This window comes from Zea mays, chromosome 10 (genome assembly GCF_902167145.1).
Source record: "Zea mays cultivar B73 chromosome 10, Zm-B73-REFERENCE-NAM-5.0, whole genome shotgun sequence".
NCBI classification, from domain to species: domain Eukaryota; kingdom Viridiplantae; phylum Streptophyta; class Magnoliopsida; order Poales; family Poaceae; genus Zea; species Zea mays.
In genome coordinates, this window is record NC_050105.1 from 114,970,974 (window position 1) to 115,042,155 (window position 71,182).

Here is a 71,182-nt window from a genome sequence, read left to right on the forward strand (position 1 = left end):
GAAGATGATGAGGGTCCAAGACCGCCACACCCAAGAGTCCACCAAGCGATACAACGAGATCACCCCGTGAACTCCATCCTCGGCGATATTCATAAGGGTGTAACCACTTGATCTCGTGTTGCTCATTTTTGTGAACATTACTCCTTTGTGTCTTCTATTGAGCCATACAGGGTGGAAGACGCATTAAGGGATTCGGATTGGGTGCTGGCGATGCAAGAGGAACTCAACAACTTCACGAGGAATGAGGTTTGGCATCTTGTTCCACGTCCTAATCAAAATGTTGTAGGAACCAAGTGGGTCTTCCGCAACAAGCAAGATGAACATGGTGTGGTGACAAGGAACAAAGCCCGACTTGTGGCCAAGGGATATTCACAAGTCAAAGGTTTGGATTTCGATGAAACCTATGCACCCGTAGCTAGGCTTGAGTCAATTCGTATATTACTTGCCTATGCTACTTACCATGGCTTTAAGCTTTACCAAATGGACGTGAAAAGTGCCTTCCTCAATGGACCAATCAAGGAGGAGGTCTATGTTGAGCAACCTCCCGGCTTTGAGGATAGTGAGTACCCTAACCATGTATATAAACTCTCTAAGGCACTCTATGGGCTCAAGCAAGCCCCAAGAGCATGGTATGAATGCCTAAGAGATTTTCTTATCGCTAATGGCTTCAAAGTCGGAAAAGCTGATCCTACTATCTTTACTAAAACTATTGCAAATGATTTGTTTGTATGCCAAATTTATGTTGATGATATCATATTTGGGTCTACTAACAAATCTACTTGTGAAGAGTTTAGTAGGATAATGGTTCAAAAATTCGAGATGTCTATGATGGGGGAGTTGAAGTATTTCCTAGGATTTCAAGTCAAGCAACTCCAAGAGGGCACCTTCATCAGCCAAACAAAGTACATTCAAGACATACTCACCAAGTTTGGGATGAAGGATGCCAAGCCCATCAAGACACCCATGGGAACCAATGGGCATCTCGACCTCGACACGGGAGGTAAATCTGTAGATCAAAAGGTATACTGGTCGATGATAGGATCTTTACTCTATTTATGTGCATCTCGACCGGATATTATGCTTTTCGTATGCATGTGTGCAATATTCCAAGCCGATCCTAAGGAAGTTCACCTTAGGGCCGTAAAACGAATCTTGAGATATTTAGTTCATACACCTAAGTTTGGTCTTTGGTACCCCAAGGGATCCACCTTTGATTTAATAGGATATTCAGATGCTAATTGGGCAGGGTGTAAGATTGATAGGAAGAGCACATTAGGGACTTGTCAGTTCTTAGGAAGATCCCTGGTGTCTTGGGCTTCAAAGAAACAAAATTTTGTATCTCTTTCTACCGTCGAAGCCGAGTACATTGCTGCAGGCCATTGTTGCGCGCAATTGCTTTGTATGAGGCAAACCCTTAGGGATTAAGGTTACAAATTAATCAAAGTCCCTCTCCTATGTGATAATGAGAGTGCAATCCGCATGGCGGATAATCCCGTTGAGAACAGCCGCACTAAACACATAGCCATTCGGTATTACTTTTTGAGGGATCACCAACAAAGGGGGGATATCGAGATTGCTTATGTTAGCACCAAAGAACAATTAGCCGATATCTTTACCAAGCCATTAGATGAGAAAACCTTTACCAAACTTAGGCATGAGCTAAACATTCTTGATTCTAGGAATTTTGATTGATATTTTGCACACATAGCTCATTTATATACCTTTGATCATATCTCTTTCACTTGCTATGACTAATGTGTTTGTCAAGAATATTTCATGCTATGTCATAGATTGAAAGGGAAATGGAGTCCTCGGCGAAGACAATGCTTCCACTCCACTCCATCGTATTATCTATCCTTCACCGTCACTCCGCCACGCTCTTCACTTTGGTATAATCCTTCACTCGTATATTATTTGCCAAAGGGGGAGAGAGTTTGAGAAAGGGCTTATATTTCACTCACAAGTATCCGTTTTTGGCGATTCATGCCAAAGGGGGAGAAAGTATTAGACCAAAGCAAAAGGACCGCACCACCACCAATTTCAAAAATGTAGTCTTTCAATTTGTATTAAAAGAAGTTTTTCAATTGGTATCTTATTTTTGATATAATTGGTTTGACCTCCTTCAAAATTAATATCTAAAACCCTCTTGAACACTAAGAGGAGAATTTCATTAAGGGGGAGTTCTATTTAGTCAAAGGAAAAGCATTTGAAACAGGGGGAGAAAATTTTAAATCTTAAAAATGCTTCTCGAAATTCTTGACTATTTGCAAAAGAACTTTGAAAAGAATTTCCAAAAACATTTGCAAAAACAAAACAAGTGGTGCAAGCGTGGTCCAAAATGTTAAAATGAAGAAAGCAATCCATGCATATCTTATGAAATGTAAATTGGTTTAATTCCAAGTAACCTTTGCACTTACCTTATGCAAACTAGTTCAATTCTGCACTTATATATTTGCTTTGGTTTGTGTTGGCATCAATCACCAAAAAGGGGGAGATTGAAAGAGAAATAGGCTCAAACCTTTTCCTAAATAATTTTGGTGGTTGAATTGCCCAACACAAATAATTGGACTAACTAGTTTGTTCTAGATTATAAGTTCTACAGGTGCCAAAGGTTCACAACAAACCAATACAAAGATAAAAGAAAGGGTTCAAATCAAAGGAGCAAATAAAACTGAAGGCTGCCCTGGTCTGGCGCACCGGACTGTCCAGTGCGCCACCGGACAGTGTTCGGTGCGCCAGGGAGATCAACTCCGAACTTGCCACCTTCGGGTTTCTGGAATTGCCCTTCGCTATAATTCACCAGACTGTCTGGTGTGCCATGCGGAGCAACGGCTACATGCACCAACGGTCGTCTGCAAAAGCTACATGAACAGTGAACAGTGCGCGACTACGCGCGCAGAGTCAGAGCACGCGCCAGAAGGCGCACCGAACAGTGAACAGTGACTGTCCGGTGCACCACCGGACTGTCTGGTGGCCCCACATGTCAGAGCTCCAACGGTCGAACCCTAACGGTTGGGTGACGTGGCTGGCGCACCGGACTATCCGGTGCGCCCTTCGATAGCAGCCTTCCCCAACGACCACTTTGGTGGTTGGGGCTATAAATACCCCCCAACCACCACACTTCAAGGCATCCAAGTTTTCAGCCAACACATTCAATACAAGAGCTAGTGCATTCAATACAAGACACAATTAGAGTGAATCAAAATCTCTCCAAGTCCCAATTCCACTCAAAGCAATAGTGACTAGAAGAGAGAGTTTTGTCGTGTTCTTTTGAGCTCTTGCGCTTGGATCGCTTTTCTTCTTCCCCATTTCTTGTTCCCAAGTTCTTTGTAATCAAAGCAAGAGACACCAATTGTGTGGTGGTCCTTGTGGGGACTAAGTGTCCCAATTGATTGAGAAGAGAAGCTCACTCGGTCTAAGTGACCGTTTGAGAGAGGGAAAGGGTTGAAAGAGACCCGGTCTTTGTGACCACCTCAACGGGGAGTAGGTTTGCAAGAACCGAACCTCAGTAAAACAAATCACCGTGTCACACTCTTCATTTGCTTGTGATTTGTTTTCGCCCTCTCTTTTGAACTCGATCATATCTCTAACGCTAACCCCGGCTTGTAGTTGTGCTTAAACTTTATAAATTTTAGATTTGCCTATTCACCCCCCCCTCTAGGCGACTTTCAAATCACTTTACTCCTTGTGACATGGGTCAAGGTATCAAGAATCTTGATAGGATGTTCAGTATAAGTCAAATCATCTTGGACACTAAGATCATCCATTGGTAGCTGCTCTTCGGGTACCCTGAGACACTTCTTCAATTGTGATACATAGAAGACATCATGTACATCTGCAAGATGATCAGGTAGTTCCAGTTGATAGGCAACCTCTCCCACTCGCTTTAAGATCAAGAAAGGTCCAATAAAACGAGGAGACAACTTCCCTTTAACTTTAAATCTTCGCATACCCCAGATTAGTGACACCTTCAAATATACATGATCACCCTCCTTAAACTCTAGGAGTCTTCTCCGGGTATCAGCGTAGCTTTTCTGCCTTGACTGCGCAGTTCTCAAATTCTTCCTTATTTGATGGACTTGTTCTTCTGCCTCTTGTATAATTTCAGGTCCAAAGAACTGCCTTTCACCAGTTTGATCCCAATACAGTGGAGTCCTGCATTTTCTGCCATATAGAGCCTCAAATGGGGACATCTTCAAACTGGCCTAGTAACTGTTATTGTAGGAGAACTCCGCATAGGGCAAACTCTTATCCCAACTACCACCATGCTTAAGAGCACAAGCTCTTAACATATCCTCCAGTACTTGGTTGGTCCTTTCGGTCTGCCCATCAGTTTGAGGATGGTAAGCCTAACTAAAATTCAATCTTGTATCCAAGCACTCGTGCAACTTCTTCCAATACCGAGAAGTAAACTGTGATCCCTGGTCTGACACAATCTTCTTAGGCACACCATGTAAGCAGACAATCCGTGCCATGTACAACTCTGCTAGCTTGGCTCCTAAATACGTGGTCTTCACTGGAATAAAGTGGGCTACTTTAGTTAGCTTGTCCACAATCACCCATATAGAGTCATACCTAGCAGGTGTGCGGGGTAATCCCACAATGAAGTCCATGCCAATCTCTTCCCATTTCCACTCAGGTACCTTAAGCGGGTGCAGTAAACCAGCAGGTCTTTGATGTTCCGCTTTCACCCTCTGGAAAACATCACAAAGTGCTACATGTGAAGCAACATCCTTATTTAGTCCATACCACCAATAATTCTGCTTCAAGTCCTGGTACATCTTAGTACTACCAGGGTAGATGGAGTAAACTGAGTCATGTGCCTCCTTCAATATGGTCTCACGAAGACTATCGATATCAGGAACACAAATCCGGTTCATGAACCATATCGTGCCCTGCTCATCCTCCGTGAAATCTGGGCCTCTACCTTCCGTTATCAGATCTTTGATCTCTTGAATTTTGGCATCACCGATCTGGCCCTTTCGTATTTCTTGCTCTAAGGTAGGTTCCACTTCGATGGTAATTCCTTCAGTATGAGCAACTATTCCCAGATTAAGCCTCTCAAAATCTTCTGCTAACTCATCAGGTAACTGGGTGACAATAGCTGCATGGACTGATGGACATGCTCCTTCCGACTCAAGGCATCCGCAACCAGATTCGCCTTGCCCGGATGATAGTGAATTTCCAAGTCATAGTCCTTGATGAGCTCCAACCATCGGCGTTGCCTAAGGTTGAGATCCTTCTGAGTGAAAATGTATTTTAAGCTCTTGTGATCAGTGTAGACTCGGAACTTGGTTCCCATAATATAGTGTCTCCAAATCTTGAGAGCATGCATAACGGCTGTCAGTTGTAAGTCATGAGTGGGGTAATTCAACTCATGTTTCCGCAACTAGCGAGACACATAGGCAATAACGTGTTCTTCTTGCATAAGCACACATCCCAGGCCTTGACGACTTGCATCACAATATATATCAAAGTTCTTCTGTAGGTCTAGCGTAATCAGCACTAGGGCTGCCATCAATTTAGATCTCAATTGGTTGAAACTCTCTTGGCATTCCTCAGTCCACTTAAACTCCTTGCCCTTCTCTAATAATGAGGTCATAGGCTTCGCAATCTTAGAAAACCCTTCAATGAATCGTCGGTAATAGCCTGTCAGTCCCAGGAAACTCCGGATCTCTGAGACTATACTTGGTATCTTCCAATCGACTATCGCTATTACTTTAGCCGGATCCACAACAATTCCTCCTTTGGAGATGATATGCCCGAGAAAATATACTTCATCAAGCCAGAAATCACACTTGGTAAATTTTGCATAAAGCTGACTATCTCATAACTTCTGTAGCACCATCCACAAATGCTCCTCATGCTCACTATCATTCTTGGAATAAATAAGAATGTCGTCGATGAATACCACGACGAATTTATCGAGATACTCCATGAACACCTTATTCATCAGATTCATAAAATAAGTTGGTGCATTGGTTAAGCCAAATGACATGACTGTGAATTCATATAGACCATATTGGGTAGAAAAAGCCGTCTTGGGAATATCGGATGGCCTAATCTTCATTTGATGGTAACCCGACCTGAGGTCAATCTTAGAAAACACCCTAGCACCTCTCATCTGATCAAATAAATCATCAATACGAGGTAACAGGTACTTGTTCTTAATGGTGACATCATTAAGTGATTTATAGTCCACACACATCTGTTGCGAACCATCCTTCTTCTGTACAAACAGTACTGGTGCTCCCCAGGGTGAGGAACTCGGACGAATGTACCCAGCCTCCTTTAACTCAGTTAGTTGCTTCTTAAGTTCTTGTAACTCTTCTATGGACATCCTGTAGGGGCGCTTAGAAATAGGAGCTGTCCCAGGTAAGAGATCAATGACAAACTCAACTTCCCTTTCTAGTGGCATCCCTGGTAACTCCTCCAGAAAGACATCTGGAAAAATCCCTAACCACACGGATGTTGTCACCAACAAACTTCCCATCTATTAAGAATACCGCACGTCTGGTAGAGGTAGTTACTGTAATTTCAACTTCAAATCTTTCTCCTTTAGGGCTGGTGAGTTCTACAGTACCCCTACCACATTGTATAACGGCCTTTGCCTTTCTTAACCATGACATACCAAGGATCAAATCTATACTGCTTTTCTAATATTATAGGGGTAGCCTAGAATTCTCTTCCCATAATTGTCAATGTCAATCTATGTGTCATATAATTTGCCTTAAGAGGCCCTTTAGGTGTGATTACTAACATTGGTGTTTTCATATTTTCCAGTGGTATCTCATTTGTGTTGGCGTATCGAGCAGACATGAAGGAATGTGTAGCACCAGAATCAAATAATATTGTTGCAGGAATTGCATTAACATAAAACATACCAAGTGTGATGTCAGCTCCTTCAGCAGTAGCCTCAGCGCGGACTTGATTAACCTTGGCAATAGAGAATCCCTTGCCAGGAGTCTGTTGCTTGTTCTAAGCTGGTGCACTGGAATTCCCCACCAGACAAGCATTAGCATTGTGTCCAATCTGACTGCACTTAAAGCATGTAGGGCCGGTCTTCTGTCCTGTAGGCCTTGCCGGGGTGCTAGTGGGGGCAGCCTGATGAGTGTGAGGTGTCTACGGAGTCCCCTATGGAGCATACTGAGCTGGACGTGGTCCTCCTCCTAGACGAGCTGGGGTACCCTGGGGTGGAACATAGCGAGGACGAACACTGCTGCTACCCTGCCCCTGGGCAATGGCCTTCCTCTTCAAATCTCCTAGTTGAACACGCTTGTGTTCAATAGCTAGAGCTTTGTCAAGCAGCCTCTGAAATGATGAAAATGTGTGAGCAACCAGTGCATACTGTAGTGGCCCATTGAGTCCTTTGGTGAAGTGCTCTTGTTTTCTTTCATCGTCAGCCACCTCATCAGGAGCATATCTTGACAGCTGAATGAATGTGTCGCGGTACTCGCTGACAGACATGTTGCCTTGCTTCAATGACACGAACTCTTTCTTTCTAATCTTCATCAACCCAGCAGGAATGTGGTAGTTTCTGAATTGAGTTGTGAATTCAGCCGAGTAATAGTGTCAGCATCATCATGGGCAACAACATAAGAATCCCACCAGTCAGTAGCAGGACCAGTCAGATGACCTGAAGTGTAGAGAACCTTCTCCCGGTCAGAGCATTGGGCGATGTTTAGCATCTTCTCAACTGACTTCAACCAATCATCCGCAAGTAGTGGATCTGGCGAGCTGGCGAAGGTAGGCGGCTGTGGCTCATGAACTCCCGGTGCTTGTCCCGGGGTGGAAGTGGTGGTGGTGGTGGTGATGGTGGTGGCAGTGGTGCTTGTTGCTGTTGCATCCTCCTCTCCTAGCGCATCTCCTCTCTCTCCTGGCGCATCTCTTGGTGTTCCTGCCGCATCTGCGCGTGCATGTCCGCCATAGTATCTGCCATTTGTTGCATTATCTGTATCTGGGCTGCAACAGCTGGGTCAGCTCCGGCTGGTGGAGGATTCATCTCTTCTTGTTGTTGTGGTTGTCTAAATATCCACCGACTGTGTCAATTGGGGGGTAGATCAATTCCACCACCCTTCCTGGTATTGACCATCTGAGTTAGAAACACATGGTAAGGAAGAAAGAATTGTAGACAAGGCAAGTAATTACGAGGCATGTTACTTTGGGGGATTTATTAGCTAAGTGTGTCACCTACTAAAGCTAATACATTACCTTATGGTGGTACATGCTAAGATGCCAAACTATAATGTTTCAATCAATCAAAGAAGCAAATCAGGCATTTATCATCAGAACAATCAACCAATATTTTAATAGAGAAAATAATTTTAATTTTTGTCTTAGGTCTCCTATCTCTTAAGAAGGTCATGGATGTAGGATTCCAAAGTGTGAAATCCTCCTTGTCTTAGAATAGAAAAGGTAAGAATAATCAGTGTAGAACAGTAGAAGGTGAGACAAAATCAAGATAAGTATAGAAAGAATCAGAGTAAGGTAAGTAGGTAAGGGTTTGTCCATTTCTATCTAGGTTTCGTCCTACGGTCAACATTTCCTCTGATATCGCTTCTGTCACACCCGGGTTTAAGGGATAAAGCCAGGTGCATCTCATATGTGCACCAAGGAAGAACAACACATATAATAACAGAGTGCCACAAAGTTGACTGGGAGACGTCACCTAGATCAAGTCGAACTCCTCGTTAGGCGGCTGCTCTTGAACCACATGTTCTTCTCCTGTGGGGGTGTGAGACAGCAAGGGTGAGCTCGCATACGTTCATAGCTCAACAAGTTGTGGGGAATAATGTGCATGAACTCACCAAAGGTGGGGTTCATGTGAAGTGTAAGGCTGATCAACTAAAAAGGTTGAAACTGAGCATTGCTTTTATAAGTTGGTCAAAATTTTATTAGCAGTTACTAAGTGTAAGTAAATACCAGACCATAGTAATAATAAATAAAAGTAATAATAAAATAATCCCAATGCGATGCAAATGACAAATTGAATTTAATTCCATAAATTAATCATGTGAGGGTCCGAGCTGCTCATGACCGTGAGCACGGCTAGTATACCAGTTTTACACTTTGCAGAGGTTGTGCATCTTTACCCATAAGTCATGTTACCCATATGCCAAGAGACGGCCAATCCCATACACCTCTACCGAGGAGGCGAGGCAGGGTAACACTACGAGGCCTTTACAAAGTTCCACTAGCTTCAGAAAACCCGCTACAATTTATAGGAAGCTCCAGTGCAGGGATCCCTCACCTAACCGCCATCGCAGCAAAATCAACCCAAGGACCTCCCTACACTAACCACTCCCCTACTGCCCTTGCCCCTATCGGGTAAGGTAGTCATCCACTAGTTTTCCTAGTTAATCAGCCAAGGGCATCCCATACCACCCTTGTGGTAGCACTGTTTTCTCGGGTGGTCGCTCCATGTTCCCATTAACATAATGATCTTAACATGAACAGTAATAATAAAACCAGTGGTTCATTCCAAATACTCATTATATTTTATTAATATCATTGTTATTATTTTCAAATGCACAATCAATAAACTCCAACATGATACACAATTTAGTGACATGTCCTTATTAATTATTTGTTTTTAAATGAGGTGTTCACATGTGATGGTAAATAGAGATAACATATAAAGGAATATTACACCTTGGTATGTTGCTTGGTCTCCCACACCTTCAAATGGCCGGTTGGTGGGGTATTTACAGCCTCCCCCACAATTCTAGCCGTTGGACAGAAAAGTTGTTGCTTCTGTTGTCGGGCACACCGGACAGTCCGGTGCAGATCGGACATCCACTATTCACTATCTGGTGCCCTGGCCACGTCAGCCGGCCGTTAGAGTCTGTAGCAGTCGACCGTTGGATCCGGCCGTTATCCAGATTGTCCGATGCTACAGCATGAGAGCGCCTAGTCCGGTGCTACAACACAATCAACTTGCTCAATGCCCAAATCACCAAGAAAACCATGCAACCAAATAACTTCCTTCGCTACCTCACTCAAAGATATAAACTTAGCTTCTGTGGTAGATAAAGCATCTGTATGCTGCAATGTTTCCTTCCAACTGATGCATGACCCACAAAGCTAAAACACGTAACTAGTGAGGGAACACATGCAATCAAGATCCCCACCAAAGTTAGAATATGAATACCAACAACCTGTCTAGGATGTACTGCTCATTGATCAAACATCAAACCATATGTGCTTGTGCCTCTGAGATAACATATAATCCATTGTGTAGCTTTCGAATGTTCTTTACCTAGCTTTTACATAAAACGACTCACAACACTACTTGCATATGCAATATCAGGATGTGTGCAAAAACCATAACATACATCAAGCTGCCAACATCACAAGCATAAGGAACATTGGACAAGTACATCTCCTCCTCTGTATCCAATGGCCCGGATGAAGTAGGTAGCTTGAAATGTGCAGCTAATGGAGTACAAACGGGTTTTGCTTGTGACATATGAAATTTTTGTAGAACCTTTTCAATGTATTGACTCTGAGAAAGCCAAAGTCTGTCCTGAGATCTGTCACAACAAACATCCATACACAACAACCTTATAGCTACACCCAAATCCTTCATCTCAAACTCACACTTGAGCATGGCCCTTGTTTTATCAATAGCAGAACGACTCTTTCCTCCAATAAGGATGTCATCAACATAAAGCAACATACACATCCTTATGTCATCTGCAAGAATCTTCTAAAACACACAAGCATCATATGCACTCCTCTCAAATCCATGGCTAGAGACATAAGGATCAAAGCGATGGTACTTGTCCGTGTTTCATACCTTGCTCCGACAAGTAAATTTATTGTACGCGTTTTGGGCTCTGGAGGGCGTGCGCAGAGGGCACAAGATTTATACCGGTTTGGGCAGAATGTCCCTACTTCTAGTCATCGGTGGCTTGCACTACCGGTACCATTGATGATCAAACTCTTAGTAGGGGTTACAGGCAATTGAGAGAGGGAGGAAATGCTCCTAGATCACTTATCGAGGTGGAAGTGGAGCTTATAAGCTGTAAGGTGGAGTCCTAGCTAAGTCTTGTCTTGGCGGGGCTCTGGCCACTTGATCCTCGTCGGCGCTCCTCCTCCTGTTTGTCCTTGTGGGTTCATCTCCGTCTGAAGGCGTCCAGTTGTCTCCAAGAGCTCTCCCCTTGCGCCCCTCTATTCCTCCATCCTTTTGCCCTGAGGCGAGCCTCTCCCTTTTATAGGCTGGACATGGGTCATCTAGTGGTGGCTTCCTTGGGAAGGAGTCGTAAGGCAGAGGTAAAACCAGTGTTTTACCTCGGGTGAGGCCAAGCATACTCGTCGGACCCGAGGCTGCCTGGTTGTCTCGTATTTATTAATGGCGGATGACATGGGCGGTGATGGTCCCAAGCGTACTCGAGTGGTTCCCTTCAAACACGATTAGCCTACCTTGTGTGGCCCTACCACGCGCGACCCCAGGCTCGGTGTCATAGGGTTTGACTGGGGGCGAGCCCTTCCAAGGTTGATACACCTGCCTCTTCCGACTGACTAATGGGCCCCAACGATCAGGGGTTCTTTCCTCAATGCTCTCACTAACCGGTGGGTCCAAGGGCCCGGAGATCATTCCCTCAAAAGTAGTCCCCGGGCCCCTGGGGACTCTCTCCCTCGAGGGCTTTTCTTCTTTCTCGGTTCGGGCGTCGTTCGTCTCCATGCCTTTCATGTAGCCACGATGGTCACCTCTTCGCAAGGCGTGTCGTCCTTGGACGCGGCCTACTTCTATTTAGACGAGTATCTGCACATCATTCCATTTGGGTTTTTGTTTATGAGTCCCAGCTTTAGATGGGGTCTATCGAGGGATCGTCAGTTGGCTCGCCATGGCTGGAGCAGTGGCCCCTCCCTCCTCGGCCTCTCAGGAGAGCCGTAAAGTCCTTCGTGCAGCACTAAGGGCTGTCGAGGCTGAGGTAGAGCTACTCCAGCCTCGGCTTGTCAGGTCCAATGGTCGCGTGGTGGGTAAGATGTCTTCCTCTTGCTTCCTTGAACCCTTGGCGTCGTCCCGACCCTGATCGTTCTTTATTCTACTAGCCTTGAAGCCGAGCTCCGGGAGATGCAATGATATCTCGGGTTGGTCTTGGATTTCATCGGGGCACCCGACTCTTCCTTAGTGGAGCATGTAGACGACGTCCCACACCGTGCTCGGGGCACTGTTTCTCCTGGTGCTCACCGAGGTGCCGCCACAACACTGCTCATCGGGGAACTCAGAACTGGATGTGGCCTTTAGGAAGTCGTCGGTCCTCCCTCGGCTGTAACACCCTGAATTTGGGTTATAAATTTTATTTTCTAATATACACCAAATTCAGGTGTTACTCTCTCATCTCTTTGCTTTCCTTCTCTTTTTCCCCAAAAATGGAGAACTAATTTGTTTTGCCTTAGAGGCACTTTGGTTGTTGTATTCATGTCGCTGCATGGTGTTTCTAAATGCAAAATATGTTTGAAACATGTTAATATATCTTATAGAAGCGCTCGATAAATTTTCATATTTTTTGGAATATTTTCTATTTTCTGAAAACCAAAATCTATTTATTTAAGGTACTTAAAATGTTTTTAGAAACTGTAAGTAAGTTTTTTGAGTTCATTAGGTGCTAAAACATTTCTAGGATTTTTTTTGGAATTTTTGAAGCATCTATAATATTTTGAGCACAAAATATGGATTTCTAGGCTTTTCTGAATTTTATAAATGGTAAAATCCGAATTTTAACCGAATTTCCAATTGGCCCAGCTTTTCCTCGTCGAGCCCGTTCTAGAGCACGAAACGGTTTCCTTAGATTCAACTCTCAGCTCCCGAAATTGCTCGCCGTAGTTCGGAGCGGTTCCAACTCCGGCGAGCAATTACTCCCAATCTGTGCATCGTCTGCAGAATCCGAGGGTACCGCTGCGTTTGTCTCGTCGAGGGCTTCGTCGCAGTGCGTTCGATTTATCGATCGGACCTCCGAATCTCTGTCAATCGACGGTTTTCTCCTCGGCTCCGGCAAGTGTCTTCTTCCCCGGTGAGAAACCTCCATTGTTGCACCTAGAGTTTCATCGTTTATTCCTTTTCCTGTCTATGTCGGGGCTCCCTCTCCCTTCCCTCTTATTTCCCAGCGATGGCGCCCCCTCCCTTCGTCCCCCCCCCCCCCCCCGCAGCCCCTTCCCACGATGGCGGTGGCCGGCTGGTCGGCCAACCGGCTCGACGCTGCCCCGACCGAGCTCTCCCTCCCTGCGCGTGCCCCTCCCCGAGCCCCCATGGAAGTTCCCTGCGTGGAGAGAGAGGTGAGGAAGAAAATGACTAATTTACGAAAATGCCCCTGTCAGATTTCGAAACCGTACGCAGGAATTTAGTCTAGTTTAAAACAGTGATAACTTTTTGCGTTTTAAACCTGATTCAATCTACTCAAGTTGCGTTAGATTCGTATTAAAATTATCTACATGTTAGAAGTATTTTCCCTACTGTTGCATAATTTATTTAATTTATTTAAACGTTTGTTTAACCGGAGGTTAATAGAACGACATTTTATTTAAATATAATTTATAATTTCGAATTGAGCATTTATAAATCAACATCAGCGTAGTTAATGTTAACTGAACTGTTCTTACTAAATAATTGTTTAGTTTAATCATGCTATTTATTTATTAGTTTTCGCGTATCATTTCGGCACGCGTGTCGCAGTGTTGTTTCGCGCGCGTCGTCGCGTGTCGTTCGCGAGTGTCGCACGTGTTGTTCGCACGCGTTGTCGCACGCCGTTCGCGCATGTCACTTATCTTGCCGCTCGTTGTCGGTGCGTAACGAGCGCTGTCCACGCATTATATTTAACCGTTCGCTTATAATCATTCATGACTGTTTATTAGTTATTTATTTAATCATCCACAATTAAAAACAGTAAGTTAGTCAAAACTAAGTAGTTTTAATTTATATTTCATAAATGTCAATTAATATAAATACGTCGAATCAAATGTTTTAACTAGTACTTGTTTAGCGTAAACGCGAAAACTTCTCGACCGTAGCTCCATCTGTCGCGTTTCTTTTTGTTGCATGACCATAGTAGCGAGCTCTATTTTTGCATGTTTTATTATGTTTTTCTTTGAATGGTGTAATGTTCTTATGCATATATATATTATGTTTGCTTATACCTGTTCGTCTTTGCTTCGTGTTGCGATTAGATCGCGATTCGTTTCCGAGCTTCGAGGAACTGACAGCCAAGCTTCGGCGACCATGTGATCAGATTCTTCGAGTTTTACAAAGTTAAAGACCCTGAGCATCTATTTGGTGAAGTCAAGTGTCCTCTGACCCATTATGTCCTACATACTTATAATTCATTGCCCGCATTACTTAATTAAACCTAAGGATTGACTAGCTTTGTATTTACCTTATCCTTGATTACCTTTTGGGATATTATGGTTAGCTTTCTGCTATTGCTTTACTCTAATAAATGAACATGATAAGAACATTTATGATACGATGATGTTATCTTGATTATGATGATGAACTTGTGATACTTAAGGGGGCTCGGGCTGTTTCCCGAGTACCTCTTCGTAAGGACCTGTTTGTTAAGAGACCACCCGGAAAAACAGTGCAACCATGAGGGTGGTATGGGACGCCCTTAGCTGATTTATTAGAGGAACTTGAGGTGTAGTCGGCTTCGCCTTCGTGTCGTCAATGGAGTCTAAGCATAGTACTTGCTCTGCCGAGGCTGGTTGCCGAGGTTCTTTCGATTTGGTTTTGTTAGTCACCCTTCCTATGGGGAGAGGTATTGTGTTTATCAAACTGGAGAAAGCTAACGTGCGGCTATGACATCTGGAAAATCTTTGTAAAGGCTACGTAGTGACACCCTGCCAGATCACCTAGGTAGTGATTAATGGGGAGTAGCGCTCCTCGGGAAGAAAGGGAATCACGGCTGATGGGTAAAGTGTGCAACCTCTGCAGAGTGTAATGAAACTGATATATCAGTCGTGCTCACGGTTAAGAGCGACCTTGGGATCCTCTTTGATTAGAGATACAGATGGTTTGAGATGCAATGGTTCTATTAATAGTTATTGGTTCGATGATGATAATGATGTTCCTCGATGAGGAAAGGATTCACGTGTTGGTTATTACTAAAACTTGGCTTATACTAATAATAAATACCTGACGAACTAAAAGCAACTATTTTGACCCTAACCCCACATAAAGCTTGTCCCCCACAGCCAAACGGGACATTTACTGAGTACGTTGATGTGTACTCACCCTTGCTTTCACAAAACACCAGGTTGCCTTTGGTGTAACCTATGCTCAGCTATAGAAGAAGAAGGCGTCGAGGCAGATCTGTAGGAGTTCCAAGACTTCGACGAGTTCGCGGATTAAGCTAGTGACCTCCCCCAGTCAGCTATCTGTGGTGGGTTTATTTACGTTGGCTACGTTTCTATTATGTGCACTTTGATTCATATTATGTAAATGACTCTGGTCTTTAGTATTATTACCTACTCTTTATTGTTATTCGAAGCATTGTGCTATGATGAGTCATTTATATAATCACTGTGTACGTGAATTTCTGATCCTAACACGTACATGGTTCGCATTCGGTTTACCTTCCAAAACCGGGTGTGACAACGGCCTTACCGGACGAAGGCTAGATGGAGATGCTGGAGCATTACGATGAAGCGGCGAACCGTGTTGTTCACAGGTTGTCCATGGATGGAATTGTTCGCAATACTCCCGATCCTGCATTGTAAACACACCCTGCTGTGATTTGTTTTGAAATAATGGAAAGTTGGATTAATGTTTTCTGTTTTTGGTGGATGATGTTTGTTCGTGTTGGAATCTACCTCTCGAGCCCTTTCTCGCGAGAGTTCGATTATGGAGTCTGCCCGAGGATTATAGTTTGTGCCTTGTTGATGCCTCGGCCTCCATACGTAAGATCGTGGATCCTCGGGTCCTCACCGGGGTGCGGTACCAGCTTAAGTCACCTCGTAACTCTCCATCGGTGGTATTTCCTGGAAGTTCATCAGTGTTATCTAGAGAGTTCGTCTGTTGCAGCTTAGGGCCCATTCACGGGCGGTTTCAACGCTGCTTCGAACATCATGCTGGAGGTCGGCATAAAGGAAATAACTGTGCATTTGTAATCCCACGATTTGCTTTTGTGATATGTTACTAATAATGTTATTATTCTGTAAGCAATTTTATTACAAAACTAACACAACTTGAAGGGGTATGGGATCGCTAGGGTCGTCGGATTTCATTCTCAAATTTTGCAGGGGTTCTTTAGCAAAAGACATCGACTAAAGGGGTATGGGATCGCTAGGATCGTCGGATGGAAAATCTACGCATCATATTAGAATGCCCATACCTTAAACTGGTATCCAATCCTCGCCCTTTGATCAAGATCTAACGGCCCAAGGAATCTCATGCCTTGCTCTCATCCGATCCGACCGCGACTGAAACAACGGTCCAGATTCCATTAACCTGTGATCTAATTGTGCCCATCCATTGTGTGATCAGCGGCTCAGATTCAACACCTATCAGGATCTAATCGAATCTGTCCTAGAGATGGCTACCAGTGATTCTTCAAATCATGACCACGGAGCGTGATGGTGTGACGGCATCGCGGTTGCGCCATCGTCGGTGCGAAACACATCTATTCACCCACCGCTCTATGCTCGAATTTACTCGGTGCAAGAGAAATAGGATAGGAAGGCAAATGTTATGGCATGCTTCTTACTCGAGATTATGGCGACGACCCTACTACCCACAAACCAAAGCTATCCCGCTGTGCGTTCGCCACCACGACGAGAAATTCACCAGTGTTATTGTCACAAATCCACCTGGGTGTGGCCACGACCACCACCCAGGGGACGTAATGAACCTTTCAGACCCGCACTCGCGTCCCGAACGGCGACAGAGGCGAGGTTCCACGGCGCACGGTGGCATGGTGACTCCGCCTAATCACCAGAGTGTGATTCCTCGCAGACCAATCGTAGCCCAGCATGGTGTAGAGTTGGGCATCATCAGCGTGCCATGGAGACCTGCCTAGCCCATACTTTGAGGCACGGGAGACTGTTAAGGTGAGATACCCCATGTCCATGTGGTGGCTCTTCCTTCCCCGATCTCCACTCACGGCTCGATTTGTTTTGACGATATGGCGTAGGGGCTCGATGAGGTGGTCCAGAGGTCGATAGTGCCTAGCTTTATATGCACAATAGAGATCCAGTCGCGGGGCACTAGATCGAGGGAGGTCGTATGACGATTATGTTGCAACGACCGGTGCGAATGATGGAATCGATTACGGTTTGGTTAAGGATGGTGCTGACAAAAGGGGCCCACACCAAAGTGAGTGGTGTGGGCGTGTGGACGTGGGGTGAGGGGTTGGTTGTCAAGCAGGGCCCATGTGTCGATTGGTGAGAAGGGAGGAAATTGGGCCACGCGAGGAAGCCTAGGTTGGTCTGATGAAAATGGGTTGAGGAAGGTGAAAGGATCACGATGCCAAGAGGGTGGTGAATTGGGCTTCTCAAAAATTCTTGCGAAAGATTAAACCCAAAACAAGAGCCCAACTTTACCCAACTACTAACTAGAATATAAAAGCTATGAAACAGTAAGCAAACCCTAAGTCGTCATGGCAAATACTAGCAATGCAAATACACAAATTAAATTGCTTAAAGTAAATGTGGAATATAAAGTAGGGGCAAGAAAACTCCTCCAATTTTTTCCGAGGTGTCGAAGAGTCGGCACTCTTCACTAGTACACGTTAGAGCACCTGCACAAGGGTATCACTCCCTCTTGGTCCTTGAAAGAACCAAGTGCTCACTATGAGATGATCCTTTGCCTCTCCGGCATAGTGGATCCCTCACGACCGCGTACAATCACCGAGTCGGGTCACCAACAAATCCTCCCAGGTGATCACCGAGCTCCAATCGCCACCGAGCCATCTAGGTGATGTCAATCACCAAGAGTAATAAATTGTAGACTTTCACTTGACCAAAATAAGTCTAATGCATGTTGTGTGTGCTCTAGGTGGCTCTCATGCGCACTAATGAGGTCCTAACATGGGATTATGATTTTCCTAATCACCTCACTAGACTTTGTGGACTTGCAATGCTCTAGCAATGAATGCTTGTTAATTGAGACAACAAGACAATAAATATGACTGGTGGAGCAGGAATAAATAAACCACCCAAACTAGTAGTTACATGGTTTTCTGCACATGGGCGCACCGGACAGCCAGGTGTGCCACCTGAGCGCTCCCAATGGCTAGTTCTGACAACTAGCTATTACATGGAGGAGCATCGTACATTGTACAATGAATGTCCGGTACACATCGGACATTCCTGTGCCTCTAAAAAACGGCTGACGCTTCCTGTTTGCTCACGGGTGCACTTGAGCGTTCTCTAGCCGGCTGCATAGGGCACCACCGGACAGTCTGGTGTCCCCAGAGCAGCAACACTCTATTTTTCCTTGGATTTTTCTAAACCAATTTTGATTCCAACTTGTGAGTGAGATCTTGAGTGACACCTAGCACTAGTTTTAAGTGTGAACATGCACCGACACTACACTAGTTATCTCTTGGTCAAATTACTCATCTACAACCCCTCTTTATAGTATGGATAAAGTAAAAATAAAAATCCTAACTCTATACCAAGTGTCCCACAACTCCTTCGACACTTATGATATGAAGACCTTCGTCTTTTGATTCATCTTTTCCAGTCGTCGCTTCAAGTTCTGATCTGAGGGATTGTTTTCGCTTGTTGGAGTGTAGCTCCCTGCATTGTGACCTAACTTACCATTTGTTCTGCAAAACACATGTTAGTCACAAATAATCTCATGTTGTCATTAATCACTAAAACTAACTAGTGCTCTAGATGCTTTTAGAAGGCTACTAGGCTGAGTAATTGGCCCAGGCGCAGCCGCGCAGGTAAGGGCAGGGGCGAAGCCAGGATCTAAAATTAGGGGGACCAAATTAGATTAGGGGGGCTATTAGAAGTATTTTTTGCACTATTTACATGAGAATTAGTTAAAAAACTAACATATCCTATAGATTTAGGGGAGCATTAGGGGGGACATTGCCCCCTGTCGTCGCCCCTGGGTAAGGGTTTTCTCCTTTTGTTTTCCATTTCTATTTTCTTATTTTAATTCACAAAACCAAATTCAAATACAATTATATGTTTAAGATTGCAATATTAAGTGCACAAGCAATAAAATTCCAACATGATGCAATATATAAAGAACCCAACATGAGATGCAAGTCATGTTTATTTTATATGTTAATTATTTATTTAGGGATATGCTTAAACCATGGAACACATACACAATTCTTTATAGGAATATAGTATTTTGAATGTGTAATATAATTGTAAGTTAATTCAAAATTAATATCCATTACTTATTTACTTTGAGGAACTTAACATATAGCCTTTACCAAGGTTTACTTTAATTCATATAAGAAATCTTTTTTTAATTTTTTTATTATAGAACCTATCTATTTTTGAAGAAGTGGCTCCAAAGATAAGAGATTCTTGTTTTAAAACACATTTTCAATTCAAAAATTTTAGATGATTTTATTATGTTTCCAAAATAAGATTTTAGGTGTTACACAGAATCAGAAAAAAGCTGAAACAAATACGGTCCTTATTTGCCGCTCGTTTTCCCTGCATATCAGTTTGTTTTAGTTTTTGTGTAACCGTATATTCACAACTGTTCTCGTTTCCACTGTCCTGTTTTCAGTAAAAAAAAATAATAACAGAAATGGAAGAAAGTTTTTTCGGACGGTTTTCGTCCGTTTTCATCTCTTCGGAACAGTGGATCCCTCCCCTCGTTCACCCCACACGTGTCTGGCTCCAGAGCCGTGGTTACGAAACGCTCCACTCCGCTCCGCTTTCCCAGTTCCGGCCACCGAGCATGGCACCACCCCTTCCCTCCGTCTCCCGTGGTTCGCGGGCGCTCGTCCAAGCATCCAACCCCAGCTCCGTGCGTCGCGGCGCGACCACCGGACCTATAAGTACGGAACGCTCATGTCCGCCTCTTGCTTTCCTACCTCTCCGCCCCCGTTGCCTCCCACCGCCGAGACGACGCGGACTTCGTACCCTCTCACCGACGTGTGCGCCGCTGTCTTCCCCGGCACTCACTGCTGCTGGTTCGGCTCCCGAACCTTCGTCGACTCCGCATTTCTGAACAGGGTTTGTGATCCTCTTCACCTTTTTGTTTAGCGGTTGATTCAATTCCTGGCCAGCTGAGGATTTGAGATGCTTGGGTTACTTTGTAATTTTCTAAAAATGATCTTAGGTTCTGTATTCACCACCTGATTATTCAAGCGTTGCGGTTGAAATCTTGTTTGCAGATTTTTCATACATTCCAATAACCTCCTAATTGTCCGAAGGTGTCATATGTGACGAGAGAGCACAGATGTCTCTAGAAGTTGAGAAGCCACCAGAAACGACCAAGCAGCTCAAGCGACAGGATTCACTCTATGGTGATGCAGAAAAGGTCTCCGGCTTCAAGCACCATGGCTCTGAGGTCTGCTTCCCAGGCAACTTGGTTACCGTGTTGCAAAGATGCACCGTCACTGACAGAAAAAATTTACTACAATAAAACTTATGGTGACACAGGGAGGCTGGCCGCGGTTGCTGCAGCTTGCATTTCAGAGCATTGGCATCATCTATGGGGACGTCGGGACATCACCACTCTATGCGATATCCAGCACCTTCCCTGATGGCATCAAGGACCAGGATGACCTACTTGGCGTCCTCTCCCTCATCCTCTACACCCTAATCCTGATACCAATGGTCAAGTACGTCTTCATTGTGCTTTATGCAGATGACAATGGAGATGGTAAGCTCATAAGACAGGAAATTTCAACCTGTCAACCTGCTGTAGTCACCATATTCCTGCTGTTTATTCGGTACTTCACATTTAACAGCAACATACTGCTGTTCTAGGTGGCACGTTCGCCCTCTACTCACTTATATCGCGGCACTCCAAGGTAAGGCTGATACCAAATCAGCAGGCTGAGGATGCCATGGTGTCAAATTATGGCATCGAAGCGCCCAGTCCGGAACTGAGGGTGGCACAGTGGCTGAAGCAGAAGCTCGAGTCTAGCAAGGCGGCAAAGATTAGCCTCTTTATCATTACAATCCTTGGCACATCAATGGTGATGGGGGATGGAACCTTGACACCATCAATTTCTGGTAACAGAAACAGTATACGGAGAAGTCATAAGCACATTCGTATCCAGTATTCAAAATCCTAACGTGTTTCTTGCTTTTCTAGTGCTCTCTGCAGTGAGTGGGATCAGGGAGAAGGTGCCAAGCTTAACTGAAAGTATGTGAAAAAAGAGCTCCTACAGACATTGATCAGTTGGTACGCTTTGTTCAACATGTAAATTGTTTGCTGTCACTTTTCGTGCAGCGCAGGTAGTCTGGATCTCAGTGCCGATTTTGTTCGCGCTCTTCTCGGTCCAGCGCTATGGTACAGACAAGGTCGGGTATTCCTTTGCTCCGATCATCACACTATGGTTTTTTCTTATTGCTGGCATTGGAATGTATAACCTCATTGTGCACGAGATCGGTGTTCTCCGAGCCTTCAATCCAATGTACATAGTGGATTACTTCAGAAGGAATGGGAAGGATGGATGGGTTTCACTGGGTGGCGTTATCTTGTGTGTCACAGGTAAACTTTACATCGAAAAGTGCAATTGCGATGGTAGTTATTAGTCTACAATCTCAATGGGCTGTTGTCATATGCAATAGGCACAGAAGGAATGTATGCAGACCTAAGCCATTTCAATATCAAGGCCATTCAGGTAACAAGGACATTCACACCCATGCTCTTCGCTTCACCATGTTGATTCTCCCAACTCTACCTCCAATTTTAGTTTAGTTAGAAGCATCCATTTTGCTTTTAAACTATGCCACTGTAAAGTTTTCAAATACACCCATTTTACTTTTAAACTGGTTCCATTCTGTTCCTTCAAAATAAAGCATCCGATTTTACAGGAATCAAATTCCAAGCTTGCCAAACAGAAATAGCTCACAACATTCGCTGTGTTTTCACCTACAGATCAGCTTTAGCACTGTCTTGCTCCCCTCCGTGGCACTGTGTTACATCGGACAGACAGCTTACCTGAGGAAATTCCCAGAGAGTGTCGCAGACACTTTCTTTAGATCCATCCCAGGTACTACTATGAATTAGGCGTACAGTTTTGCTTCATGGAAACGACAATGCATAACGAGCTAACATAATGTTCTAACGCAGAGCTAATGTTCTGGCCAACCTTCATTATCGCCATCCTTTCGGCTATCATCGCAAGCCAAGCCATGCTGTCAGGCGCATTCGCCATCCTCTCCAAGGCTTTGTCTCTTGGCTGTTTCCCCAGTGTCCAGGTGATTCATACATCCAAGAGCTACGAGGGCCAGGTTTACATTCCTGAAGTGAACTTTTTGATGGGATTAGCAAGCATCATCGTCACGATCACCTTCAGAACCACCACCGAAATCGGCAACGCTTATGGTAAGCAACTAGAAGGTCCAGAATTTGTTTTTGGCAACCCAGAACAGACAGACAGAAGTTATACATTTCATGTCATTTGATTCTGGGTGGTGTGCAGGGATCTGTGTGGTAACCGTGTTCTCGATCACCACCCACCTGACGACCATTGTGATGTTACTCGTGTGGAGGAAGAATTTCATCATCGTCTTGCTTTTCTACGTGGTGTTCAGCTCCATAGAGCTGGTCTACCTCTCATCCATACTGACCAAGTTCATCCAAGGCGGGTACCTGCCGTTCTGCTTCTCGCTTGTCCTCATGGCCTTGATGATCACATGGCACTACGTCCACGTGATGAAGTACTGGTACGAGCTGGACCACGTCGTGCCAGCCAACGAAGTGACAACGCTGCTTGAGAAGCATGAGGTGCGGCGGATCCCCGGGGTGGGCCTCCTTTACTCGGACCTGGTCCAAGGCATCACCCCCGTGTTTCCACGTCTGGTGCAGAGGATACCCTCCGTGCACGCGGTCTTCCTGTTCATGTCCATCAAGCACCTGCCGATCCCACACGTGGCCCCTGTGGAGCGGTTCCTCTTCCGGCAGGTCGGCCCGAGGGAGCACCGGATGTTCCGGTGTGTGGCGAGGTATGGGTACTGTGACAAGCTAGAGGAGTCGGGGCTGTTCAAAGGGTTCCTCATGGAGAGCCTAAAGACGTTCATCCAAGATGAGGCTGCGTTTAAGACGAACTCTACAGCTGGAGATACCAAGGAGCTGACCGATCCCAAGGTGTCTGGCCATGATTTGGCTCGTTGGGTCGAAAAGGAAAAGCAAATGATTGACAAGGAGATGGAGCGAGGGGTGGTCTACCTTATGGGGGAAGCCAATGTCATTGCAGGACCAGAATCATCTGCCGCAAAGAAGATAGTGGTAGACTATGTCTACGCATTCTTGAGGAAGAACTTGACGGAGGGGGAGAAGGTGCTCTCCATTCCGAAAGACCAACTACTCAAAGTAGGGATAACATACGAGATATAGGGATTATGCTGGGCCTCAAGTTACAATCCTATGTATCAACTTGGCCTGAAGTCATATAAAGTTTATGTATATCGAGAGATTCAAGATTCAATGTAAATTATTCAATTTTATTCCTTCCACATGGTATCTATGAAATCGATCTCAGCAGGGGCTATGTCCTTGTTAAGCCAATAGATCCTATTCAGTTGTCGCATTTGCTGGGGGGCAACTCCCTTATTGGTGGTACATCATGAGTTCAAGTTTTAATATTTGAGTTACAATATTAGAAGTCTGTCACAGCGGTGCGCACTGCACAGTGAAACCTGCAGCTTTGATATTTGTACACGTGCTGTATTGACTGGATTCACGACGGTTTGCACGAATGCTACAACAGAAAATTCCCGATCCCCTGTCTGAACGTTTGCATCATCGTCATCGCGCATCCACTAAATTCTTCTATCGTCGTCCTCCCTTAATCAGCCGATTGTGTTTGATCCACCTAGCCCACGTGAATTTCATCAGCGAGTAGATCAAGCTATCGATTGTGTTTTACCTTTAGCATCGCCCCCTACAATGGGAGCAGATCAAGCTATCCATCCCATACATGTATGTGAGCTAACATCACTGCAACAGAGAACAGCAGAGAAGGGAGAAAGGACCAGTGAACATTTATATATCCCCATTACATTTATATATCTGTTTAATGCTAAAGATCAAGTCTGACAAATATTCTGGAGGCAAAGGATATACCGAAGGTAGTACTGGCATGGAGACTGCCAAATAACGCCAATGATCAGACACGTGCATACAAATCCACCATGGGCTACTGCATGAGACCTAGTACAGTACCGAGGTATGGAAGGTTTAACATGGTTCCTGTTGATCAGCAACAGCAAGGCATTTTGAGGATACTTAGATGTGGGACTAACCAAATATTTTCTAGGCTTAGCAGGCTATGGTAATATTTAGATTTTTTTAGATAATGATGGTAATATTTAGATGATTGCCCATAACTATGATGGTAATGCAATAGCATTAAGCTTATTCTTGTGAGCAGCGGAAATCTCACCCAACATATGCACTATTTACCATTCGTCATTTCATGACTCTACCACCTTGTAGAAAAATCATTTGGGATGAATAAGAGCAAATAGTTTAATCGTTACAGTAGCCGAAATTTGTGCTTATGTTGCCAATAGAAGCTGTGACACTAGCAGCCCAGCAGGTGTTAGGCTATAGACCTTATCGTCTAATTAGAATTCAGAAGCTGGGTCGTGTACCACTTTCTTCCACATATTTCTGAAGGCAGCATACCGACTCCCAATCGCAACTAGGAAATCCCACTGCTCTAGCCAGTGAAATCTTGTATTTCGATTGAACATGGGGAGACAACAAATGTGTTGCTGATAATGGGTTTTGATAAACAGTAATTCAAATCAATATTTCTTCATCTTACAGTTCCCTTGCAAAGAAATGCCAGACAAGCGAGAAACAACACATTTACCTCTCAAATGAGATAAGTTCCACAAAACGAATCTCGGAATAATGTTGGGAAAAGTGGTACTCTAAACATAGCATTTTTAGTACCAAGCAAACCAACCTTTAAAAATATATCCACTTCTTTTCCGTACCATGACTGTGTCACTGGCATAAAAGAATCAACATTCGTTGAACTCCAACAAATAAAGTGAAGAAAAGAGGCGTTATAGTGAACTGTGAGTGTAAGGATGGTATACAGCGGTACCTCATTGAGTGGAGTCGAGTTGACGCCGATATAGAAAAAAAAACATGATCAGGATATATTTATCACGGGCTCTTCAGCCATTCCCGGAAATGTGCTTGCATTTTATCTCGGCTTGTGGCATTGCCAACATTAACAGTAGGAATTATCTTTTGAGGTTTCAGAAACTACCAATGCAAATATTGACCTATAGTTAGAATTCAGCTAAGATGACAACAATGTAATATCAGGTTCAGGGATTTACCATCACAAAATCCCTAAGCTCAGTGAAACTTGAATGCTCGCTATAAGGCACACCTACAAGCATAGGAAATCAACTTGAAACAACTCATAATTGAATGAAATCTGTATTGTAGTTTGGTATTGGGAATGTTTATCATGAACATGTGATACATATTGGACAATATTAAGCCTAATATGGAGAATATTTTGCATTAAGACTCTCAGTTTGAATCCACATGTACTTCTAAAACAAATTAAGCTTAAAATCTTTAAAAATCAAAGGGACCTCTAATATAGGATCACCTCACTTGACTTAAGCTGTAACTGCAATTGTTTTCTTTTCTCGAACACGCAGGTCCACATCATTGTATTAAAAAAAGGAAGTCCCTACAAACCCACACACACACACAACCTTACAACAAAAACATCGTGCCCGGAAACATTAATGAAACGGCCATCCCTCCAATCATCTACCGTGGTCAAGGAGATAAAAAATATCGCTGGCCCCGGCCAAACCCCAAATCCACAGTTCTTCACCAGCGAGCAGGGCTCTATTTAATATCGGTAAAAATATCTATCTCTGTTCGGTATGGAAGATCAGATATTTCATATTGGTAAAAATAATACTATTATGTAGATAGCACTTAGCAAAAGTAAGTTCTAGATCTTCTGATAAATCAACCATTTGAATTCAGGAGATCAATAGTGAAAGGACATCTAGCGTAATGGTTAAGGCTTCCGAGTAGCACCTCCAGGTCTCGGGTTCGATCCCCCTCGGGGGCAAATTTCGGGCTTGGTTAAAAAATTCCCTCGTTGTGCTCCGTCCGCTTCTGGGTTACGTCTTGCGCGTCACCCTCCGGTTGGGCCGTTGCAGAGTGGGCGGTGACGGCCCGCTAATGATGAGGGGCCAAGGTTCGGGAATTTTCTCGGCCGGGACCATATTTTGGTCTCTTCTTAATATAATACCGGGAGACCGATCTTTCCCTCCACAGCTGAGTTTTAAATTCAGGAGATCAATAAACTCAGTCTATATTTGACAAAGGATAAGTCCAGACTGTTTATACTAAAAAAATCTTGTTCGGAATAGTTTGGGTTCTTATTGACCATTCATTAGCAATAAATGAGAGGAAAAGCATTATCAGTATAACCAACAAATCCTACCATAGATTGTTACATTGGCATTAGAGCTTGGTTTTATTAGGTCAAGATGCTTTCCAGTTGCCTCAGAGAAAGTCCAACCTGATAAAACAATAGAGATAATCTTGAGATCCATGTGAATCCATATTCCATAAGTACAAAAATTTATCTCCCAAACTTCGTTCACCTGTAGGCCGAAAAGCCAGCACAGCTAGGAATCTTCCATTAAGAGTCTCCAAGTACTTCTTCAAGTTCTGGCAAATATTACATTGTAGTTAGAGAGCTTCACTTGCTGAATTAGTATAATTCATTTGAGATTCATTTCCAAACCTCATGATTTATAGATCCAAGGGGCAGAACATGAAGTGATGAACTTTGATTGCATGAACATAGCCTTTTGGACAAATCTGGCCAGCCAAATGAGTAGAGAATCCGCCTTCTCGATGCATCAGTGTATATATGGGCCTTTCATGAATATATTAAACAGAGAATAAGAATGTCTGCATGTTGCAAAATCAATAGTGAAGCTCAAATGTAAAGTACCTCTAAAGCTTGGGAAATTGCTAGATACACATTCTCTTTCCCAATGCTATATGCCCCAACAACAATGAGGGTTTTTGGTTGTTTCTTTAGATATCTTCGAGTGGTTCTCACAACAAAATCAATAACATCCTCCTGGGGTGGGAACCTATAGTTTGCCATGCTCAGCAAAGTACAGATGAAAGAGAAAATTCCTAAAACTTGAGGGTCGTATACCTACTTGTACTTGGGATTGCAATATGTTGTGTCCAGGTAAACCAAATTTACTCGGCCTCTCTGGAGAAGTGGATGCGATTGCATAGTTTTTGATGCTCTAAAATCCCCAGTGTGGAGACAGGTCTTTCCATCACTTAGTCGGAAGTGGATTAGAGCTGCACCAGGGCAATGGTTGGCCTCCAGCAAGGTAACTGTCACTCCCTCTATGACATACTCGGTATCAAGCTCCAAAGGACAGATATAGCTGCATTCATTGATTTGAATACATGTTGCTGGTGCACGAGAAATCACCATGAAAGAATTCACAGGGGGGTGGGGGGGTGGGGGGGGAGAGAGAAGGGAGCCTTACTCGGAATTTACTGACAAGCACATCTTCACTAGGCGTGCAGTGAGTGCAGAACAATAGATGGGGCCATGGCACCATTTCTTGGTTAATCCACCGTAATGGTCATGATGAAAGTGGCTAAGGAAATAGGCCGAGCACCCCTCAACTTGTCCATACCGAAATGCATCCACCGTGAATGGTGTGCCTAGGTTTGCAGGTGCATGACAGCATGAGCGAAATTGGCAAATTAGAAAATTGATGGCAACAGCAATTCAACGTATAACAAACTCATTCCTCAGTGGCTCAGTAGGCAGTAGCTCCACCAGCCATATATCTAAGAGGGTCTAGTGCATTCAAAGACCCCCTAAATTATTATAACAAACTATCAAAGCATGAAACGCAGTAGCCTTTACCAGGAATCTTCTTGTAGAAGGGGCACGCGAGGGGCTTCTTGGCCGCCACCCGCTCCTCCTCGGTGCTTCCTCGCCTCCGCTTCCTTGCCAACAAAGAACCGGAAAGGGAGGAGGAGGGGGAGGAATCTCCAGCCCCGAGACCCTCCCTCTGCGGTCTCTCGATCCCCCATGCCTGGAAGAGGCTCCTCTGCACAAGCGATGAATCCCCAGCCCCACGCCCGTCCCGCCGCGGCTTCTCGATCCCCCACGCCTGGAAGAGGCTGCTCTGCACGGCCGAGCCGCCTCCTCTCTCCTTCACACCGGGTGCCCTTCTGGGCGGCCCCAGCGGCGGAGGGGCGCGTAAGGAGGACCAGTCGGTGCCGCTGCGGTAGAAGTCCTCCGCGAAGCCGCTGCTACAGGCAGCGGGGGAGGAGGGTAGAGCCGGGAATCCGTTGTCGTCGAGGTCCGCGGGAGAGGGCAGGGGGCAGTCGACGGTGGCCATGGGAGGTGGGTTCGAAGGGAACGTATCAGTGTGCATTTGTTGGTCTTGCTAACCGGATGGCCAGATGGGCCGTATCCAGTAGAAACAATCTATTTAATAATGACCGGCGTATTTAATAATGACCGGCGTGACATGACGTAAAACAGGCTCGTGTCGATTTCACATAAGGGCATGTACATTGGTGTTTAATGTGGAGGCTCTTAAGATGTTTTAATATGTATTTATAAAAAAAATCTTAGAGTCGTCTTTCCGTGAAGAGATGATCTGGCTCGTAAACCAAATAGTAACAGACGCCTCACTCCTCACTGTACGAATATGTCGTATGTTCTATCGATCTGATGTTGTATAAATGCATTTAATTCTGTATTTATTAACAGACTATATTTATAGACACTACATTATACAATAGAGTCTCTTAGTTGCCTCTTTTACTTGGAGAATCGTTTTAATGTCTTTCCACTATACATGCCCTAAGAACCATATCATATTTAGACCTTTTCCTCGGTTCACATTGTAGGTCTGATTTCTACACGATTATATTTTTATTTTTAAATCATTGATATACACACACAATACCAATCCTCCATATACCACAAATAAACTTGGGTTGCACCGGTCAGAAGAGTGCAGCTCTGCTTCTTTCTCAAGCTGACCATGGTTTAAGTCCTCTTCACTCCTTTTTTTGGTTATTTTCGCAATTTATTCACATTCTGTTATAATGGGCCGACATGCTAAATGTTAACTCGTCATGGTTAACAGTTTGCAGTGTCGTGCCTGGACCGCAACTACGGCACTAATATCGACCCAGTACGACTCGATTAGCTAGTCGGGCCTAACGGGTCGTGTTGATCCGGACCGGGCCGCCCGTTTGGCCACCACTAGCTTTTACTTTAGAAAGGTCAAAAGGTTGGTCAAATAAGCGCAAACTCAAAGATGTTTTTAATTAAAAGTAGCTATAAATATCTAGAGTTGATTTTCCTTCTATTGACTCGGGTGACTTAGAAAATTACTCACATATATGTCCAACAACTATATAGGAGGGTGGTAGCGTATGTGACATAGGTGTCTTGTATGGCAGAAAAAGTGTATTTTCTAATTGTATTAAGGAAGTGGGACCTTGTTTATTAGGGTGGTAAAAGAGATACATATAAACCACTGAACTGCTACCAAAAGATCTGACTCTTTTTAGATATGAAGTAGTGAGCGGGGAACCTTTCTGAAAGTCGCCTAGAGGGGGTGAATAGGGTGAAACTGAAATTTACAAAATTAATCACAACTACAAGCCGGATTAGCGTTAGAAATATAATCGAGTCCGCGAGAGAGGGTGCAAAACAAATCTCAAGCGAATAAAGAGTGTGACACGCGGATTTGTTTTACCGAGGTTCGGTTCTTGCAAACCTACTCCCCGTTGAGGTGGTCACAAAGACCGGGTCTTTTTCAACCATTTCCCTCTCTCAAACGGTCCCTCGGACCGAGTGAGCTTTCTCTTCTCAAATCAACCAGGAACAAAACTTCCCCGCAAGGACCACCACACAATTGGTGTCTCTTGCCTCGGTTACAAGTGAGTATTGATCTCAAGAAAGAATGAGAAAGAAGAAAGCAATCCAAGCGCAAGAGCTCAAAAGAACACAACAAATCACTCTCACTTAACACTAAAGCTTTTGTGGAATTGGGAGAGGATTTGATCACTTGAGTGTGTCTTGTATTGAATGTCTAGCTCTTGTAAGTGGTTGGAAGGTGGAAAACTTGGATGACTTGAATGTGGGGTGGTTGGGGGTATTTATAACCCCAACCACCAAACTAGCCGTTTGGTGGAGGCTGTCTGTCGCATGGTGCACCGGACAGTCCGGTGCGCTAGCCACGTCACCAGGCCGTTGGGTTCCGACCGTTGGAGCTCTGACTGCTGGGCCCGCCTGGATGTCCGGTGGCACACCGGACATGTACTGTAGAGTGTCCGGTGCGCCACTTCGCGCGTGCCTGACTTCTGCGCGCTCTGGCGCGCATTAATTGCTTCTGCAGGTGACCGTTGGCGCGAAGTAGTCGTTGCTCCGCTGGCTCACCGGACAGTCCGGTGTACACCGGACATGTCCGGTGAATTATAGCGGAGTGAATTCCCGAAGCTGGCGAGTTCAGAGTCGCTTCATTCCTGAAGCATCGGACATTGTCCGGTGTACACCGGACAGTCCGGTGAATTATAGCAGAGCGCCTCTGAGTTTTCCCGAAGGTGAAGAGTTTGGCTTGGAGTTCCCTGGTGCACCGGACACTGTCCGGTGGCACACCGGACAATCCGGTGCGCCAGACCAGGGCAGCCTTCGGTTATCCCTTGCTCTCTTTGTTGAACCCATTTCTTGGTCTTTTTATTGGCTAAGTGTGAACCTTTGGCACCTGTATAACTTATAGACTAGAGCAAACTAGTTAGTCCAATTATTTGTGTTGGGCAATTCAACCACCAAAATAAATTAGGAAAATAGTTGTAAGCCTAATTCCCTTTCACTTTCCTATGTCTTAAGTTATCGCTCGATATCGCGTTGTTCTCGTCTCATGTCCCGACGTCTTCCACTGGCGGCCATGGGTCGCAACAACCGATGCCAGAGAATCTGATCCTCAGCGGTGGGGTGGTGGCAGTGGATCAACGTTTCCTAGACGGTAGTGGAGCGCATCGTTTCTAGCAGCGATCGACAACGATAGTTTTTTTGGAGGTGGCTTCATCTCCCATATGTGCTCCGAGCGGTGTTCCCTCCAGTCTTTGTTTTGGTGGTGTGCGGCGGTGGTGGGTTTCTGGTGGCGACAGACTTAGGCCCTGTTTGTTTCGGCTTCTGACAGCTTCTGGCCACCAAAAGCTGTTGTGGACTGCCAAACGCTCAGCTTTTCAGCCAGCTTCTATAAAATTCATTGGGCCAAAAACCATCCAAAATCAACATAAACACATAATCGGTTGAGTCATTGTAATAGTAGGAATCCATCACTTTCTAGATCCTGAGCCCTATGAACATTTTTATCTTCCTCCACACGTAATCGTAATGATACTCAGATTCTCCCCACAGCCAGATTTTCAGAAAAGCTGGTCAGAAAAAAGCTGAACCAAACAGACCATTAGTTTATCCAGCCTATTTGACGAAAGGTGTGTGTGGATTTGTAATTGACCTCATGAGCTTGTACTCGAACATTAGTCAGTTTGGAGATTTTGGAGATTGATGCACCTTCCACCTCGTGATCGTGTCTCTCTCCTGTAATTCCCTTTCGTTCGATCCACTCTTGCATAGCCAATCATGGCGCTGTCTAAACCATCAGCGCAAACCAAGTTTGTGTTGGACACCATGTTTGTGGCTTTGGAGAGGGAGGATGCGTTTTTGCAATGGGTTATGGGAAAACATGGATCTAGTGTTTGCCAACTAGCAGTGTATGATGGTCCAATTGGATCTCAACTTTAGGTTTATTGGCTAGCTCACCAAAGATCGACACCTGATGGTAAGGAATTGGAGGAATCGGGTGCGTGGTGGCCTGCTTGAGTCTACACCGAATGGTGGGCCAAATGGGGGATGAGGTTTCCAACCACTCTTTGGTCTCTGATATGTCGGGTCCTTCATCACCGTACCTCCATTGCCTTGATGGGCGCTCGACTCGCGATCGTCCTTCCAATCATCGCGAGTGTCAGTGGTTTCGTCACACTCTTTCTGAGCTCTCATTTCCTAAGTTTGAGGGTTCCCATCCTAAGATTTGGTTAGACAAGTGCATGGACTATTTTTCGTGTTTATGAGGTTCAGAAGGTGTTGTGGGTGACTATAGCGGCGTTACACATGGAGGGCAAGGCCGCCAAATGGTGGCAGGTTTATAAACTACAAGCATCAGAGTGTTATTGGCGTTAATTTAGACGTGTCGTGGAGATGAAGTTTGGTGTGGAGGATTACTGCAAAGCCCTTGCCACCCTGCTTGACCTGAAGCAAACGACTTTCTGGATGACTATGTGTAGGACTTTGACGACAAGCGCCACCAAGTCTCGATGAGTTCCTTTTTGTGTCTCAATTTATCAAAGGAATGAAGCCAAAGATTCACGATCCAGTTCTAGCTTAGGTTACTACGGACCTGGACCGCGCCATCTTACTAGCCCAACTCCAAGAGAAAGTGCATGGTCATGGTCATCCTAAGTATGCTAAATCTTTTAGAGTCAGAGTACAATATCCTCTGCTCTAATAGAGACGTCATCGTCGTCCCCCTCTTCTAATACATGGTGTGAGCAACAATTGTGGGATTATCGCAAGAAAAATTATCTATATTTCTTTTGTGGTGAGAAGTTTGATCATACCCATCTAGAACATTGCACCAAGTCACAACTCCATGCTTTGGCCCTTAATGATTTGGATCAACCTGTACTTACCTAGGAAGGTCTGAATCAATTAGGTGTAGGATGTGCTGATAGAGGAATTCATCATCTTTTTTGAACGCTTTGGTGAGCACTAAACATGATGGTTCTCTCTCCCTTCATGCTATGGTAAAAAATCAAGTTATGCTAATTTTGATTAAGTCGGAGAGTTCCACAGTCTTCTTTTTCGCCATGCGTGGGCATCACCCCCTAGTTGTGTACTCTGGCATAGGTCAAAGTGGGTTTCTTGCTATGGTCATCTCATGGGTACTCATTTACTTTTGATATGCGAGTGTTGGACTTGGGTGCCTAAGATGTTATCATTGGCTAGCACCACACAATCCTATAGAATGTCATTGAGCCGCCCAAACCATCACATTTCAATAGAATGGTCAATGTGTGCGCCTCCAAGGTATAACACCTTCTCCGCTTCATGCTAGTGAGATTCAGGCTGACACAGTGCTAAAATGGGGCAAATAAAATGAAATATGGGCCCCAGCTATGGTGGATTCTTTAGTCCCTTACTAGGTTGTACACTCGACCATCCAATACTTACTGGTTGAATATCATGATGTCTTTAGTGAGCCTAAAAAACTTCCATCTGCCCGAGTCTATGATCGTGCCACACCCTTAGTGTTTGGTTACATTCCTGACAATTCTAGGTTGTATAAATATTCCCCTTACCACAAGGATGAGATTGAACATCAGATTCTGGAGCTTCTCAAATCTAGCCTTATTATTACGAGTCACAATCCTTTTGCCTCTTCAGTACTTTTGGTGCAAAAGAAAGATGGTTTCTGGCGCTTCTGTGTTGACTATCGTAAATTGAATGCCCTCACTATTAAGAATCATTTTCCATGTCATTGATGAGATTTCTGATGAATTGACTAGTACCTAGTGGTTCGCTAAGCTTGATTTGAGGGCGGGTATCAACAAATTTATATGCTGCCAAAGGATGAATGTAAGACAACCTTCAAGACCCATCAAGGGCACTAGCGGTTCCGAGTTATACCATTTGGGCTTATCAATGGCACTACCATTTTTCAGTATATCATGAACTCTACACTGGGCCCATTTCCCCGTAACTTTGGACAATCATCTTTCTCACCTTGGATAGGTATTATCGACCATGCGCACTCATCAGTTTAAATCAGTTTTTTCATAGATCACACCTAGATTCAAATTTCTAGGAATATGTAGCTGAAACAAAAAGACGGTAAGTGTTTATTTGTTCAACAATCCTTTATTTAGGCCATTTTATTTCAAACACCCCGTAAGACCGAGGCGGCTATGCTCTTGTGGCTCACACCTGATCCTATTCGAGAATCCACCCAGCGCCACAAGTTATGGTCGAACCAAATGGTGAGCCAGCAACATTCCGAAACACAAGCGAAAGCTTAACCAGGCATTCACCCAACTGAAACAGTTGCCAAAAAGGCATATGAAATATTCCTTGATTTGATCTACCAAAAAAACCATCACCTCTATCTGATTGAACACCGTCAGGCACAGCACATAAATGACCAACAAGAACTAAATTCTACGCTCGTGAAGGGTCCTGGTCTAACCATTAAAAACAAATCAGCAGCGGGGGAAGCCGCAGAGGTGACATAAGCTCCTATTATACACTCACAAATATTAAGAGTTCTCAAAATAAGCAGACGCCAGAAGAGCTAAAACACGTCAAAAACAGGTCTATGTCTCCCTTCGGGTCCTCCGACGTGGGCCTGTCTCGTCCTTTTCATCCTCTTTCTCATCCTTGTCACCACTGCTTCCAGCACCGTCCGTCTCCGCGGCCTTGGGCTTCTTCGCCTCAGCTGCAGGTTTCACAGGTGCCTGGAACAAGCAAATGTAGTCAACTGAGCATTCTCTTCAAGTTCAGAACCGTGACAGCAGTATTACATTGGTTGGGAATAACTTACCACCGGCTTCTTGCCACCAAAAAGGATCTTGAAGAGAACGGTAACGAACACGATGACAACGGAGACCAAAATGCCAATAGTGATGTTGGGCTGCTTCTCTCCCTTCTCGATAACATCCTGTGTACAAGATATAGATAAAAACACATTATTTTCTTGATAACAAATCCAGACGTTTGACTGGAGAGGAAAGCAAATAGCTCCAAAACTCACAATAATCTTGGTCTTGTAGGGTGCCAAGAACGGAATATCAGCAATCTTGTACAGGACGTCAAAAATCTTCTTCTGCAGGGGCAAAACCAGTTAGGGACAAGATGGAACAACAATGAACAATAACTAATGAAATAACAGTTATGGCTGCTAAAGGTTAGTAAAATGAATCACCTGGAAGTCAGAAAGACCATCTGCACCAGCAGCAGCCTCCTCAGCCTTCTCCTTTTCCTTCTCAACATCATACTTGGGCTTCCATGTCTTCTCCAGAATGGAGGTGGCAACTTTCTCATCATCAGCAATCAAGATATTGTCGAACAGGATGCCATCCTGCATTGTCCAGATCTCAATCCCAATAGCAGCAATTGGATCAAAATCAGGCCTGTCAAGCTCAAAGTACTCAGGGTTGGGTATCTCCTGAGGCTTCCAGATTCCCTTGTAGTTGGGGTTGTCAATCATAGGTGCATGCCACTTGCCTTTGTAAGCAGGATTCTGCTTCATCGGCCTCTTCCACTCGCCACATCCAGGTGCCTCTTCACACTTGGGGTTGTCAATCTTTGGTGCCTCCCATTCACCATCCTCTTCATCGTCCCAGTCCTCGGGCTTGGCTGCCTCAGGATCATCAATCTCCTCGGGTTCATCATCCAACCATCCCTCAGGCTTGGTGGCTTCCTCATCCACAATTTCCATGGGGGCATCCTCATCCCAATCATCAGGCTTCACTGCATCTGGATCAGGGATTTTAGCTCTCTCATCCCAGTCCTCCGGCTTCTTGTCATCAGGGTCAGGAATGGTCTTGGATGGGATAAGTGCTGGCTCAAAGTCATCAGCAGAAAGGAAGTTTGCCTTCTTCTTTTCTTCCCCATCGATCAAAATTCTGACCTCATTGTCTGGCTTCAAGATAGCTGTGTAGACATGAGAGAGCTTGTCGTATGGGACAGAAGGTGGGAATTTGAGGTGATGCTCAACATACTTTCCAGTCTTAGGATTCTTGTGCTTAAGGATGAAATGAACCTTGTTGGTTGACCCACATTTATCTGGACCAAACATAATAGTGTATGGAGTCTCATTATCAAACTCCTTGGCATCCCATCCAGCATCCTGAGGGCGGATGTACTTAATGTAGGCACCTCCACATTCAAGGCCATTCTGAAGTCTCACTTCAAACTGCAGGACCACTGTCCCATCATTTAAGGTAACTGGCTCATCAAGCTCCTTGATTATGGCGTATTTCCTTGCTTTGTCACTAACAAGGAGACCATAGTCCTCATGCCCATCACTCTTGGCATGCTTCCATACACCTACAAACCAGAGTATGTAGGCATTAAGCTATGAAATAGACAAAGAAAAATGAAACAGAAAGGACTAGTAACAACAACATTCAAACAGTGGCAGGTAACTAGTTTAAAATAACGATTGCATATAGAAATACTGTTTGAAGTGGCATTACAGTACCAAGATACTACTCCCTCCATACACAAAGGTATAGAACATGCTGTTTCAGAAAATGTAACTTTGCAAAATTTGACTAACAAATAGTCAAACAATGGCCGTGTTTAGTGTACAAAGGCTGTATAGAACTATAGATTCATATTGAACTTGACAACAGTGTTCACAGATAAATAGCAAATGAGAAAAAACTAACAGGCACCTCATAAAACTTAGGATTGCAAGCTTACTTCATATGAAGTATGTTTAATGCGGCACAGGATTACAGGAATATAAGATACCACTAGCAAACTGAACATACTGACAATTTTATTCTTTTTTGAATAACCTAGTTCATTAGCACATGCATACAAATAACATTATCCAAAATTTCTACTGATGTCTCATGCTATATTCTCGTACAAGTTACTCCCTCCAGTCATGAATTGGTGAGGATACTTTCGATTATCAAAGTATCAGTACGTTTTGGAAGTTCCAGAAACATGAACCATTCATATCAGCAATGAGCGCACACACAGAGAGACCAGACACTTCAATGACCCTTCATTCCTAACAGGTACAAACCATTGTAACATGTGTCGGCACATCCGATTGCATAGTACGTTGGAACGTGAAGGCTAGGCACATCTCTGTGTCTAGAGCGGGTGCTGCTAGCGAAGCACATCCGATAGAACTAAAGCACATACATATCTGACAGTACCAATCGTGGATCTCATGAGTAACTGCACAGCTATCTCTCAATTTAAACACCGGAAACTACGATCTCGACCGAACAAGCTCTCACAATCCTACTGAACCCACGGATCTAAACAGATCTAGCGAAACCATAACGATCGCGAGAAATAGATGCGCGCGCATACCTTGGTATTCATCCTTCTTGGAGACGATCCATCTTCCCTCGAAGTCCTCATCGAACGGCTCGTACAGCAGCTGCAAACAACGCCACCGGGAGAGACCCTCACAAATCTCACCCACAAAATTCCGGGAAAAACAAACAGAATAGCAAGATCGCCACAGGCTCGCTTAGATTACCGGGTCAGAGGCGCGGATCTGAACGAGCAGCGCCGAGACCAGGAGCAGCAGCAGAGCGCGCCCTCCCATCATCGTCCCGATCTCCTCGAGCCCGGGAGTTCCTCGAAACCTTCCGACTAGAGCGAAGCGTCCGTGAGAGGGAGCAGAAGGTGGGAGTATAAGAAGTGGGCGCAGTGGAGAGGCTGCACGGCTGACATTAGGAGAGGGGAGAAGGAACGGTGGAGATCGATCGATCTGAGTAGCAGGGCCGACAGTTGCGAGGAAAAGGCCGTTGTGTGACTTGTTTCGGCCAATCGGAGGCTGCCGAATGTGGTACTGACCAATTGCACGCTGCCACGTCTGAGTCGTGACGCCTTGGTCTTGTAGGACGCCATGTCACCCGCCCCAAGCACACGCAGAACGGTGGTATCCGCCTATCCGGACAGCGGGTCCAAGTGGGGTATAGCATCTCCATCCCAAAATAAGGAGTGCCTATAAAAATTGAGTCTTTTTTCCATTAAGCCAGAGCCGTCGTTAAAGTTCGAAATTTGGATATGTTTACCTTAGAGGATTTAGAATCTATTTAATATAGTAGATCATTTAGTTTAAATTTTGATATTCCACAACATTTTAAAATTCAGATATAAGATTATTTCAAAATTTTAAGGTGAGGGACAGACATGAACATGATCTTCGTCTCGCTCTTCTATAATAAAAATATAGCACATAAATATCTCTCTCATATAACCAACAGTAGCATACAAATATATTATATATAAAATTATATTAGCTTAATTATTTTATATCTAAATTACGATTATTAAAATAGAATTCAATTCAAAGGATCTGAACGATGCAGACGGGTCTCATTAGAATTCATATATCTATATTAAAAACATTTTGTAGACATCATGGTGCTAAATTTTAGTAATTTAATATCAACCTAATTTAATGTATTCTAAATACTTTGGAACACTAAATAAAATAAATAGTGTTAGCATCTGAGGAAGATCGTACCCTCAGCTGCCACAAGGCACGTTCAAAGGTTCAAAGATCGTACCCTCAGCTGCCACAACCTCTCGTCGCACTCCTATGGCAAATGTGGGCACCTGGTACTACCACAGCGTCACCCCGCACTAACAATCTAGGCCCGCCCCACGTTCGATCTCGCCCGTGCAGCTACCACACCGCGCAAAAAAAATAGTGCAGAGTGAGTACTCGAACACCTCTGCTCTAGAAATTTGAGGCTAACCACCCGTCCACATGTACCTTAGTGTTTAGAAATAAACAATAATTATATTCAAATAAATATCTCAATACTATTTATATAATATATAACAACCGTAGCAAAGCACGGGCAACTGGCTAGTGTGTGTATAGGATTCCAGAAGTGGAGAAAAATATTAGGGCTTGTTCGTTTCACCGTTAATCCATGTGGATTTGGTGGTATTGAGTCAGTTTAAATCCATAACTAGTCAAAATCCATCTCAATCCATTCCAATACACTCCAATCCACACGGAATTGGAATAACCGAACAAGGCCTTAATTGGATATGTTCCTAGTAGCATTTTGTTTATGAGTATCAATTCGTTTTCAACAGACTGTTACTTTGTTTTCAACATATTTGTTTGTTTTAGTAGCCCAAAATATCGACCTATATATACATGCTGTTGGGGGACTTGTTCTCAAATGCTATGAGTTAATCAAATGCTATGAGTTAAGAACAAAGCAACACAAGTGTTAATGGTTAAATACCTTCGTTCTTCGAAGCATTATTTCCCTTAGGATATAATGATCTTCAGACGAAGGTCATGAAGGACGTACCTTCTTTATATCAATACATAATGAAAAGTGGGATCATATGACACATATAAATAAAACATGAATGATCATCTGATATCATTAGACTTTATATTCTCATTATATAATTATGGATAAACATCAACAATATTGAATTACAATTGTACCTTCAGTTTGACAGAAGGTGAGAATCCAAGTGTGACGTGCGAGTGAATACAAGTCAGCGTGAATAGTACTGGGGTATTGTTCATCTATTTATAGGCACGGGTCGTAGCCCGGACAAAATTACATATATGCCCTTGATAACTAATCATAACCAAAACACAAGTTATCATGGAATAAACGATCTTTTACTCTTTAAGTCGGTGCTGCCCTTCGTCTCAAGGTACATCGTCATGCTGAAGCTCCCTGGATTGTAGCTTTGACTTATGCCTTCGTGATGTGTCTGCTTGCATGTCACCCTGCCGAAGGTGTTTTTGCTTGGAGGACATTTAGTGAAGAAGAAGGCCCCCAACAGTAGCCCTTCGCGGTGCTAGATCGTTTTTCGTAACGAGCTTGATCCGCGAAAAATCTCAAAGGATTCGGAATGCCGAAGGTCCGAAAACACCTTCTCTGAGCTCGTTGCCGAGAAACGATTAAAATACTCCAATCGTCGGGTGGTCCACCTTCCAGGCGCCGAGTGGTCCACCGTTCAGCGGGTGCGGGCTATTTGGCGGTTCACATTCCCACCTGCAGCACTATATAAACAGACGGGTTGGTGTAGAGTTACCACATCATTCATTGTCGTTGCACTGTTGTGATGTTAAAAAATTTAACCATAGCCAAAGCTTTTTCACTGCGCTCTCAAGCAAACACTTCATCATTTAGAGTTAACTTCGTCAAAAGAGTGAGCTTCGTCAAAACTGCAAAAAGGAAACGTCAACTTCGTAAGAACCACAGAAAATCCGCCAGATGGCCAGAGTACGTTCGATTGTAAGGGTGACTTGTGGGGGGGAAACTGAGGTCGCTGAGACAACGCCAATTTCCGAAGTTATGAAACAATCAGGTCTAGTTGTGACAGAGGGAGCTACTGACGAAGGTGCTCCTGCTGTCGAAGCCGAACATACTGTTGCTGAAGAAGAAGATATTTATGAAGAGGAAGATTACAGTATTTTGATCCCAAGTAAACCCAGCCATCTAGATTTTGACAGTGTCTGAAGCCGACGTGCCCATGATGATGAAGCTGGGCTACTTTGGAGAAGCTAAAAGGAAACTTATTCGATTTGCCGGAGAAGAAACCACCCCAGCGCCGAAGGATGATGAAGTAGTGGTTTTCAAGAGTTTTTTCAGAGCGGGATTGCGGTTTCTTCTGAACGAGATGATAGGAGAAGTCTTGAATTTTTTTGAAATTTATCTTCATCAGCTGACCCCAAACGCCATTGTTAGGCTTAGCGTCTTCATCTGGGCCCTCCGAAGCTAAGGGATGAGCCCAGATGCCGAAGCATTCTGTCGAATGCATGAATTGCACTACCAGACGAAGGCCAGGGCAGACGGTCTGCATGAAAATTTTGGCTGCTATAATTTTACGTATCGCAAGGATACGAAGGCTCCAGTTCTCAGCTACCGCACCAAATGGCCAACTGGCTGGAAAGGTGAATGGTTTTATATCAAGGTCGATGAGAAGAAGAGGGAGAAACTGATGACGATGGTCATGTGCCCGCTGACTTTAAACTTCGGAATGACCAGGCCCCTGTGCAACATGCAGCCAGGGTCAGCATGCCAGCTGGCCAAGGTAGAATTCAGGGTGGTGGCTGAACAAATCGGCACCAGGGACTTGGTGCAAGAATACCTAGGCAACCGAATGTACCCAACGTCAAGTGACTGGGTGATGCCAAAGATGAAGGGAACAAAGAGGAAATATGAACTTGTTCAATTACCTTGTCGCTTTAAATTTGAGAAACAGTTCAAGGAGCCTTGCCAAGAATGGCTGGAAATGATTGAAACTATGTGTAATGAAATTTTGGGGAACTATACCAAAAAAGAAGACCAATTAATGACAACGGCCTTCAGCACCCAGCCAAAACGAAGGTTAAACCGGGTAATGGACGCTCTAAAATTTGAATATCCTGATTATGAGCAACTCAACAAGGGTGCCGAAGGGGCAAAAAGAAAAATGATTGTTAGCGTTCTGAGCAGACAAGCTGCCAGAATGGCGAAGGAGGATGAGAAGATTTTAAAGAAGAGAAAATCCACTCCTGAGCCAAAAGTGGCAGCTTTGAAGAAAAGAAAAGCTGCAACTCTAGAGCCGAAGGTGACTGAGGTAGAAGAGGAGACTCCTTCGACACCTCCTGCTGCCGAAGTGGCAGAAATTTTAAAGGTAATGACTGGATCTCTACCTATCAAGCTGCTAAGTCCTCTGGGACCGGAACTAACGAAGCTTTTACAGAAGAAGGACGAGCCTTTAGCTACAAAAAAGGAGGATGGGTAGAAAAAGCGAAGGATCGGCACCATAATGGAAGCCATTGAACGGACACGACCATCGGCCCCGACCACTGCCGAAGCAAACATTTCTGCCGAAGCTGCAGCTGCCGCCGAAGCTGCCAATTTGGAGAGCACACTATCTGGAATTGATAAATTGATATTGTGTATGCCTACAGAAGAAATAGTTGCGGCTGTAGAAAAGGTCATGGCCCCAGTGCCTGACAAAGGAAAGAAAATTGCTGATGCTGCTTCAGAGGAAAAAGATTTCGACCTTCGGAACCTGGTCGGGTAGGAAATGTCTGAGTCCGAAAAGGAGCTATAGGAATATGGCATTTCCTGTGGCTACCAACTAGGAGCCATGCTCTTTGGTGGGATCAAAGAAGAGGCCTTAGGAAGCATTCGCGACCGCACTAGGGCGAAGATAATCAGCACTCTATCGAAGAGTGTTGGTTTTCCGAAGCTCGAAGCTGATATTAGCAGCTACCGACGACAACATATCATTGGTAGTTTGTTTTATTCCAACTTCAAGGTAAAATTCTTGTGATGAAGCGAAATTTTTCTTTTTTATTTTTGCGAAGAAGCAAATTTGTTGATGAAGATTTATCTCTACAGAGTATGTTGCTAAGAAAAGCACTGCAAATGCAGCAAGACCTCGAGGATAAAAAGAACGAAATTATAATCGAGGGTTTAGAGAACAAAATTAAAGAATACGAAGCTTCTCTTGAAAAGAAAGATTTCTTACTCCAAGCAATGGAAGGTTCCCTAGCAGAAGCGCAAGCCGAAAATACTAGATTGAACAGGGAACTTCTGCAAAAATCAGAGAGCTTCGAACAAGAGAGAAAAAGCTTGCAGACAAAATACGAAGCCGAAGCTGTCGAAAATACGAAGCTGCAACAATCTTTGAAAGAGCTTCGGAACATGTGTCTGGGCTTTGGCAGCCGCTGCGTACAGCGATTAAAAAGGTTTTTAACTCAGTTCGAGCCAGCGCTGAAAAGTTTACCCCTTCGGCCGAAAACATATCAAGCACCTTCGAACACATTGAAGGCGAAGTCAAGGCGCTTGACAAAGTAATAGCGGGGCACGGTGACTTCTATGCCCTGGTAGCTTCTCGCGGCACAACTGCAGCATTTCTGAAAGCTGGTTGTACGCACGGGAAGGTTGTCAATAGACCAACTTTCAGCCTATCTTCAACAGATTTGGTTGATATTCCCAGCGAAGCCCAAAGCATAGGGAGCAGATTTATAACACAAATTTGGGCGAAGGGTGGTCGGGATTTGGCTGGTGACGAGGCCCGAAGATTGCTTAAGCCGGTATGAAACTTATACCTGTTGCTTACCTTTTCTTGTGATTACTTTTTACCTTATCCGTTTTTGTTGTGTAGGATGATGATGCCGAAGATTAATAATCTGAAGCAGATTCCAAAGGCCGCTGAAGATGTTTTTTAGGCCTGCCTGCATAGATCTTTAGAAGAATTTGTATTATCTCTGTGAAAGACATTGTAATCGAGAATTGAACATTACTCTGTATATTTGTCCATACCTTGTAATATATTTTTACCTTTTCATCCATATGTAAATTGCTTTGCTGTGGACGAAACTTGTATCTTTTGAGCCGAAGGCGAAAAACACCTTTCCTTCTTTTCGTACACAACGAAGCATATCTCCGCTTCTTCGTGCTCATCGAAGCATTGCTATCAAAGCTAAGGTATCTGTTTGTGCTTTATATTATGATGATGATGATCCTACGAATGTCTACATGAATGTATATGAATGCAATGAATGATGTAATGTAATGTGCAAATGAATGTCTCAGACACACACACACACACGAAACCACACCCAGACTCTGCACCCCCTTAGGAACGACTTTTGAGTCTTAAGCTCTGCATCCCCTTAGGAACGACTTTTGAGCTTCTTCACCTTCTATTTCGGTGGCATTTAAGTTCTGCATCCCCTTAGGAACGACTTTTGAACTTCTTCACCTTCTATTTCAGTGGTATTTGGCTCTGCATTCCCTTTGGAATGACTTTTGAGCAGAAAACTTACTCTGTGCTCCCTTAGGAACGACTTTTTTGCAGCTTCATCATGCTTTTGGCTCTGCATTCCCTTAGAAACGACTTTTGAGCAGAAAACTTACGCTGTGCTCCCTTAGGAATGACTTTTTGCAGCTTCGTCATGCTCTGCATCCCTTGGGGACATCTTTTGAGCTTCTCCCTGTTTTTCTTTTTGCACTCGATGGTGCATGCTCAGATTTTACATATTACATCTTTGGGGGATTTGGCCCTTGTAGAGCTAAATAAGAATGAAAAATTACAAGCTACGGTCCCATTAAAAACCTTTCTCCCCTCTTGAAAGGAAAAGGGTACCATAGAAAAAATGAAAAAAAGATTACATCATATTACACATAGTATCGCCGAAGCTCATCCGCATTCCAAGATCTGGGTATGTCGTTGCCATCCATATCTTTCAATCTATAAGAACCGGGTCTTGACGAAGATACTACTAGAAAAGCACCTTCCCACTTCAGTTGCAACTTGCCCACTGTGTCTGGGTTGGCCACTCTCCGAAGCACCAGATGCCCTGGCTTGATATTTTTCAATTGAACTTTTCTGTCACGTCATTTTATTGTTTCGGCCTGATATTTATTGATGTGCTCTATAGCCTGAAGTCTGGTCCCTTCTATAGTATCTTTTGTTACTTGATAATCAGCTTCGTCTTCTGCCGAAGCTATTGTACTTATTGACCCTGTCTTTGCTTCTTCAGGAGTTATTGCTTCGTCACCAAATAAGAGTTTGAAGGGTGTAAACCCTATTGACCTTGACGCAGTTGTGTTGTGGCTCCACACCACTTTAATCAGCTCGTCTGACCACTTTCCTCTGGGCTGGTTGAAGATTAGCTTCATTATTCCTGTCATTATAATATCATTTGCTCTTTCTACCAGCCCATTTGATTCTGGATGCCTAATTGATGCAAAATGGATCTTCGTACCAATTCGGTCACAAAAATATTTGAATGCTTTGGCATAAAATTGTGTACCATTGTCCATGGTTATTGCCTTCGGCACATCGAAGCGACAAACAATATTTTGCCAGAAGAATTTTTGGACCGTGAACGAAGTTATTGTAGCTAAGGGCTTTGCCTCAATCCACTTGGAAAAATATTCTACTGCCACTACAACATACTTCAAGTTGCCTTGTGCTGGTGGGAGTGGACCCAACAAATCTACTCCCCATCTTTGCAATGGCCAGGTTGGCTGTATTAACTGAGTTAGCGACAAAGGTTGTTTGTGGTCTCTTGCACATTTTTGACAATTTTCGCACTTTTGAACCAGATCTGCTGCATCCGAAGCTGCCTTCAGCCAATAAAATCCTTGCCTAAAAACCTTTCCCAGCAAAGGCCTGGACCCAATGTGAGATCCACACAGACCTGCATGTATTTCCTTCATTAGCTCTATACCTTCGATTCTGGATAAACACTTGAGAAGTGGAGAGCAAACTCCATGTTTGTATAACTCCCCTTCTATCATGACATATGGTCTTGTCCTTGCTTCCATTCTTTTATTATAAACTTCGTCATCCGAAAGACAGTTACCTTGGAGGAAAGATATGATTTCAGTCCTCTAATCTTCACTATGTACAGGTGATATTGTGAGCACTGCTCTGTAACATCCCAAAAATTCAACCCAAGGTTTGGAACCCTAATCCCTCCCCCTATTTATCTCTCTCTAAACTCCACCCCTTAGGTCTTCTCATCATATGCATGCACCTTGTTTGATTAGAAGCACCTCACATAGATTATATTTTTTTAGCACCTAAGATTATCTAGTTAATTAATTGTTCAAGAGGAAAGGAGATAAAAGAAATAGAAATAGAAAATGGAAATAAGAAATTAAAAAAAGGAGAAACCTTCCCCCTTAGCTGGGCCGATTCCTGGCCCATACCCGCGGCCTCTCTCTCCCCGCGCTCACGACCTCCCCCCCTCTCGGTCCACCTCTGGCCTGCTTCCTCGCGCGCGCCAGCCCGCCCCGCGAGCTCTCTCTCTCTGCAGCCCGACCCCACCCGCCAGCCGCACTCACCCTCGCTCTCTCGCGCCCGCGCATCGCTGACAAGCCAGCCCCGCTAGTCAGCCACCCTATCTTCCTCGCCGCGCACGACTTCAGCGCGATCGCCGCCGGGCACCGTCCTCTCCCCCTCCCCGCCTGCACTCGCCGCATAGAGAAGTTGACACCGCTTCGTCCTCGCTCGTTGTGGTCGCGTCCTCGCACGGCACCGCCCCGCCGTGCGGTCCCGTCACCGCCGTTGTGCACCATTTACTCTGTCACTGTGCACCTCACCGGCGTCCACCTAACACCGCTGCTCCCCTCCCCTCGGGCGCCTATAAAAGGGCTGCCCTGAGCTCCTCCATGACCCGCACCGGCCTCGGCCACTCTTCTCCTCCCCCCGAGCTCCACTGCACCAGCTCCGCCGCCCCTCCCTCCGCTCCGGTAAGCTCCTTCTCCTCCCCCCTCTGGTCGCTCAGCGAGAAATTCACTAGGCTCAGCAGCTTCACCACATCACCGCAGACTCGGAACACCACTCCCCTGCCCCCGATCACCACCCAAACCTCACCGGCGATGACTCCCGCCGTGGAGCTCCGCCACCTCACCGCGGTCAGCTCCCTCCCAGTCTCATCTAGCAAAATTGGACCCACCCTTAAGCTCGCCAGCCTCTTCTCGTGCTTTGGCACCTGCCCGATACCCAGGAACCGGGTCACCGGCGGCGAATCGCCGTTGAACCCGCCGGCAGCCGGGTTTTCCCCGTGGGTCGGCCGGTTCGCCCCTGCCCCGTCGCCCGTTGACGCCGTCTCCCCTCCCGCTCTCCCTGGTGCGTGGGCCTGTGACCACGACGTCGTTTTCTCGCGCGCCCACGCCGTCTCTCGCCCTTGGGGCCGTGCTGGGCCGGCGCGCTCGCGCCCGTGTGCGCCCCTGCACCCGGCTGGGCCGGAATTCTCCCCTCCGGCCCACCAGAGCCGAAAAACCTTTTCCTTTTTCTTTTTCACCTTTTTCCATTTAGTTATTTATATCTTGATATTTTATGTACCAAAAACTATTCAAACACTTTCTAAGTCACATAAAATGATAATGTTAGGAACTTGACACACTCCACTCAGTAAACCACTGTTTGATGTATTGTTTATTGCCTGTTTTGCTAGAAGAAGCGAGGACCGTCGATCCGGAACCAGTAGCCCCGAAAGAAGGGCAGGAGCCTGACCTCCCGGAGATAAATCTTTTGTGCCAGGAAATCTTCGACAAAGGCAAGTCCATCCTTCCCTTAATGCATAATTTACCTATTCTTTCTACCACTACCTAAGTCGGGATTAAGGGATGGAATATTTGCATTGTGAGCAGAGAGATAGCCCACATTAACAAACATCTTTTGAATACAAAATGTGGGATGGGAAAAAGGGCAGTGTGTTTCACTAAGCGAGGTTTTCAAAAAGTGTGTGATGAAGGATATTCACCCTCATCACCTTGTGAGTGGGATGATCAGGGACTCCCTGGTTTAGGGGAGGGCCTAAGGTGAAGGCTCAGTTGGTTTAGGCGTGAGCAGTAGGATTGTCCCCTCATATAAGGACCGATTTGTCATCTTTCACTACATGTACTCATGATAAGTACAACCACTCGAGACTGTGTGGGCAGTCACTCAATCTGAACTCGTACGGTCCAACCCCAGGGTTATGAAGGCTGGGGAGCACCGGGAGGATAAGGAGGGGGAATGTTTTGTCCGGTTTGGACATGGCGGTGGCATGACTCCTTCCGGTATAACCGTTAAGGTTAGGACGTGCGAGGGGAGAAAGAGATTCAGATTCGGATCTCGTTGGCCTTGGGATTGCAGAGCCATACTAGTGGGTAAAGTGTACACCTCTGCGCAGAGTTCAAACCTATTCGAATAGTCCGTGTCCACTGGAATGGACGAGTCTGGTGTGATATGACAATTAGTGTTTTACAACCTTTGTGAACAGAAAAGTGTGTGTGAGGGTGCGTTTTTGGAAAAGAAAACGATGCCACGGGAGCGGGAAGCTCAGTGGTGGTTGAGTATTGTGTTATTTCTATTTCCTTGGGAAGAACCATAAAGGTACTGCCTTTCTCTGAAAAAAAAGAGTGACTTCAACTCCACCATATAAAGCATGTATGATATAGGTCCCTTTCTCTTTACGGGAGTGGGATGGGCCTGCGGAATACCTAGTGTATTCACCCAGATTTATTTATGTTTTTCAGCAGCCGAAGACTTCTTTTCTGCTATGCTTGATTGAGGGGGCTGTGTCTGCACCCAGTTCTGCCTGTGGCTTGGGCTAGTGTATCTTCTACTGCGCTTTGTATTCTGGCTCTCTCGAGCTTGTACCCTGGTATTGTAATAACTTTCATTCGAACTCTATACTATTTGAAGGAATGTGGTTACTAGCCTCTTGGGACTAGTAATTGTATCACATTGAGTCCCAATGGATCGGGATGCTTCAGGTGGTATCAGAGCCATAGGACTGGCCGTAGGTCGCAGCCCTGACCTTAAAAGTTTGCCTTAAAAGAAAATACCTCTTACCCCAAGAAAAATCTTCTCTCCTTTCCCCGATATTAACAGACCCTTCTTTTCCTATTCCAGATGGAAGGCTCTCTGGTCATTAGGACATCCTACTGCTCAGAGGTGGAAGGGTTCCCACATCTGTTGCGAAGTTGTGCGCTTCGCATGGGGATCCGCTAGAAGCCAGAATATGTCTGGAAGGAATATCTCGAGAATGGAATGGAGAAGTGCTCTATGGCAGTCTACCTGGGAGAAAGCCAAAGCTACCCAAACCACCCTCCTTTCCAAGTCACTTTCACCGAACACCGCTTCCCAGACACTTGCCAAAATGTTGCCCGAAAAGCCCTCCGACAACTATGCCAGAACTACAGCAGAAAGGTCGTTGAAACCCCCCTTCGCTACTTTCCACCCAGCAACAAAAATACCCCTGCCTGGAGGAAAAGACTTCAGGCTCTGTCAGGAAGAGATCCTACCGAGGATGACCCCACCATCATCTACATGGTCGGATACCTCCACACTCTCGATAACCAATATGATGACCTTTCCTCCCACTGCACTTACCTAAACTCCCGGGTGGAAAGCCTGGAGCAACAAGTCAAGGAACTTAAAAGGGAAAAGGTGTCCCTCCAAGAGAGTCTCGAAATAGCAGAAGGCGAGGAAACCAACACTCTTGAAGCCTACCGAACCCTAAAGATGGATTACGACAAGAAGCTAAAGAAGCTCGCCCCCGCGAAGAAAATCCGAAAGAAGACCAGAAGCCAAGGATGCCAGACTGAGCAGAAGGAGGAAGCCCCTCTAGCCCTACCTCCCACCAGGATAGAGAAGTCGTCCGACACTGAGGCTATGTCCCTAGCTAGCCTTGATGACCTCCTCAAGGAATTTGGGGACACTTTAGAAAAGGAGTTCGGGAGTACCTTAGATAGCACCCGCGTGTAGTGCGACTTGTGGTAACTATATGCTTGTAATGAACTTGTGTAATGAATAAAATAACTTGGTTGAAATTTTTTTTGGCATATGCATAGTAGTAACTCTTTTTCCCTGGCAGATGGCTTCAGATAAAACCACGCCTACCGGCTCCGGGATTGGAGCAGGGTTTCCCCTTGGAGCTGAAGGAGAAGCTGGCGGAGAAGGGAGTGAGACCCACCTCCCGCACCTCCGAAGCTGCCATTAGATTTAGCCCAAGTTCTAGCCAACCAAACCCGACTCATTGAAGTCCTCACTAGAAGTCTGGAGAATCAGCGCCCGAATGGTGGAAGACCACAGGACAGGATGGAAGATTTTCTGAGGCTCAAGCCTCCCACGTTCGCTGGGTCCAACAATCCCCTCGATGCCGACGACTGGCTGTGCACGATAAAAAGGAAATTAGAAGCCATCGGATGCCCAGAAAATCAGCGTGTTCAATTGGCTGCTCATCAACTTTCTGGGATGGCCCTAGCATGGTGGGATACCTTTAGCACTACCGTCAGAGATGCTACCTAGGCAGAATTTGAAACTGCTTTCCGAGAGCACCATGTACCCTAGGGGATCGTTCAGCTCAAGGATGATGAATTTCGGGAACTAACTCAAGGAGGAAGATCTGTCTGTGAGTACGTGCACAAATTCACAGAATTGGCTCGCTACGCGCCTGACGATGTCAGCACAGAAGCCAAGAGGATGCCCCGTTTTCTGAAAGGGCTAAGACTAGAACTCAAGACCATCCTTGCCAGCCAAGATTTCCTTAGCTTCTCGCACCTCTCCAATAAAGCCATACAAGTGGAAAGGGCAAAGGAAGAAGACAAAGGTCACCTCAAGAGGAAATTCCAAGTTCTCTGAGCTCAGCAGCAAGACCGACACCAGAGAGCTCGATCCTTCGAGTTTCCACCCAAGGGACCAAGCTTCAATAGACCAGCTGGACCCACTCCATCACGTTTCAGCTAGTAGAGTCAGAACTCCTTTCAGGCCCCCTCGGTCGCAAGCAACCAACCACCAGCAAATGCCTGTTGGCACTGCGGAGACCCCAGTCACTTCAAGAATAATTGCCCCCAGTTGAAGGCACCAGGACCTACTTACTCCAACTCGGTGAATGGCCCTAAGAATACCTCGGCACCCGCCTCCAAGGCACCCTCCTCCAACAGTCAGTAGAGCAAGACCCAGTATCAGGGCAGAGCACGAGTTAACCACGTCGATGCTCAAGAGGCTCAGCAAGCTCCGGGAGTAGTGCTCGGTGAATTCCTTGTCGAATTTACTCCCGCTACTGTACTTTTTGATTCAGGAGCATCCCATTCATTTATAGCCACTAGTTTTGTGGAAAAGCATGGAATCCCCTCTATGCACCTAGAAATCCCATTGGTCACCCGAACCCCAGGGTCAGACCTTCTATGCCAGCTCAAATGCTCCCAAGTCAGAATTCTTTTAAGTGGGGTAGTGTTCTTGGCAGACTTAACCATCTTGCCATCCCAAGGGATTGATGTGATCTTAGGAATGGATTGGCTAACTAAGCACAAGGGCATCATAAGTTGCGTAAGCAAGACCGTCCTTCTCATTGATCGCCAAGGAAAATCAGTTTCTTGTCAGGCTCAACCACCCGCCAATGATCCAATGGTGTTTAATCTAGCAGCAGAAAGTATATGCGTAATAGAAGAATTCATGGATGTATTCCTAGAAGAGTTGCCAGGAATGCCACCTGAAAGAGGAGTGGAGTTCTACATAGATCTAATTCTTGGCACTGCACCCATCGCAAAGAGACCATACCGCATGGCTCCCACAGAGTTAGCAGAATTAAAACTCCAGATCGTAGAGTTGCAACAAAAAGGGTATGTCCGTCCCAGCTCGTCTCCTTGGGGAGCACCCGTCCTTTTCGTCACCAAAAAGGATGGAAGTATGAGGATGTGTATTGATTACCGATCCTTGAATGAGGTTACAATAAAAAACAAGTATCCACTCCCTCGGATCGACGATCTCTTCGACCAGCTATAAGGAGCCAAATATTTCTCCAAGATAGACCTAAGGTCTGGATATCACCAGCTAAGAATCAAGGAAGCAGATATTCAGAAGATTGCATTCATCACCCGATATGGACAATATGAGTTCACAGTAATGCCTTTCGGACTAACAAACACACCCACCTTTTTCATGAACCTCATGAATAAGGTATTCATGGAAGAACTGGATAAGTTTGTCATAGTCTTCATCGACGACATCCTTATCTACTCCAAGAATCGCAAAGACCATGAGCGTCACCTCCGGATCGTCCTTGGAAGACTCAGAGCACATCAACTCTATGCTAAGCTCAGGAAATGTGAATTCTGGTTAGAAAAGATAGCCTTCCTTGGGCATATCTTGACTGCATAAGGAATAGAGGTAGACCCGTCCAAGGTAGAAGCAATATTAAAATGGAAGCAGCCATCCAACGTCAGTGAAGTTCGAAGCTTTCTGGGAATGGCAGGATATTACCGCCGCTTTATCAAGGGATTCTCCAGCATAGCAAGACCTATGACCGAACTCCTCAAGAAAGATAATAAGTTTGTGTGGGCCCCGAAGTGTGAGGAAAGTTTCCATATCATAAAGGAAAAGCTCACGACCGCGCCCGTTTTGACACTACCAGATATACACCAGGATTTCGTCATCTTCTGTGATGCTTCAAGGCAAGGCTTAGGGTGTGTCCTAATGCAAAATGAGAAAGTTATTGCTTATGCATCACGCTTACTCAAGCCGCATGAGCAGAATTATCCCACCCACGATTTGGAATTGGCAGCCATAGTGCATGCCCTAAAAATATGGAGGCACTACCTAATTGGGAACAAATGCCACATCTTCACCGATCACAATAGTCTGAAATATATGTTCACTCAGCCAGATCTCAACCTCCGTTAGAGAAGATGGCTAGAACTGATCAAAGATTATGACCTTGAGATCCATTACCACCTCGGAAAGGCCAACGTGGTAGCAGACGCCCTCAGCCGAAAACCTTTCGGGATAAAGGGAACCATCTTTTTAGAAGATTGGAAGAAGGAATCAGCTCAGCTGAATGCATGTCTAGGAAACAACGGCAGCCTAGAAGTCAAGCCAATGCTAGAAGACCTCATACGCAAAGCTCAACGCCTGGACACGGAGACAGCAAGACATATGGCAAAAGCTCTCAAAGAACAACTTCCGGACCTCAGGACAGATGAACAAGGAGTCCTTTGGTTCAAGAACTGTCTGTGTGTACCAAAAGGAGAGGCATGGGAAGTCCTGCTCAATGAAGCTCACAACTCAGCCTACTCCATCCACCCAGGAACCACCAAGATGTACCTAGACCTCAAAACCAGATACTGGTGGAGAGGGATGAAGAAAGAGATAGCATAGTATGTGGCCCGGTGTGACACTTGCCAACGAACAAAAGCCGAGCACCAGAAACCTGCAGGCCTATTGCAACCCCTCCTAGTGCCCGAATGGGAGTGGGAGGAAATAGGCATGGATTTTGTAACCGGACTGCCCCGGACGCAAAAAGGGAATGACTCTATCTGGGTAATAATAGATTGTCTTACCAAGGTAGCCCACTTCATCCCAGTGAAAATCACCTTTGGAGGAGCCACCCTTGCCCGGATATATCTTAAAGAGATAGTCAGACTCCATGGTATCCCTTGGAAGATAGTGTCAGACAGGGGGACACAGTTCACTTCAAAATTTTGGAAGGGCCTTCAGCAAGCTATGGGCGCCATGTTAGATTTCAGCACCGCCTTTCACCCCCAGTCAGATGGTCAGACGGAAAGGGTCAACAAGGTTCTCGAGGATTTATTAAGAGCTGCGTGTTGACGTTCGACAGAAACTGGGAGTCCAGCTTGCTGTATGCTGAATTCTCGTATAACAACAGCCATTAGGTCAGTATCAAGATGTCACCGTTCGAAGCATTGTATGGACGTAAGTGCCAGACCCCCCTAATGTGGTCCAACGTAGGGGAAAAGACACTGGAAGGACCTGCCTTTGTTAAAGAGACCGAAGAGAAAGTTGCCCTGATCCGCAAAAGATTACTTGAAGCTCAGAGTCGGCAGAAAAGTTATGCAGACAACAGGCGGAGAGAACTCAGATTTGAGGAAGGAGACTTCGTATACCTCAAGGTCTCCCCGATGCGTGGTGTCAAAAGGTTCCAAATGAAAGGAAAGCTAGCACCGCGATTCGTCGGCCCCTATCCCATCATTGGCAGAGTGGGACCCGCAACATACCGCCTTAAATTACCAGAATCCATGTCAGATATCCACAACGTGTTTCATGTATCCCAGCTCCGCAAGTGCCTGCAAGTACCAGAGAACCACATCGAGGCAGAGACAATCCAGATTCAAAAAGATCTCCAGTACCGGGAAAAGCCAATAAAGATTCTTGACTGAGCGGTCCGAAAGACCCGCAACTCAGAAGTGAGACTCTGTAAAGTTCAGTGGAGTAGAGAAGAAGAGGAAGCTACCTGGGAAAGCGAGGACTCTTTGAGGAGGGAATACCCTTACCTTTTCTCGAACCCCGTCTGAATCTCGAGGGCGAGATTCCTTTAAGTGGGGTAGGTTTGTAACATCCCAAAAATTCAACCCGAGGTTTGGAACCCTAATCCCTCCCCCCTATTTATCTCTCCCTAAACTCCACCCCATAGGTCTTCTCATCACATGCATACACCTTGTTTGATTAGAAGCACCTCACATAGGTTATATTTTTTAGCACCTAAGATTATCTAGTTAATTAATTGTTCAAGAGGAAAGGAGATAAAAGAAATAGAAATAGAAAATGGAAATAAGAAACTAAAAAAAGGAGAAACCTTCCCCCCTGGCTGGGCCGATTCCCGGACCATACCCGCTGCCTCTCTCTCCCCGCGCTCGCAACCTCCCCCCCTCTCGGCCCACCTCCGACCTGCTTCCTCGCGCGCGCCAGCCCGCCCCGCGAGCTCTCTCTCTCTCTCTCTCTCTCTCTCTCTCTCTCTCTCTGCAGCCCGACCCCACCCGCCAGCCGCACTCACCCTCCCTCTCTCGCGCCCGCGCATCGCTAACAAGCCGGCCCCGCTAGTCAGCCACCCTATCTTCCTCGCCGCGCACGGCTTCAGCGCGATCGCCGCCGGCCACCGTCCTCTCCCCCTCCCCGCCTGCACTCGTCGCACAGAGAAGTTGACACCGTTTCGTCCTCGCTCGCTGTGGTCGCATCCTCGCACGGCACCACCCCGCCGTGAGGTCCCGTCGCCACCGCTGTGCACCATTTACTCCGTCGCTGTGCACCTCACCGGCGTCCACCTAACACCGCTGCTCCCCTCCCCTCGGGCGCCTATAAAAGGGCTGCTCTGAGCTCCTCCATGACCCGCACTGGCCTCGGCCACTCTTCTCCTCCCCCCGAGCTCCACCGCACTAGCTCCGCCGCCCCTCCCTCCGCTCCGGTAAGCTCCTTCTCCTCCTCCCCTCTGGTCGTTCAGCGAGAAATTCACTAGGCTCAGTAGCTTCACCACATCAACACAGACTCGGAACACCACTCCCCTGCCCCCGATCACCACCCAAACCTCACCGGCGACGACTCCCGCCGCGGAGCTCCGCCACCTCACCGCGGTCAGCTCCCTCCCAGTCTCATCTGGCAAAATTGGACCCACCCTTAAGCTCGCCAGCCTCTTCTCGTGCTTTGGCACCTGCCCGATACCCAGGAACCGGGTCACCGGTGGCGAATCGCCATTGAACCCGCCGGCGGCCGGGTTTTGCCCGCGGGTCGGCCGGTTCGCCCCTGCCCGTCGGCCGCTGACGCCGTCTCCCCTCCCGCTCTCCCTGGCGCGTGGGCCCGTGACCACGACACCGTTTTCTCGCGTGCCCGCGCCGTCTCTCGCCCTTGGGGCTGTGCTGGGCCGGCGCGCGCCCCTGCACCCGGCTGGGCCAGAATTCTCCCCCCGGCCCACCAGAGCCGAAAAACCTTTTCCTTTTTCTTTTTCACCTTTTCCCTTTAGTTATTTATATCTTGATATTTTATGTACCAAAAACTATTCAGACACTTTCTAAGTCACATAAAATGATAATGTTAGGAACTTGACACACTCCACTCAGTAAACCACTGTTTGATGTATTGTTTATTGCCTGTTTTGCTAGAAGAAGCGGGGACCGTCGATCCAGAACCCATAGCCCCAGAAGAAGGGCAGGAGCCCGACCTCCTGGAGATAAATCTTTTGTGCCAGGAAAGCTTCGACGAAGGCAAGTCCATCCTTCCCTTGATGCATAATTTACCTATTCTTTCTACCACTACCTAAGCTGGGATTTAGGGATGGAATATTTGCATTGTGAGAAGAGAGATAGCCCTCATTAACAAACATCTTTTGAATACAAAATGTGGGATGGGAAAAAGGGCGGTGTGTTTCACTAAGCGAGGTTTTCAAAAAGTGTGCGATGAATGGTATTCACCCTCATCACCTTGTGAGTGGGATGACTAGGGACTCCCTGGTTTAGGGGAGGGCCTAAGGTGAAGGCTCAGCTGGTTTAGACGTGAGCAGAAGGATTGTCCCCTCATATAAGGACCAGTTTGTCATCTTTCACTACCTGTACTCATGATAAGTACAACCACTCAAGACTGTGTGGGCAGTCACTCAATCTAAACTCGTACGGTCCAACCCCAGGGTTATGAAGGCTGGGGAGCACCGGGAGGATAAGGAGGGGGAATGTTTTGTCCAGTTTGGACATGGCGGTGGCCTAACTCCTTCCGGTATAACCGTTAAGGTTAGGACGTGCAAGGGAAGAAAGAGATTCGGATTGGGATCTCGTTGGCCTTGGGATCGCAGAGCCGGACTAGTGGGTAAAGTGTACACCTCCGCGCAGAGTTCAAACCTATTTGAATAGTCTATGTCCACTGGAATGGACGAGTCTGGTGTGATACGACAATTAGTGTTTTACAACCTCCGTGAACAGGAAAGTGTGTGTGAGCGTGCGTTTTTGGAAAAGAAAACGATGCCACGGGAGCGGGAAGCTCAGTGGTGGTTGAGTATTGTGTTATTTCTATTTTGTTGGGAAGAACCCTAAAGGTACTGCCTTTCTCTGAAAAAAAGAGTGACTTCAACTCCACCATATAAAGCATGTATGATATAGGTCCCTTTCTCTTTACGGGAGCGGGATGGGCTTGCGAAATACCTAGTGTATTCACCCAGATTTATTTATGTTTTTCAGCAGCCGAAGACTTCTTTTCTGCTATGCTTGATTAAGGGGGCTGTGTCTACACCCAGTTCTGCCTATGGCTTGGGCTAGTGTATCTTCTACTGCGCTTTGTATTCTGGCTCTCTCGAGCTTGTACCCTGGTATTGTAATAACTTTCATTCGAACTCTATACTATTTGAAGTAAGGAATGTGGTTACTAGCCTCCTAGGACTAGTAATTGTGTCACATTGAGTCCCAAAGGATCGGGACGCTTCATGCTCTCTCCATAAGTTCAACCGAAGATGCTTTTATTGTCTCAAAGAATACCTCCGAAGGTAGAGGGAGCCCCTGTGCTGCTGACTTAGCTAGTAGATCTGCATGCTCATTTCTCCTCTTGGGATATTTTTTACAGAAAACCTTCGAAAGAGGCCTCCAACCTTCGGACTGTGTCCAAATATTTTTCAAGCTTCAGATCCCTTACCTTGCTGCTTTTGTCTACATGGCCAGAGATGACTTGGGAGTCAGTTTTAAGGATCATCCTTCTTATTCTCATTGCCTTTAATTTCTGAAGCCCCAACAGAAGGGCTTCGTACTCAGCAATGTTATTTGTACAACTAAAATCCAGTCTTGCTGCATAGCATGTTCTAACTTTAGAGGGCGCTACCAGGACAGCAGCGGCTCTTGCGCCGAAGGTTCCCCAAGAACCACCACAGAAGACCGTCCAGGCTTCGGCGTCTTTTGTTACTTCTTCCTAAGCCCCTGGCGTCCAATCTCGATGAAATCCGCTAACGCCTGGGACTGAATTGAGGACCTGTATACATAGTCAATAGAAAATCCATTGAGCTCGACAGCCCATTTTCTGATCCTCCCAGTAGCTTCTCTATTCCTCATTATGTCTTTCAAAGGTTGCGACGAAGGAACAATTATATGATATGCTTGAAAATAATGCCGAAGCTTTCTGGAGGCCATCAACACAGCATATAACACCTTCTCCAATTCTGTATAATTTTTCTTTGATAAGCTTAGAACTTCGGAGATGAAATATACTGGTGCTTGTTTTTTGACCTGGCCATCTTGCTTCTCCTGTACAAGCGCTGCACTGACTGCAGAGTGAGAGACTGCTACATATAAGAGTAATGGAGCCCCTGGCAAAGGTGGAGTTAGAGTTGTCAAGTCTATCAAGTATTGCTTTAACTCTTCGAAAGCCTTTTGCTGAGCCGGACCCCATTGGAAAACTTCGGCTGACTTTAGTATTTCAAAGAACTGTAGATTCCTTTCTGCTGATCTGGATATAAATCTGTTTAACGATGCCAGCATTCCTGCCAACTGTTGGGCCCCCTTCTTTGTATTTGGGGGCTCCATCCGAAGGATAGCTTCGATCTTATTTGGGTTAGCTTCGATTCCCTTCGTTGATACCAGACAACCAAGGAACTTGCCCTTCTTCACTCCAAAAACACACTTTTCTGGATTTAATTTTAGACCAGCTTGCCTGAAATTGGCAAATGTCTCCTGCAAGTCAGCAATATGATTCTCTTGCTTCATGCTTTTTCTATGATGTCATCAACATAAGTCAACACATTCCTGCCTATTTGAGAGTGAAGGACCTTGGCTGTTATTCTGCTGAAGCTTCCTCCAGCATTCTTGAGTCCCTCAGGCATTCGAAGGTAGCAATAAGTGCCACTAGGAGTTATGAAGCTAGTTTTTGGCTCATCTTCCTTCTTCATCCAAATTTGATGATAGCCTGAGTAGCAGTCCAGTAAACTCATGAGCTCCGAAGAAGCTGCTGCATCTATAAGGGAGTCTATTCTTGGTAATGGGAACTCGTCCTTTGGGCATGCTTTGTTGAGATCTATGAAGTCAATACACATTCTCCATTTGCCATTAGCTTTTTTCACCATAACAGTGTTGGCCAACCATTCTGGATATGTTACTTGTCTGATAACACCAGCACTGAGAAGTCTCTTTACTTCGTTGCGAGCACCTTCAGCCTTATCATCAAACATCTTCCGAAGTCTTTGCTTCCTTGGCCTGAAAGATGGATCCACATTAAGTGAATGTTCGATGACATCTCTGTTGACACCACTGTTGGAACTTGCTTTCCTGGGCAAGTTGATCCAACGGGGGAGTGGAAAGAATGCAAGCAAGGTTTAGCTCAAGACTTCAATTGCTCTGTTCATCCGGCCTCTCAAGGGCACTGTACGGGGATATTTATAGGTGCTCGAGTGTCCAACGTCCCAATGTAAAGATCATTGGTGTCCAAGCAAAGACATCTTTGTTGTTGAACAAAAACCTTATCAGAGTTTTTTCTTGCTCAACAGATAATTAAGACCCCAACAGTACCCTTTGATCTGCTATATCTTCACATAGGAGCATAGGCTTTGGCTAATCTGCCGAAGCAGCCTTCTCTCTTTTGTGTTTATATTGTTGACAAGCTTCACCTCCATCTATGTTGTGAATTGCCTTTGAATCTGTCCAACTCCCTTTAGCCCTTCTGGCAGCTTCTTGACTTCCATGGACGACAATGGGCCCTTGTTCCGAAGGTATCTTCATGCATAAGTATGCTGGATGAAGTATTGCTTCGAAGGCATTAAGTGTTCCTCGACCAATGATTGCATTGTACGGGTACTCCATATTGATATTGTCAAAAACAACTTGCTCAGTTCTTGTGTTGTGGACATAACCGAAGGTAACTGACATTGTGATTTTGTCGAGTGCCACAATCTACCGTCCGCCGAAGCCACACAGAGGGTGTGTAGCATCATGAATCTTGTCCTCTAGTTCTTGCATCTGTCTAAAGGCCTTTGCAAATATAATGTCCGCTGCACTGCCTGTGTCAACCAGAACATTGTGGACCAGAAATCCCTTGATGACACAAGATACGACCACAGCATCATTGTGAGGATAATCTTTTAGCTGAAGATCCTCCTGGGAGAAGGTGATTGGGATGTGAGACCACTTGGACCTGACGAAGGGTCCTTGCACCCCAACATGTTGCACTCTTCTCTGCGCTTCCTTCTTTTGTTTCTTGTTGGCTGGCTCTGAACTTGACCCACCCGTGATTGGGAGCACCAGCTTTGTGACCGAAGGTGCTACAGCTTGGTTGTTGAACGAAGCCATCGTCTCAGCATTGGAAGTGAGTTCACCGGAGGTGGTCGCCAATGTCGGGGACTTATTCTCAAATGCTATGAGTTAAGAACAAGGCAACACAAGTGTTAATGGTTAAAGACCTTCATCATTCGAAGCATTATTTCCCTTAGGATATAATGATCTTCAGACGAAGGTCATGAAGGATGTACCTTCTTCATATCAATACATGAAAAGTGGGATCATATGACACATATAAATAAAACATGAATGATCATCTGATATCATTAGACTTTATATTCTCATTATATAATTATGGATAAACATCAACAATATTGAATTACAATTATACCTTCGGCTTGACAGAAGGTGAGAATCCAAGTGTGATGTGCGAGTGAATACAAGTCAGCGTGAATAGTACTGGGGTACTGTTCATCTATTTATAGGCACGGGTCGCAGCCCGGACAAAATTACATCTGTGCCCTTGATAACTAATCATAACCAAAACACAAGTTATCATGGACTAAACGGTCTTTTACTCTTTAAGTCGGTGCTGCCCTTTGTCTCAAGGTACATCGTCATGCCGAAGCTCCCTGGATTGTAGCTTCGGCTTATGCCTTCGTGATGTGTCTGCTTGCATGTCCCCCTGCCGAAGGTGTTTTTGCTTGGAGGACCTTCGGCGAAGAAGAAGCCCCCCAACACATGCAAAAGAGATCGTTGATGTCTACAGATGCCCTAGGAGCATACTTGACATCTTTCAAAATACATTAGTTGTGTAGTTCATGAAGATGTGCAAACCATCAGTTCTAGACGAAGTCAACAGAACCATCACATGTCCTATGCAATGGTATGTTGTTTTTGTTCCTAGATGGACAAATTTTTATGTAAAAGTAAGTGGAAAATATAAGGATGTAATGATTCTGTAAGGCTTTTTATTGGAATTAGAAAAATGCTATGAAAATTAGGAGGGCTTACCTTATTCATGTTTTTTGAGGTGGCGTTGCAGAGTTGAGGTTGTGGACTTCTTCAAGTGTTGCTTGGGCCTATGATGTATTTTCTTTGATGAGAAATGTGCTAATTGACAATATTTACCATAGTAACAAAGATGTTTTAGCATTAGTGAAAACGAAGTTGTAATAACCTTTTTGCGGGTGATTGTAATGTCTTGGACAAAATTTTAGGATTATTAGATGTTAAATTGTTTGTACACTGCGATGACATTTGGTTTAATACCTAAAGTATGGTTTAATACCAGGGTCCAGAACATGCTTGAGGGGTCTGAACCCTAGCCATAGTGGTCCAGACACGTGGCGGTACCAGAACTCACTTGTCTTGAGGTTCGGATGGCACACATGGGGACCAGATTTGATCTTGTAGCCAAAGAGTGCCTTTAATCCTAGGTTATGGAGCCCTTCCAGACCCCCTATCCACGGACCTGATGTGCTCATGTGAAGATCTGAGATCCACCCACGGAGATCTAGACCTACAATCGAGGTTGTTGATTACTCTGGGGCTTGTGGTGATCGTAGCCTAGCTTAGGGCACGAGCCCAGCTGGCCCGCAACCATGCATGGTGGGCCCAAGCCCTGAGTCGGGCTAGCCACCCGGTAGTCCCATGGCTATGGGTAGCCACATGAGTCTCACTTTGACCTAGCAGGAGTGGGTACCCCATATTTTGGGTACCGGTAGAGGCCCCCAGACCCACCTTGGGTGAGGTGGCGAACGCGCAGGTGGGGCCATACATGCATCTTGCTCTTGATCTCTGCGCATGCGTTTTCCATGTCGAGTGGTTTGCTTGGCGGTACATCGCTGTTACCGTAAAGATGAAGATGGTCTGGCCCCCATGTATGCCTTATTTGACTCGAAGGCAAGAATCTCTTCCTACTGCCCCCTGGCATGAAAGGCTCCCTAGAGGTAGTCCTTGATCCTTGGGGCTACCTTTAGACCAGAGAGCTGAGAGCTACCCCTGAGTATAGTTTAGGAATAGTGCTCAATAGTGTACCCTCGTGATCTTCATTTTGTTATACTCAATCTATCGATTTATATAACTGAGCATTCGCCGAGCAGAGTTTCGGGATCCGACCCTTAAATTTGGACGGGGTGCAGACCTTTGGGCACACGGTTCGGAAGGTACTAAGTCAGCTATTCTAGGGTGGTGGAAGATGTAGGCTTATGGTACGGGACTAGGCTAAGCGCCTACCCAGCTCTAGACCACCCCTGAGAATGTGGACTTTTCTCTTAGACCAAGCCCCTACAAGTCTTGTACCTTGTTCAGAATTTAAGAGGGATTACAAACTAAGAGATAATGCTAGTTACACAATTTAGATTTCATGATAACAAACAAAAGTGAGAACCTCGAGCGAGGGGTAGAAAGAGAATCATACCTAGGTTAAGAACATGTCGATAGAGCCGACGCGTAGATATTTTACTTGAGAGCAAAACATGTCTTCATTACTACTATATACACGAGTTTTTACGCGAAAGTCACCAGGGACCGGGTTTATAAGGGTGACCCCTACCGAACTGGACCACACATGGTGCCAGAGACCGGGTTTACACAGGCAGGCCTTACCGAACTAGGACCCGAGTAGTTTGGCTTAAGGGCAAGATTTTTCCTCTGCTGTCCCCTAGGTACTTTGATTTCCGTGAGGTAGATTCAATTGTTTGAGAGAAATGCAAGACCAGAGGCTGGTTCTGAACACAGCTCGGGACTAAAGCCTCGCGATGTACCCATAAGATTCCCATTTTGTTGTACTCAATCCTTCGAATCATATATCCGAACCTTACTAAGCCTATCTTTAGGACCAGTCCTTGAATCTGGACAAGGTCTAGAACCTTGGTTACCTAGCTAATGGTACTTGGTCAGCTGTTCTGGGGCGGTGGAAGGTGTAGGCTTATGGTATGAAACCAGGCTAAGCAGCTACCTAGCTCCAGACCACCCCTGTGAACGTGGACTCTTTCCCTAAGGCCGAGTTCCTAGTGATTCGTTCCTTATCCATCATCAAGTGGGGCCCTGAAACAGGTGCAAGGTTTTGATACATAACCCGGATTTCATGATTACAACAAATGTTTGGATCCGCAGAAGGGGCAGAGGAAAGCATTATGCCCAAATAGTAAAAGAAATTGATGGACGAGAGCAAATCATTCCTTTATTACTGGATACATGTGATCTCCATGATGAACACCACAGACCGGGTTTACAAGGGCGACCCCTACCGGTCTAAACCACAGATGGTGCCAGAGACCGAGTTTACATAGGCTGGCCTTACCGGACTGGGCCATAGATAAATGCATATCCTATCACAAAGGAAGAGTCCATTCTCATGCTACTTTGGAAGTAGGAGATACAAGCCTGACCTAAATCGCCTGGACTCCGTTGCACATCGGATTTCTGAAAGAGAAATGGGCTTAATCATTTCCTATAATTGATTTTGGTGTTTGACGTACATCACAAACCACGTGGACTAACTAGTTTGCATAGTTGTCATTTAACTCAGGTACATAAAGTTCAACATAAACCAACAAAGAATATAAGTTGGGAACTCTACAAAGTTTGGAGCAAAGACAAGCATAGGTGCTGCCAGTGGCGCACGAACACTGTCTGGTGTGCACCAGACACTATCCGGTGCCCAGGCCGAGCACCTCACAAACTGGCCGCTCTCGGGGTTTTCCCAGAGCAGCTCCGCTATTCACCGAACCGTCCGGTGTGCACCAGACATGTCTGGTGAACTAACAGAGCAATGGTCAACAGCGCCCAACAATCGACTACGATGTCAGATGAACAGTGAACATTGTGCAAGTCAGAAGTCAGAGTAGTGAAGTTAGAATGCACCGGACTGTCCGGTGCCGTAAGAGGACAAAGGACTTCAACGGTCAACTGGTCCAAACCCCAACAGTCTGCTGACGTGGCAGGCACTGGATAGTAAACAGTGTCATGTCTGGTGCACCACCGGACTGTCCGGTTTGCCCATCGACAACAACGACTGGAATAGTGGTTGGGGCTATAAATACCCCCAACCACCACCATTTAGGCCATACAAGTTTTCTGAACTCCACATTCAATACAAGAGCAAAAGCATTCACTCCAAGACACATCCAAAAGATCAAATCCTCTTCAAGCCTCAAAATCAACTCAATTGCCTAGTGACTTGAGAGAGGGTGTTTTATGTTTCTTTTGTTGCTCTGGTTGCTTGGATTGCTTTCTCCTTCCCATTCTAATTCTTCTAAGTGCTTTGTAAAGCTAGCAAGAGACACCTAAGTGTGTGGTGATCCTTGTGGGGTCTTAGTGACCCAAGTGATTAAGGAGAAGCACTCGACCGGTCTATGTGACCGATTGAGAGAGGGAAAGGGTTGGAATAGATCCGACCTTTGTGGCCTCCTCAACGGGGACTAGGTTCTTTGGAACCAAACCTCGGTAAACAAATCACCGTGTTCATTTGTGTTGACTTCCACTTGATTTGTTTCCCCCTCTTTGCTCTCTCTAAAAGTTCCCTTGCTCATATTGATTTGAGTTTGCTCCCAAGGTTATCCGCATTGATTAAGCAACTCATGGCAAGGAGAACTATCTTCCGCACTCAGAATTTATTTCTAACGCTAACCTCAAGTGTAGTGTGTGTTTAAAGATTGTAAATTTTAGGTTTCGCCTATTCACCCCCTATAGGCGACTTTCAATTGATATCAAAGCTCGATGCTTCATTAAGAGTCTAACAACTCGAAGTGATGTCGGGAGAACACGACAAGAGGGAGATGGTCACCGGTGATAAGCCTGTAGCCTCGGGAGGGAAGAACAATGAACAGACTGCATCAAAGGAGGCCGGCGACATGCATAAGGAGGAATCTGCCTCCTCTATCAAGTCACATAGGAAGGATGACAAGAAGAAAAAGAAAATGAATAAGGTGGTCTACTATGAGACCGACTCTTCATCACCTTCCACATCCGCCACCGAGTCTACCACTTCGAAGTGCCAAGAGCGCAAGAAGTATAGTAAGATGCCTCTACGCTATCATCACATTCCAAAACGTGCTCCTCTACTTTCCGTACCTCTAGGAAAACCACCATATTTTGATGGTGAAGATTATTGTATGTGGAGTGATAAAATGAGGCACCATCTAACCTCACTCCACGAAAGCATATGGGATATTGTTGAGTTTAGAGTGCAGGCACCACAGGTGGGCGACGAGGATTATGACTCCGATGAGGCCACCCAAATAAGGCATTTTAACTCCCAAGCAACTTCTATACTCCTCGCTTCCTTGTGTCGAGAGGAGTATAATAAATTGCAAGGGTTGAAAAATGCCAAAGAAATTTGGGAAGTCCTCAAGACGGCGCATGAAGGCGATGAGGTGACCAAAATCACCAAGTGCGAGACGATCGAGGGAGAGCTCGATCAGTTCGTCCTCAACAAAGGAGAGGAGCCACAAGCAATGTACAATCGGCTCAAAACAATGGTCAACCAAGTGCGCAACCTCGGGAGCACCAAGTGGGATGACCATGAAATGGTCAAGGTTATTCTTAGATCACTTGTTTTTCGTAATCCCACACAAGTGCAACTAATTCGTGGAGATCCTAGTTATAAACAGATGTCTCCCGAGTAGGTAATTGGCAAGTTTGTGAGCTTCGAACTTATGATTAAAGACTCCGAACACATTGTCAACTTAGATCAAGGCGACACCTCCACACTCGAGGTGCAACCCATTGCATTCAAAGCAATGGAACAGAAGAAGGAAGAGTCTACACCAAGTAGACTCCCAATTGACGCTTTCAAGCTCGATAATGAGGAGATGGCTCTTATCATCAAGAGTTTTCGGCAAATCCTCAAGCAAAGGAAGGGGAAGGACTACAAACCCTGTTCCAAGAGGGTTTGTTACAGGTGTGGTAAGTCCGGTCACTTTATTGCTAAATGTCCATATACATCTGACAGCGACAAGGACGACGACAAGAAAGGGAAGAAGAAGATGGAGAAGAAAAGATACTACAAGAAGAAGGGTGGTGAGGCGCACATGAGGCGGGAATGGGACACTGACGTGAGCTCCACCGACTCCTCCTTCAATGAGGACACCGCCAACATCGCCATCAACAAGAGCCTTCTTTTCTCCAACGTCGACCACAAATGTCTCATGGCTAAGGACGGCAAAAAGAAGAAGGTACATTCTAGAGATACCCCCAAATATACTACTTCCGATGATGAGGGTAGCTCTATGGATAATGAAGATGATTTAAATTCTCGTTTTGCAAACCTTACCAAGGATCAAAAGAAAAAGATAAATGAATTGATAGAAACCATTAACGAGAAGGATGATCTTTTGGAATGCCAAGAGGACTTGCTTGTTAAGGAAAATAAAAAAATTGTTAAGTTGAAAAATGCTTATGCTCTGGAAGTTGAAAAATGTGAGAATTTGTCTAGAGAGCTTAACATTTGCAATGATTCAATTTCTTGTCTTAGAACTGAGAATGATAGTTTAAATGCTAAGATAGAAGAATTGAATGCTTGCAATGTTTCTACATCTACTGTTGAGCATGTCACCATTTGCACTAGATGTAGAGATGTTAATATTGATGCTATGAATGATCACCTTGCCATGATTAAAGAACAAAATGATCACATAGCCAAATTAAATGCTAAAATTGCCAAGCATGAGTTAGAAAATGAAAAATTTAAATTTGCTCGTAGCATGCTCTATAATGGGAGACACCCTGACATTAAGGATGGCATTGGCTTCCAATAAGGGAGCCAAAGCAACATCAAACTTAATGCTCCTAAGAACATGCTTTCAAATTTTGTTAAGGGTAAGGCTCCCATGGTTCAGGATAGAGAGGGTTACATTTTATATCCTGAGAACTATTCTGAGCACAAAATTAGGAAAATTCATGCTAGAAAATCTCATACTGTTTCTCATCATGTTTACATGTATAGTAATGAGGCATCTAGCTCTAGGCATTCAACTCATATCAAAATGCATAAAAGAAAACTGTCAAGGCATCAAATGAACATAGCATTTCATTTAAGACCTTTGATGCATCTTTTGTGTTAACTAACAAATCAGGCAAAGTAGTTGCCAAATATGTTGGGGCAAACACAAGAGTCTCAAGACTTGTGTTTGGGTACCCAAGGTGCTTGTTTCTAATGTGAAAGGACCCAAGACCGTTTGGGTACCTAAGAACAAGACCTAAATTTGTTTTGTAGGTTTATGCATCCGGTGGGACAAGTTGGATAATCGATAGCGGGTGCACAAACCACATGACAGGGGAGAAAAGGATTTTCTCCTCATATGAGAAAAATGATGATCCCCAAAGAATAATCACATTCGGGGATGGAAATCAAGGTTTGGGTAAAATTGCTATATCCCCTAACCATTCCATTTCTAATGTTTTCTTGTAGATTCTTTAGATTACAACTTGCTTTCAGTTTCTCAATTATGCAAAATGGGTTACAACTGTCTTTTTACTGTTGTTGGTGTTACTGTCTTTAGAAGAAGTGATGATTCAGTAGCATTTAAGGGGGTGTTAGATAGTTAGCTATATTTAGTTGATTTTAATGATAACAATGCTGAACTAGATACTTGCTTAATTACTAAGACTAATATAGGCTCGCTTTGGCATCGCCGACTTGCCCATGTTGGGATGAAGAATCTTCACAAGCTTCTAAAGGGAGAACACATTTTATGACTAACAAATGTTCATTTTGAGAAAGACATTATTTGTAGCGCATGTCAAACAGGGAAGCAAGTTGGAGCTCATCATCCACACAAGAACATCATGATGACCGACATGCCGCTTGAGCTACTCCACATGGATCTATTCGGCCCGATCGCTTATATAAGCATCGGAGGAAGTAAGTATTGTCTTATTATTGTGGATGATTATTCTCGCTTCACTTGGGTATTCTTTTTGCAGGAAAAATCTCAAACCCAAGAGACCTTAAAGAGATTCTTAAGATGGGCTCAAAATGAGTTCGGATTGAGAATAAAAAAAAGATTAGAAGCGACAATAGAACGAAGTTCAAGAACTCTCAAATTGAAGGATTTCTTGAGGAGGAAGGCATCAAGCATGAGTTCTCTTCTCCCTACACACCTCAACAAAATGGAGTAGTGGAGAGGAAGAATAGAATGCTTTTGGATATGGCAAGGACCATGCTTGATGAGTACAAGACACCAGATCGGTTTTGGGTGGAGGCGATTAACACCGCTTGCTACTCCATCAACCAGCTCTACCTTCATCGAATCCTCAAGAAGACATCATATGAACTCCTCACTGGCAAAAAGCCCAATGTTTCTTATTTTAGAGTTTTTGGGAGCAAATGCTTTATTCTTATTAAAAGAGGTAGAAATTCTAAATTTGCTCCTAAAGTAGTAGAAGGCTTTTTACTTGGTTATGACTCAAACACAAGGGCATATAGAGTCTTCAACAAGTCCACTGGATCAGTTGAAGTTTCTTATGACATTGTGTTTGATGAGACTAATGGCTCCCAAGTGGAGCAAGTTGATCTTGATGAATTAGATGATGAAGAGGCTCCATGCGTCGCACTAAGGAACATGTCCATTGGGGATGTTTGTCCAAAAGAATCCAAAGAGCCTCCACAAGCACAAGATCAACCATCACCTTCCATACAAGCATCTCCACCAACTCAATATGAGGAAATGACTCAAGAAAAAGAAGATGAAGACCAAGACGACGAGCCACCTCAAGAGGAGGACATTGATCAAGGGGGAGATGAAGATGATCAAGATAAGGAAGATGATCAGGAAATTTGGGATCAAAGACCATCGCACCCAAGAGTCCACCAAGCAATTCAAAGAGATCACCCCGTCAACTCCATACTTGGTGACATTCACAAGGGGGTAACCACTCGATCTCGAGTTGCTCATTTTTGTGAACATTACTCTCTTGTGTCTTCTATTGAGCCATACAAGATAGAGGATGCACTAAGAGATCCGGACTGGGTGGTGGCAATGCAAGAAGAGCTCAACAACTTCATGAGGAATGAGGTATGACATTTAGTTCCACGTCCTAACCAAAATGTTGTAGGTACCAACTGGGTATTCCGCAACAAGCAAGATGAGCATGGTGTGGTGACTAGGAACAAAGCCCAACTTGTTGCAAAAAGGGTATTCACAAGTAGAAGGTTTAGATTTTGATGAGACCTATGCACCCGTAGTTAGGCTTGAGTCAATTTGTATATTACTTGCCTATGCTACTTACCATGGCTTTAAGTTATATCAAATGGACGTGAAGAGTGCCTTCCTCAATGACCCTATCAAGGAAGAGGTGTATGTTGAGCAACCTCCCGGCTTTGAAGATAGTGAGTACCCTTCTCATGTTTATAAGCTCTCAAAGGTGCTTTATGGGCTTAAGCAAGCCCCAAGAGCTTGGTATGAATGCCTGAGAGACTTTCTTATCACTAATGGCTTCAAAGTCGGAAAAGCTGATCCTACTCTCTTCACTAAAACTATTGCTAGAGACTTGTTTATATGCCAAATTTATGTTGATGTTATTGTATTTGGGTCTACTAACAAGTCGTCTTGTGAAGAGTTCAGTAGGATCATGATACAGAAATTCGAGATGTCAATGATGAGGGAGTTGAAGTATTTCCTTGAATTTCAAATCAAGCAACTCCAAGAGGGCACCTTCATCTACCAAACTAAGTACATTCAAGGCATACTCAAGAAGTTTGGAATGAAGAATGCCAAACCCATCAAGAGACCCATGTGAACAAATGAGCATCTCGACCCATGTGAACAAAGGTATACCGGTCGATGATAATATCTTTACTCTATTTATGTGCTTCATGACCGGATATTATGCTTTCCGTAAGCATGTGTGCAAGGTTCTAGGCAAATCCTAAGGAAGTTCACCTTAGGGTCGTGAAAAAAAATCATGAGATATTTAGTTTACACTCCTAAGTTTGGGCTATGGTACCCTAAGGGATTGACCTTTGATCTAACTGGGTATTCCAATGCCGATTATGCTGGATGTAAAATGGATAGGAAGAGCACATCAGGGACTTGTCAGTTTCTGGGAAGATCTCTGGTGTCTTGGGCTTCAAATAAACAAAACTCAGTAGCTCTATCCACCACCGAAGCCGAGTATATTGCTGCAGACCATTGTTGTGCATAATTACTCTGGATGAGGCAAACCCTTAGGGACTATGGCTACAAGTTGAGCAAAGTCCCTCTCCTATGTGATAATGAAAGTGCAATCCGCATGGCGGATAATCCCGTTGTACATAGCCACACTAAGCACATATACATCCAGTATCACTTTTTGACAGATCACCAACAAAAGGGGATATCGAAATTACTTATGTTAACACCCACAACCAATTAGCCGATATCTTTACCAAGCCCCCTAGATGAAAATACTTTTAGCAAGCTTAGGAATGAGCTAAACATCTTAGATTCTCGGAACTTTGATTGAAACATTGCACACATAGCTCATTTATATACCTTTGATTTCTTATTCTTCTTGTGTCAAGGCTAAGACTAATGTGCTTCCATGAGTATCTCTGTGATTAGTCTCAGATTGAAAGGGAAATTGAGTATTCGACAAAGGCAAGGCTTCCACTCCAACTCTGTCGGTATCATTTATCCTTTGCCCTCCTCATAAAACTTTCACTCATATCTTTTTTACCAAAAGGGGAGAAAATAGGCCCAAAGGGGGAGAATTATAAGGCCTCTCAAGATTATTTGTTTTTGGCGATTAATGCCAAAGGGGGAGAATTAATAGGCCCAAAGCAAAAGGACGACACCACCACCCATTTTCAATTTTTCAAAAACATTTTCACAAAGGGGAAGAAATTATTTCAATTGCAAAAACCCTCTTGATAGCTAAGGGGAGAACTTCTTTAGGGGAGCCTTTATTTAGCCAAAAGCATTTGAAATAGAGGGAGATTTTTTTAAAATCTTGAAAATGCCTTTTGTAATCATATTTCTTATACCATTGGCTACTTGCAAAAGAATTTGAAAAGACTTTTCTAAAAGATTTGCAAAAACAACCTTAAGTAGTGCAAATGTGGTCCAAAATGTTAAACTAGAAGAAAGCAATCATATATACTTAAAATTACTTTCAGTTGGTTTAAATTCAAGTAACTCATGCACATCTGTCAAAATTGCAAACCAGTTACATTCCTACACTTTATATTTGCTTTGGTTTTGTGTTGGCATCAGTCACCAAAAAGGGGGGAGATTGAACGGGAAATGAGCTTAATCATTTCCTATAATCGATTTTGGTGTTTGACGTCCATCACAAACTACATGGACTAACTAGTTTGCATAGTTGTCATTTAAATCAGGTGCATAAAGTTCAACATAAACCAACAAAGAATATAAGTTGGAAACTCTACAAATTTTAGAGCAAAGATAAGCATTGGTGCTGCCAGTGGCGCACCGGACACTGTCAGGTGCCCAGGCAGAGCACCTCACAAACTGGCTGCTCTCGGTTTTTTCGCGGAGCAGCTCCGCTATAATTCACCGTACTATTCGGTGTGCACCGGACATGTCCGATGAACCAACGAAGCAACGGTCAACTGCGCCCAACGGTCGACTACGATGTCAGATGAACAATGAACAGTGCGCAAGTCAGAAGTCAGAGCAGCGAAGTCAGAACGCATCGGACTGTCTGGTGTGCCACCGGACTGTCCAGTGCCGCAAGAGGACAAAGACTTCAATGATCAACCACTCCAAACCCCAACGTTTTGCTGACGTG

The 71,182-nt window shown here is 45.0% G+C and overlaps 3 protein-coding genes across 11 annotated transcripts; 1 reads left to right on the top strand and 2 right to left on the bottom strand.

The window, feature by feature from the left end:
* The first annotated feature begins 18,486 nt into the window (after nucleotides 1–18,486).
* On the top strand, nucleotides 18,487–23,662 carry LOC103641608 (uncharacterized). Of its 3 annotated transcripts, none has more exons than XM_008664949.4 (10): nucleotides 18,487–20,151; nucleotides 20,313–20,488; nucleotides 20,581–20,803; nucleotides 20,911–21,159; nucleotides 21,242–21,292; nucleotides 21,380–21,640; nucleotides 21,721–21,773; nucleotides 22,031–22,145; nucleotides 22,226–22,480; nucleotides 22,578–23,662. In XM_008664949.4, the coding sequence occupies exons 2-10, from the start codon at nucleotides 20,378–20,380 to the stop codon at nucleotides 23,489–23,491; spliced, it is 2,232 nt and encodes a 743-aa protein (XP_008663171.1). In that variant the 5' UTR covers nucleotides 18,487–20,151; nucleotides 20,313–20,377; the 3' UTR covers nucleotides 23,492–23,662. The 3 variants fall into 3 exon arrangements, with proteins under 3 accessions (XP_008663171.1, XP_008663172.1, NP_001288379.1); XM_008664950.4 differs by having other exon boundaries at nucleotides 20,352–20,488; NM_001301450.1 differs by lacking the exon at nucleotides 18,487–20,151 and having other exon boundaries at nucleotides 20,378–20,488; nucleotides 22,578–23,491.
* On the bottom strand, nucleotides 23,578–28,622 carry LOC100192920 (uncharacterized). Of its 7 annotated transcripts, none has more exons than XR_559653.4 (11): nucleotides 28,065–28,617; nucleotides 27,676–27,856; nucleotides 27,331–27,570; nucleotides 27,114–27,258; nucleotides 26,901–27,035; nucleotides 26,758–26,824; nucleotides 26,595–26,672; nucleotides 25,456–25,508; nucleotides 25,215–25,378; nucleotides 24,221–24,346; nucleotides 23,578–24,094 (listed from the first exon to the last, which is right to left on the bottom strand). XR_559653.4 is itself a non-coding variant. In NM_001358495.1 (9 exons), exons 1-9 carry the CDS (start codon nucleotides 28,579–28,581, stop codon nucleotides 25,277–25,279), a joined length of 1,518 nt encoding a protein of 505 aa, NP_001345424.1. In that variant the 5' UTR covers nucleotides 28,582–28,584; the 3' UTR covers nucleotides 24,901–25,276. The 7 variants fall into 7 exon arrangements, 1 of the variants encoding a protein (NP_001345424.1); XR_004852969.1 differs by having other exon boundaries at nucleotides 23,781–24,094; nucleotides 24,221–25,114; nucleotides 28,065–28,622; XR_004852968.1 differs by having other exon boundaries at nucleotides 24,023–24,094; nucleotides 24,221–25,378; nucleotides 28,065–28,620.
* Nucleotides 28,623–34,322: 5,700 nt separating this feature from the next.
* LOC542421 (calnexin homolog) lies at nucleotides 34,323–37,746 on the bottom strand. The gene is made up of 6 exons (NM_001308610.1): nucleotides 37,516–37,746; nucleotides 37,344–37,413; nucleotides 35,209–36,335; nucleotides 35,038–35,109; nucleotides 34,828–34,944; nucleotides 34,323–34,741 (listed from the first exon to the last, which is right to left on the bottom strand). The coding sequence occupies exons 1-6, from the start codon at nucleotides 37,585–37,587 to the stop codon at nucleotides 34,601–34,603; spliced, it is 1,599 nt and encodes a 532-aa protein (NP_001295539.1). The 5' UTR covers nucleotides 37,588–37,746; the 3' UTR covers nucleotides 34,323–34,600.
* Nucleotides 37,747–71,182: the final 33,436 nt, after the last annotated feature.

Coding starts and splice junctions, on each gene's coding strand:
- LOC103641608 (XM_008664949.4), top strand. CDS start 20,378: ATGTCTCTAGAAGTTGAGAAGCCACCAGAAACGACCAAGCAGCTCAAG. Junction 20,489..20,580: donor TCAAGCACCATGGCTCTGAG/GTCTGCTTCCCA, acceptor ATGGTGACACAG/GGAGGCTGGCCGCGGTTGCT. Junction 21,160..21,241: donor CTTGACACCATCAATTTCTG/GTAACAGAAACA, acceptor TTGCTTTTCTAG/TGCTCTCTGCAGTGAGTGGG.
- LOC100192920 (NM_001358495.1), bottom strand. CDS start 28,581: ATGCACACTGATACGTTCCCTTCGAACCCACCTCCCATGGCCACCGTC. Junction 27,259..27,330: donor TATTGCAATCCCAAGTACAA/GTAGGTATACGA, acceptor GGCAAACTATAG/GTTCCCACCCCAGGAGGATG. Junction 25,379..25,455: donor AGCTTAGGGATTTTGTGATG/GTAAATCCCTGA, acceptor TTGCATTGGTAG/TTTCTGAAACCTCAAAAGAT.
- LOC542421 (NM_001308610.1), bottom strand. CDS start 37,587: ATGATGGGAGGGCGCGCTCTGCTGCTGCTCCTGGTCTCGGCGCTGCTC. Junction 34,945..35,037: donor CCTACAAGACCAAGATTATT/GTGAGTTTTGGA, acceptor TCTTGTACACAG/GATGTTATCGAGAAGGGAGA. Junction 34,742..34,827: donor TTGGTGGCAAGAAGCCGGTG/GTAAGTTATTCC, acceptor TGCTTGTTCCAG/GCACCTGTGAAACCTGCAGC.